This window comes from Silene latifolia, chromosome 10, assembly GCF_048544455.1.
Source record: "Silene latifolia isolate original U9 population chromosome 10, ASM4854445v1, whole genome shotgun sequence".
NCBI lineage: Eukaryota > Viridiplantae > Streptophyta > Magnoliopsida > Caryophyllales > Caryophyllaceae > Silene > Silene latifolia.
In genome coordinates, this window is record NC_133535.1 from 49813822 (window position 1) to 49885910 (window position 72089).

The 72089-nt window shown below is 39.3% G+C and overlaps 1 protein-coding gene, 1 long non-coding RNA gene and 1 other non-coding gene across 4 annotated transcripts; 1 reads left to right on the top strand and 2 right to left on the bottom strand.

Moving 5' to 3' along the window:
• Window positions 1-3880: 3880 nt before the first annotated feature.
• LOC141605617 (uncharacterized) lies at window positions 3881-8119 on the bottom strand. Of its 2 annotated transcripts, XR_012526398.1 has the most exons (6): window positions 7809-8119; window positions 6595-6714; window positions 6390-6459; window positions 5374-5485; window positions 4982-5035; window positions 3881-4220 (listed from the first exon to the last, which is right to left on the bottom strand). It is a non-coding gene; the product is annotated as an uncharacterized LOC141605617 (long non-coding RNA). The 2 variants fall into 2 exon arrangements; XR_012526397.1 differs by having other exon boundaries at window positions 6390-6714.
• A 19354-nt stretch (window positions 8120-27473) lies between these two features.
• On the top strand, window positions 27474-37829 carry LOC141607562 (uncharacterized). Its single transcript, XM_074426914.1, has 3 exons — window positions 27474-27924; window positions 28011-28955; window positions 37567-37829. Exons 1-3 carry the CDS (start codon window positions 27474-27476, stop codon window positions 37827-37829), a joined length of 1659 nt encoding a protein of 552 aa, XP_074283015.1.
• Window positions 37830-40836: 3007 nt separating this feature from the next.
• Window positions 40837-40944, bottom strand: LOC141610044 (small nucleolar RNA R71). Its single transcript, XR_012527938.1, has one exon. It is a non-coding gene; the product is annotated as a small nucleolar RNA R71 (small nucleolar RNA).
• Between the last annotated feature and the right edge of the window lie 31145 nt (window positions 40945-72089).

The following is a 72089-nucleotide window of genomic DNA, read 5'->3' on the forward strand; positions in this document are numbered from 1 at the left end:
TCGACATAGTCGGGGTGATATTGTGCAGGCTCCGGAGCGTGTTGATGGCCTCTACAGTTTTCACATTTATGGTATTCCGAGACCTTTGGCTCCCTCTACTTCGGTTTCTTCTGATGATGGTGTTGAGCTTGTTCAGTGGTCTATATCTTCCCTTGATCGTTTATTGTCTTAGGGCCTCCGCACCGTCAAATCTATTCCTCCTAAGTGTCGTCTTGGGTTTGCTCGGGCTTTGAAAGGAGCTCTGGATGATGTGGCCGATTCCCCTAGTGATCTCTCCCGCTGGATTCGGTTGCTTGTTTTACCGCTGTGTCTGCTTAAGACATTCTCTCCTCGGAGTAATGTTGAGTGTAGGACGGCAATACGGCGCCAGCGTAAGGAGGAGAGTATTGCTAGGGCTATCCTTGCTTGGGGGGTTCCTGGGGGAGGTTTGCAGCTGTTGCAGGAGTGTTTTGATGAGGGTCCTTCTTCGTTTAGTGTGGAGGAGGATCTGGATTTGGGTGACCATAACCTCCGTCAGTGTCGGCGGAAGATTTCTGATGGTCACTATCTTTTGCTTTGTTCGGGTGCTTTCGTCCTATAGGGGTCGCCCCTACTCCGATGCCACTCTTGTGGCCCTGCGTGAGAAGCATCCTGTTGCCCCACCTCCTTCTTTGCCTCCTTTGTCTGGGGATCATCACCATCTGGTTGCCTCTGAGTCAGTGGTTTTGGATATGATCCCGAGTTTCCCTCGTGGTACTTCTTGTGGGAGGGATGGTTTCCGTGCCCAGCACCTTATGGATTGTTTGAGTGGCGCTGCTGTGGCTATTTCTGATGAATTGGTCAATTCTATTACTAGGGTGGTTAATCTCTTTCTTGAGGGTCAGTGCCCTCTTGCTTTGGGAGAGTACATTGCCAGCGCCCCTCTTACGCCGCTTGTGAAGCCGGGTGGTGGGGTACGTCCTATTCTTTGTTGGTACGATCTGGAGACGGCTTGTCTCTAAGGTTGGTGCTTTTATGGTGGGTCCTTCTTTGTCCTCTTATTTTCTTTGGTTTACGATTTGGGGTGGGTGTGTCCGGTGGAGGAGAGGCTATCTTGCATGCCTTGAACCGCTCATTGAGGCTCGGGAGTCTTTGAGGTGGGGCTTTCCATGTTATTGGTTGATTTCCAGAATGCTTTCAACCTTGTTGATCGTACGACCATGCTTGAGAAAGTCCGCCGACGTTGTTGCCTGTTCTCTCCCGTTGGGTGGAGTTTTGTTATTCCACCCTGCTGTCTTTTTATGGGGAGCATTGCTTGTGGTCTTGTCGGGGAGTCCAGCGGGGGTGATCCTTTGGGACCGTTGCTTTTCGCGTTGGTTTTGCATCCCTTAGTATGCAAAATCCGGGACACTTTTGACCTCTCTATGCAGGCATGGTACTTGGATGATGGCACCATTGTGGGGGATACTTTGGAGGTGGGGAAGGTCTTGGATTTGATTATGGCGGATGGCCCCCGTTTTGGACTACACCTTAATGTCTCCAAGACGGAGGTCTTTTGGCATGTTGAGGATCCTCAGAGTCGGCTCCCCGGGTTCCCCCCCCCCCCTCCATTGCTCGGCCCGCGAGGGGTGTTACTGTTTTGGGTGGACCTGTCAGTACTTGCCCTAGTTTTAGCAGTGAGGTTGTGGCGAGGAGAGCAACTAAGACCATTGAGCTAATGGACTTGGTTGCGAGGATTGAGGACCCGCAATGTGAGTTGCTTCTACTTCGAGCTTGTACTGGTATTTCTAAGCTCTATTTCTCCCTTCGTACTTGCTCCCCTAGTGTTTTTAAGTCCGTCCATCTTCCTTTTGATGCTGCTCTTCGTTCCAGCTTGGAACGCATCGTCACCGCGTCTGGCCCGGGTTTTGGGGATTGGCAGTGGCGCCTTGCTACTTTCCCTTTTCATCTTGGTGGTCTTGGTGTCTATGCAGCGGGGGATGTTTTACATTATGCTTTTATTGCGTCCCGTTTGCGATCTGCGATTTGCGAGCTAAGCTCCTCGGACCCTCTCGGTATTGTAGTTGCTTGGCCCCGCTTTTGATGATGCCGCGAGAGGTTTTACTGCGACTACGAGGCTCGTATCTTAGGTAACCCTAGTGTAATTGCTGCCCCCAAACTCATGAAGAAATTGGCGGACATTTATTTCGCGACGTTCTTTCTTTGCCTCGGTCTGTTTTCTCTTTGACACCTCGCCAGCTTGCTTTGTGGCAGTCTCGGCAGGGTTCCCACTCCTCTGATTGGTTGCGTGCGGTTCCTATCTCGGGGTTGGGTCAGACTATGAACGGGAGGACGTACCTGTAACACTACGGATTTTCCTTGGTGACTACTCGACCGAGTAGAGCCTACTCGGCCGAGTAGTGCTCTGGTTATGTGTTATTTTGGTTCTGCCGAGGAATACTCGGCCGAGTATAGTGAATACTCGACCGAGTATTGGACACTCGGCCGAGTATGCACTTACTCGATCGAGTGTCCGGTTTGACGGAGTGTTATTTCGACGGTTTGATTAGGGAATGTTTAGGGTATTTTATACAACCGCGTCAGTTTCTAATATCATTTCAAAAGCTTTATCATTTCTACGTTACCCTAATCACACCCAAACCATTCCCTAATCCTTCTCTTAAGCATTTCGTAGCGTCTTTGTGTGGATAATCGTCGTGATTCTTGCGTATAAGTTCTCGTTGCACTGTTGGTAAGTTCTATCTTCGTGATTATTTGTACTTTTCTGAGTTACTGTACATTTATATGAGAAGAAGATTTTGGGAATTGTACAAAGTGTAATCGTGTTGCATGATCGTTGTATAGGAGAAGACTTCGTAGAGGAGCCTTTTTGATTGTTCGTGTTGCATACTGCTGTTGATTGCTAAGGTAGGGTTTCCCTACTCAGTTTACTGTGCTTTACATGACATGTTGTTGTAATTATCGTTGTCTGTTGATCATCGTAGTATGGAGATTGTTGTGACAGTGTTGGTGTGAGGGGATTGAGATGACTATGATGTCATGTGATTGTGATTGTGGTGGAGTCACTTGCGGGAGTGGCTTCACACCCTAGTTCGCCCTCCGTGGAACCCGCCACGGGAGGGGATGTGCACATTAAGGGACAGGGATCGTTGTCGCTCGTTGAGGAGCTGGACTAGGTGGGATCGGCTGCGGTCACCCACTGGCGGCGAGGATTACCTGTTGCGATGGGTAATCTGGCAGGGCTACACACTTTGGTGTGTAGTCGGTTACTATGTGAGCTTGGATGATTGGGAATTGGTGATGATCAGACGATTATTGCATTTGTTTGTCTTATTAGTTGAATAATACTGACCCCGTTGTTGTTTGTGGAATCTGCGGTGATCCATTCGGGGATGGTGAGCAGGCTTGACAGGTTTTGCTAGTGAGAGCTTGGGGATTATCTTGGGAGATTTGCCACCACGAGTCATAGCATCACCGTCTGAGTCTTAGCGAGTTTTCCTTTAATGTTAAGACTTTGAAGTTGTATTTCGTTAGACAGTATTTGGTTTTGGATCTTGTAAACTTTGCATTTCACATTACTTTAATAATAATGCTCAATTCAGACGCTTTGGTATATACTAACACTACTACAAATCCCTTATTTTTTCGACGCTTTTTAAGGCTATTTTCGACGCTTAAAAGCGTCGAGATTTTATTTCTCGACGCTTTATAAAGCGTGGTTTTTTGGGGCGTTAGAAATTTTAGACGCTTTTTGGCGTCAGCCTTGTCGACGCTTATTTGCGTCACTGACTCCCTCAAGTAGCGACGGTTTTCAGTGTCGGCTTTTTTTTACACTTATTTTCGTCGAGAAGTAGGAGGGTTCTTGACGCTTTTTCCCATCCCTCTAATTCTTTTCACTACAAATGCTTTTGTCACTATCGACTGAAATTAATGATATCCATACTAGATGACGTCATAAAGAGCATATAGAATACAATAATTTGCTTGCAATAAGCCAATGCTCAATTCATACTTCCGTTCTACACTTCTATTATTGAAAAAACCCAATTGTATTGCATCTTACATAAATTCTTATTGCTATAAAATAACCTTTTAACATGATTTACACACCAATAAAAATCCAATATGCATTACAAGAAATAGGTGTTTCTGCATAATGTTTACAAGAAATTCTATCTTCATTGTAACTATCTTTGTTATCTAAAAGTGAAAGTCCGCTCAATTGATTTGATTGCATCAACACCATTATGGTAGTTAAAAACCTGCGAGTACCAAAAACAATTCTTTTATTAGAAAAGTTATAATTCTAAAAGAATACCAAAGACTACAGTAAGTTTGACAAAACTCCATTGTATAACTTTTGCAATGAGGCTGCCAGCAAAGTTAAGGTCGATTAGCTCTTTCTCGTAACATCTATTTGACAATTATAAAAGACCATAATCTATGAACTTCTGTATTCATAACTTTTGTGATTGTGAACTCGAGGAGTATCAAGTTAAAACCATAATCTATTGAAAGCACTCCATTGGTAACTTGAATAATCATAAAAGACCAAATAACTCGCACAATTAAGTCAAATTCCCTAAATATTACTACCATATGACAATATCAATAATCAAGTCTAACATCCTCACAGCTATAATTTCTTAAAATACCATAACTGATGACACTAAAACAGACAATCCAACTTTCCTGATATACCACGAAAGAGCAACACCACCAATTAAATGACGAAATAATAAAAGAAACGACAACAAAATGAGATCTTTACCAAAGTAAAGGCAAGCTATTAAAAAAAAGTACGTTGAATGAGTACATTTATCTACAGGCAAATAACTTTATCTATATACAAACATTCATGAGATACAGAATTTCAGAAGCTATTGATATTCATCATATGAACAAATCTTAATCCCCTAACAATTAGGCATCATAAAATAAAGAAAGTTCAAGTACAGTTACACTCAAGCCATTTTACATGTAACGAATAAACAATAAACAAGAGTTTAACTAGAACACTAACCTTTAGTACTGAGACAGCATAAGATAAAAAATGTCAATAACCATCTTCAAGCCCCTAATAGCGCAAACAAGTTAGCTTATTAGTGTAGTAGTATGTCAGGCTCTCAGCACTTTAATTTCCCTTACACAGACGTGCTACGTTTTGTAAAAGCGTCTCACACATCATCAATTAAACACTGGTATTGTAGTAGTATACTAAAATAAACTCCATCAATATCAGGGATTCAACAATCTCAACAGTCCAATGATAACAATTACACCCAGCTCTAATAGCATTCTCTTCTTTTATTCAACAACACGAGCAAAGAGGACATTTTACATCTTTGTGATTACCTCCAACAATAAATTAAACAACTTAAAGATATATAACAAGGAAAAAAAGATGTTAAATACCTATTTATGGAAGACATCCTGCACCCAAATCTAATTCCCTTAATTAGAATTTCAGACTCTATGTTGTTCAGCTCCAACAGCTGCACTTCCATCATTGCTTAAGCAGGGTTACCTGAGAAATAATAATTTGTACTCAATAAGAATTGGCTCAATCTTTCATGACCAATGCTTTACGTAATATTATTCTAAATGAACGACTAACAAATACTTGAAAATTGACATGTATTTGTGTATACGTTCAATGAGTTATCCTGCATGTCGCTAAAGGTATCACTTATACAAGAAAATGTACAAGTACACCACTCATCTTTGTTAACCACCATTAAGTCCACATGTTTCAAACAGTTCTAAAGTTTTGTAAAATAGGAGCATGATTAATTTTTTAATTTTTTTAATCCGTAACCTATTCCCGCCTTAACCACTAGGTCAAGACATTTCAATAGAAAACAATTTCCAAATAATTAAGACAAATTGATGCACTTTTTTTAGCTAACAAATTAAATAAGAAATCAAATATATAAATTACTCGTCATATGGAAGACGAATGAATATAACTATAAAAATGACATAACGGAAGCAATGGAAGTGATAAGAAAAAAAAGAAGAACGAAAATAAAAACCTGGGATTTGTTTAAATGATGGAAGTCTAACAAAGAAGCACACTAAGAACAAAAGTACCAAATGCCTTATTAATGAGATGCACACTACGAAGCACATTAAGAACCAAAGAACCAAATACAACGATGTTGTTGTATAAGCCGCATCAAAGTTACGATGAATCGATAGCTAATACCATTCCATGATCACTTATTTATTATCCAATTTGTTCGCAACATGCAACACAAGCTAAGCGCAACAAATCTGACATCAAATTTCAGAATATGTAATGTTGATACAAATTCATCAAATTCACTTAGAAAGGGATATGGTGCCAATTGTAGAAAATAACCCTCCTTTAAAGAAGAATGTCACATTTTATGAGTGTAATCCAAGTGCTAAGATATAAGCAAACTTACTCAAAAAGATTGCATCATCCCTGAATATTATTGCCTCCTTTCTTCAAAATTTCTGTAACACTCCAATTTTCTGCAATAAGCAAAATGAAGCAAACGCTTTTATTGTCCAAAAGAGAAACTTATTAACAATTCTACAACACTGCTAAGTTGGCCTGCATATTTTTAGAGCAAGAAAAGGTTCTGAATCGATATAAGACAAACTTACCAGTACTATCAAGAACATTGCAAACTTACACTTTCTCATTAATCCAACTTCTTCATAACTCAAATAAAAGTCTAACCAACAAATGTCGCGATTCATGTAGAGTAAAATCGCGAGCTTCATCTGTTCATGGAAAATATATACTTGTTGGAATCCATGACCATTAATATACTAAGTTGAGTTCTAAATAACACAAAGTGGAATAGGGCTAATTTTATCGCTTACGTAAATTTGAGTTTTAGCATATATATACACTACTTTTATAGGAATAAAACGTCTCAATAGGTTATTATAAAACCCGGTTAATACTATGTTAAAACCTCAATTATTAGAATTATGGGCATTAAATCGATCACCCTTATACTCTTGGCACCTTTAAGCAGATTCAATACTCATACCACTACTGAAGAAGTTGGTATTGATAACTTTGATGACATTTACAAAGTACATGAATGCATAGTAAGACAAATAATACAAGTCCACGAAAAAAAACTACACCTGGAAGCCTGAGATCCAAATTCACACCAGGTTGGCTTAAACAAATGAAAGAACCATAGAAAGAATCATTTAGATTGCTCACTAATTTTAATATTCATTATGCAATCACGATAAAGTTGAAATTACTAAAGTAGGTGCAATTACAACAAAATTTGAACTTGACATTAGACTGAGTTTATAAAACTTCATTTAGATAAGGAAAACGATAATGTTTTATCAACTATCAAGTCTTATTCAGATTACCATGGAGAGTTATCTACAATAAAATTGACAAATAAGGTATTAATAATAATAAAAGGCTAAAAAGACTAAATAAAAATACCTGTAAATATGACAAATTGGTTCACAATTAAAGGTGTGTATCCTTACTTTCAATCATTTGTTGTGAAAAACATTCATTATATAAATTGAAGAGGAAATGACTTAGTTCTTTATGGATCTACAATTATTAAAGTATAATAATGCTAATATGAGAGAAGATTGAAAATTTAAAGTAAAAGAAAGACAATGAACTGGATGAGATTCGAATTCTTAACTGAAATTTAATAAGATCCTCAATTCCTCGAACCCCATTTTTTCTTTACAGAAAACACAATTTAATCCAAAAGAAGGAAACACGTCGCAATAATTAAAAATTTAAATAGACAAGAAAATACAAATTAGTGAAACACAATCGAATTGATAAACAAAAATTGCAAGAAAAGCAAGAAGAGTCTTACCATGAATCCAAAGTTGAGACATTTGTAAGAATGCTCGACATCAGAAGCCGCCATTAATCGGATTCGATGGGAATATGGGATCGAGAAGATGAATAGTTAAACGAATTAATTAGGGTTTGTTTGATAAATAAGGAAATGCCAGATGAATTGTGTTTTGGGATAGGCGCAATGAGGAAGTCAGAGCGGTTTATTTTAATTAAAAGTTGAAAAAATAATTTTTAACTCACAAAAATGAATTTGGGCTCAAAAAGAGGTCGACGCTTAAAAAAGTGTCGAGCCTGAAGTGTCAAGATTATAAGGGGTTTGTTGTAGTGTAACCTCGGGAAACCGAGATGGTAACGCACTTTCATGGTAGGGTGGTCCTGGTAAGGCACCTTGGTATGAGAGGGTGTTACAAAGTGGTATCAGAGCCGAAGATTCCGACACCTAAACAAATAAATTTAATGAACCTAGGGAGTCTAAATAAAATGAACCCGGGGAGAGTAGTTTGGAGCTACCGCAAAGACTCGGGAGACGTCCCGGAGTCGCACATTGGCCCTTACTAACTCGAGCCGGTAACATGGGGGAGTGTGATGAGAACTAGGCTTTGTATGTGCACGTATGTGAAGATACATGTTGGTAAAAGTCGATAGTTGCATATATGTGTGATGAAGTTCTTAATTGTTGTGATGGGAGGAGTAGTAGATGAAACGGGTTGTGATTTCAACGTTGGATTTAGCATATGTGCAAATTGGATGCTGATATGGTTACAATATGGTATTAAAGTTTTAATATATGCATTGCTTGCTGACGTGATTATAACATGGTTTTAAGTCCTTAAGTATTTGCTTTGGGAATAGTGAGCATGATAGGGGAATCGTAATCAGAAAACCCGTTTATAGCGTAACTCGGCCGAAGCGGGCGGTACTCGACCGAGTATGGAGTACTCGGCCGAGTAGCCAAGAACTCGACCGAGTGTTGTTTGATGGAAAGTAGCAGTCGCTACTGTTTGTGATAACTCGACCGAGTATGAATGTATACTCGACCGAGTAGTGTTCACTTGGCCGAGTGTTGTTACACTCGACCGAGTGTTGTTTTTGTGTTTTGGCGTTTGCCTCTGGAGTCGATACTCGACCGAGTATCTGGGAGGATACTCGACCGAGTATCTGGGAGGATACTCGACCGAGTTATCTTTACTCGACCGAGTATGATGTATACTCGGCCGAGTGTTCTTATGGCGGAAGAGTGTTAAATTTTGAGCATGTGTTTACGTTTCTTTCATTCTTATCAGCTCAAAATGCCGCCCAAAAGAACTCCCGCGCAGATCCAAGCTTCAGAGATGACTCTTGATGAGGTTGCTCGCATGATTGAGCAACAAGAGGCTCTCCTTGAAGCTCTCAAAAATGTGGGAAAAGGGAACGAGAAGACGATGGATGCAACCCAGCTTAGCATCAACATTGCTCGTTTCCACCCTCCCACATATGACGGGGTAGGTGAACCAAAGCTGCTCGAGAAGTGGCACCGTGAGATTGAAGCTCTCATGGAAATGGTTAAGTGCCCCGAGGACATGATTGTTGAGCGGGTAGTGTACTACCTAAGAAGAGAAGCTGCAGCTTGGTGGCGAACGTCAAGGATGATGCTAGAGCTTACTACCAGGAGGAAGGGGCTATTCCGTGGTCCGGGTTGAAGAGTGCTATGAGAGAGCAATTTGTGCCGGAGCATATCCGACACAAGATGAGATCCGACTTTGATTCTTTCACCATGACGAGGAGATGACGATCCACGATTACTATCATCGATTTTTGGAGCTATCTCGTTATGTGGAGGATATGCAGCTCGGGCAAAGAGGTTTGGCTCTCCGTTTTGAGAGGGGTTTATCTGCTAAGATCGTGAGTCGTATCTTGGCCGGGGTTGCTACGACCTCAAGGAAGTGTATCGAGAGCGGGTCAAGGTGAGAGAATGGTGGATCTCTCAAGGGAGATCGAGGAGAGGACTCACTACGAGAAAAGGAGGGCGATAGCGGGAACAACAATCAGCCAACCAACAAAAAAGGGAATTTCAACCATGCTAAGGCTTTTTCTAGTGGAGCCGATTTCTCCGGAGGTTCTCGTGGTCGGGAAAGAATGGAGGTCGGGTCATGTAAGTGACAACACCAACCTTACGTGTTTCAACTGTGGTGGGATAGGCCACAAAAGGCGGGAATGCACGAGCTACAAGCCCGGCAATGGTTCAGGGGCTCGATCAGGAAATTTCTCTCAGGGGCCGACTCAGAGTTTTGCTAGCAACCGACCGGGAGGTTCATGGGGCAACAGAGGTGGACAGGGTAACCAGGGCGGTTACAACCGCGGTGGTGGTGGATCTTATCAGCGCCAGAATAACAGTGTCACCCAGGATTCGGCAGCTAAGCCAAGTACCTCCAATGCTTCAGTTCAGGGTGGAGGACAGAAAAATAGTGAAAAGCTCTTCATGATGGACAAGCAGGAAGCACAAGATGATGCTCATGTAGTTATCGGTACCTTTCTTGTTAATAATGTACCATCCTTTGTTTTGTTTGATTCCGGGGCTACACATTCTTTTGTGTCTAAAAGTCATGTTGTGTCTATGGGTTTGGGAAATTTTGAGGTTGTAAAAGATGATGTGTTCATACCTTCGGGGGAGTCTGTGTCGTGTCTCAGGTTATATAAGGGTATATCTATGGTGATTGGAGGGGTAGATTTACCAGTAGACCTGTTAGAGTTTCCTAAGGATGGGTTTGAGGTGATTGTCGGGATGGATTGGCTAGTTAGGTATGATGCCAGGATAGATTGTAGACAAAAGAGAGTGTCTTTAAAGGGTCCCAAGGGTGTTAGGGTGTCCTATAGAGGGTTTGTGGTAAAGCCTAAGTGTAGGTTTATAGCAGTTATGACCTTAAAGTCATGTTTAAGGAAGAAGTGTCCCTTAATTCTTTGTCATGTGAGAGATCACCGAGTAGAGCCGCCGGCAGCTTCTGAGATTTCCGTGGTGAAAGAATTCGAAGATGTCTTTCCTGAGGAAATACCGAGTTTGCCTCCCAAGAGGGATGTTGATTTCAGCGTGGAGCTTAAGCCGGGAACGGGTCCTATATCTAAAGCACCTTATCGTATGGCACCTAAAGAGTTGGCTGAGTTGAAGAAGCAGATACATGAGTTGTTAGGCAAGGGTTATATCAGGCCTAGTGTGTCACCGTGGGGAGCTCCAGTTCTTTTTGTAAAGAAGAAAGATGGGAGTATGAGACTGTGCATTGATTACGAGAGAGCTCAATCGGGTCACGGTGAAGAATAAGTATCCGTTCTTGAGGATTGATGATTTGTTCGATCGGCTAAGTGGAGCTGGTGTGTTCTCTAAGATTGATCCGAGGTCGGGGTATCACCACCGAGGATAGCAGATGAGGATATTCCTAAAACAACATTCCGATCTCGTTATGGTCACTACGAGTACGTGGTGATGCCTTTTGGGTTGACCAATGCGCCAAAGCGGCTTTTTATGGATTTGATGAACCGGATCTTCACACCGTTTTTGGATAGGTTTGTGGTTGTTTTCATCGACGATATCCTAGTTTATTCTAAGACTAAGGAAGAGCATGAAGAGCACCGAGGATAGTTCTGGACCTTGAGAGAAAATCGACTTTATGCTAAGTTGTCCAAGTGTGAGTTCTGGTTAGAGGAAGTGGCTTTTCTGGGTCATGTAATATCTAAGCAGGGGGTATCTGTGGATCCTAGTAAGATTGAGGCCGTTACCAAGTGGGAATCGCCGAAGAATGTTGCTGAGATTCGGAGTTTCTTAGGCCTTGCCGGCTACTACAGGAGATTTGTGAAAGATTTCTCTACCATAGCGCGGCCTATGACATCCTTGATGAGGAAGGAAGTTAGATTCGTTTGGGATGAGAGTTGTGAAACGACGTTTCAGACCTTAAAGGAACGCTTGACCACAGCTCCTATCCTAGCCTTGCCAGAGGGTTGTGAGAACTTTGAGGTCTATACCGACGCTTCAAAGAACGGTCTTGGTTGTGTCTTGATGCAGGGAGGGAGAGTGATAGCTTATGCTTCGAGGCGGTGAAGCAATATGAGGAGAACTACCCTACTCATGATCCGGAGTCAGGGTGCGATTGTGTTCGCTCTTAAGATTTGGAGGCACTACCTTTATGGCGCAACTTTTAAGGTGTTCTCTCACGATCATAAAAGTCTAAAGTATATCTACACTCGAAGGAGCTTAACATGCGACGGCAGGCGGTGGATGGAGCTGATTGGAGATTATGATATGGAGATCATCTATCACGAGGGTAAAGCTAATGTTGTCGCAGACGCATTGAGTAGGAAGAGCGTTCATTCGCTATGTACAGCTATGTCCTTGCTGAAGTTGAGAGATGAGATGTCTAGTTTGGGGATCTTTATGATTCGAGAGGGGGATACCATCGGGGATTTGACGGTCGAGCCAGAGTTGTATAAAAACATCAAAAGTAAGCAAGAGCTTGATCCTAAGATCCAGGAGTGGAAGTCAAAGGTAGAGAGTGGAGCGACTTCCGGTTCTCTATACATCCGGATGGGAGTGTTCGTTTTGATGGGAGATGGTGTGTTCCTGACGATGCAGAGTTAAGGAGAATGATCTTGTCAGAGGCTCATTGCACTCCTTATTCAGTCCACCCGGGTGGTGACAAGCTTTACAGAGACCTTAAGAAGACTTTTTAATGGCCGAACATAAAGAGGGATGTAGCTGAGTTTGTGGCTAGATGTTTGACCTGCCAAAGGGTCAAAGGTGAACAAAGGAGACCCCAAGGTAAGATTCAGTCTTTGACAGTGCCCGAGTGGAAGTGGGAGTCGATCTCCATGGACTTTATTGTGGGGTTACCTAGGTCACAACAAGGTAACAACATGATTTGGGTGATTGTGGATCGGTTGACCAAGTCGACCCATTTCGTTCCCATGAAGGATACTTGGTCTAAGATGCACTGGCATTGGGTTCGAAAGCATGTGGTGCGGTTACATGGTATCCCGAAGATATCGTTTCGATCGCGATGCGAGGTTCATATCAAAGTTTTGGCAAGAACTGCAAGAGTTGATGGGTACAACGTTGAAAATGAGTACGACTTTTCATCCGAACCGATGGTCGGACGAACGGACCATCAAGACCTTAGAAGACATGCTAAGGGCATATGTTATGGACTTTGGGGGCAGTTGGGAAGACAGACTTGATTTGATCGAGTTTTCATACAATAATAGTTATCATACAAGCATTGGGATGACACCTTTTGAAGCTTTGTATGGCCGAAAATGCCGAAGTCCAGTTTGTTGGGATGATAGTTCCGAGGCAGTGGTTTTAGGGCCACAATTGGTTCAAGATATGGTTGAGCAAATCCAGTTGATTCGCCAAAAGATGAGAGCAGCTCAAGATCGCCAGAAGAGCTACGCCGACTTACACCGCAGGGACATTGAGTTTGCGGTAGGTGACAAGGTGCTTTTGAAAGTGTCACCTATGCGAGGTGTTATGAGGTTTGGGAAAAAGGGTAAGCTAAGCCAAAAGTTTATAGGTCCTTATGAAATTTTGGACCGTGTTGGCGAGGTAGCCTACAGGTTAGCTTTACCACCAGCTTTGGATAGAGTGCACAATGTTTTTCATGTGTCTCAACTCCGGAAATATGTGAGTGATCCGTCGCACATCCTCGAGATGGAGAACATCGAACTTGATGAATCCTTGTCCTATGCCGAGATTCCTAAGGAGATTCTTGATCGCAAGGTTCGTAAGACCCGGAATGGTGAGACGGTCTTACTCAAGGTCCTTTGGTCTAATCATAATGTGGAGGAAGCCACATGGGAACCTGAGGAAGCTATGCGAGAACGTTTTCCTAACCTTTTTGATCAGGTATGTTTGGTTACGGGGACGTAACCGTTGTCTTTTTAGGGGGGTAGGAGATGGTCGCGATGGTGTTTTGGTTTTGTTTTTCTTTGTTTGGTTCGAGTCGGGAAATGATTTTGTGGTAACTTGTTTTGGTGCTTGTATAGTTCCTTGGAGTTGTCTTATGTAATTGGTATAATCTTGTGACGTAGTGTTGTGCTTGCTTGTATAGTAGAGTGTGAACTTCGGGACGAAGTTCTTTTTAGGGGGAAAGATTGTAACACTACGGATTTTCCTTGGTGACTACTCGACCGAGTAGAGCCTACTCGGCCGAGTAGTGCTCTGGTTATGTGTTATTTTGGTTCTGCCGAGGAATACTCGGCCGAGTATAGTGAATACTCGACCGAGTATTGGACACTCGGCCGAGTATGCACTTACTCGACCGAGTGTCCGGTTTGGCGGAGTGTTATTTCGACGGTTTGATTAGGGAATGTTTAGGGTATTTTATACAACCGCGTCAGTTTCTAATATCATTTCAAAAGCTTTATCATTTCTACGTTACCCTAATCACACCCAAACCATTCCCTAATCCTTCTCTTAAGCATTTCGTAGCGTCTTTGTGTGGATAATCGTCGTGGTTCTTGCGTATAAGTTCTCGTTGCACTGTTGGTAAGTTCTATCTTCGTGATTATTTGTACTTTTGTGAGTTCTTTGTACATTTATATGAGAAGAAGATTTTGGGAATTGTACAAAGTGTAATCGTGTTGCATGATCGTTGTATAGGAGAAGACTTCGTAGAGGAGCCTTTTTGATTGTTCGTGTTGCATCTCTTCTGTTGATTGCTAAGGTAGGGTTTCCCTACTCGGTTCTTCGTGCTTTACATGACATGTTGTTGTAATTATCGTTGTCTGTTGATCATCGTAGTATGGAGATTGTTGTGACAGTGTTGGTGTGAGGGGATTGAGATGACTATGATGTCATGTGATTGTGATTGTGGTGGAGTCACTTGCGGGAGTGGCTTCACACCCTAGTTCGCCCTCCGTGGAACCCGCCACGGGAGGTGATGTGCACATTAAGGGACAGGATCGTTGTCGCTCGTTGAGGAGCTGGACTAGGTGGGATCGGCTGCGGTCACCCACTGGCGGCGAGGATTACCTGTTGCGATGGGTAATCTGGCAGGGCTACACACTTTGGTGTGTAGTCGGTTACTATGTGAGCTTGGATGATTGGGAATTGGTGATGATCAGACGATTATTGCATTTGTTTGTCTTATTAGTTGAGTAATACTGACCCGTTGTTGTTTGTGGAATCTGCGGTGATCCATTCGGGGATGGTGAGCAGGCTTGACAGGTTTTGCTAGTGAGAGCTTGGGGATTATCTTGGAAGATTTGCCACCACGAGTCATAGCATCACCGTCTGAGTCTTAGCGAGTTTTCCTTTAATGTTAAGACTTTGAAGTTGTATTTCGTTAGACAGTATTTGGTTTTGGATCTTGTAAACTTTGCATTTCACATTACTTTAATAATAATGCTCAATTCAGACGCTTTGGTATATACTAACCTCGGGAAACCGAGATGGTAACGCACTTTCATGGTAGGGTGGTCCTGGTAAGGCACCTTGGTATGAGGGGGTGTTACAGTACCGTAGTGTGCTTGGGTATCGTCTGGGTGTTCCGTTATTCACGATCTCTAGGCCCTGTCCAGCTTGCTCTCGGGATTTTGCTGATGATGTTTTTGGGGACCACGCTGTTTCTTGTACTGGTACTGTGGGCGTTAAACATCGGCATAACCTCGTCCGTGACACTCTTTTCGACATCTGCTATAGATCTGGTATTTCTGCGGGAAAGGAGGTTGATGTTGGTTTGGTTGACGGGCATGGGGGTTCTCTTCGTCCTGCGGATTTGCTGCTTTATTCTTGGGACAGGGGGCGTGATGTGTGCGTTGACTTGACCGAGTCCTCTCCTTTGACTCAGACTGGGATGACGAATTTTGTGCCTGGCCGGGTTGTTGCTTGATCTTTGCTCGGCAGGAAGTGTGCTAAGTATGGGGATTTGTGCGCGACAATGGTTATGGTTTCCTTCAATTCTCTTTCTCATCACTTAGGGAGTTGGGTTCGGATGTTGTTGCCTTGCTCAAGCGGATCCGAAATTCTCGGTATCTCGGGATGCGGGGTTCGGGTGGCCGCTTACATTTTTACTAGACTTAGCTTTGCTGTTGCTAAGGGTGTGGGAGCCCAGCTTGTTTCTCGGCTCCCCACCAATTTCATGTAAACTTTTGTTTTTCATTTAATGAAAGCTGCGCGCATCCTTATAATAATAAAAATAATAATAATAATAATAATAATAATAATAATAATAATAATAATAATAATAATAATAATAATAATAATAATAATAATAATAATAATAATAATAATAATAATAATAATAATAATAATAATAATAATAATAATAATAATAAACCGGTCCTCTCTCTTCTTTCTCTTTCTAAAATCCTCTCTAATTTAGCGATTTTTTGCGTAGCAATCTGCTTCGTCGGGGTTCCTCGCTATTGCCAGGGGCCGGCCGCCGCGAGCAATAGGGCCTCAAAATCCTATTGGCTCTTTAGTGACATCATCTCCAACGGTTACTACGGTTACATCATATATGGCTCCTGCTGCTGCGCAACCCATGGCTGTGGGGGGAACAAATTGGGGCTTCGTCTGAGGCGACACAAACTGGGGGTTCCTCGCAGGATCAAGGGGATCCTGTGGAGGTTCCACCAGTGGTTCCTAAGCGGACTTTTTCCCAAGTTCTGAAGAATTCATCGATAGGTGTGAATCTTTCCTATGTTCAAACTGATGTGAATTCTCCTATTACTATTGATGAGGGTGACATAGCTAAGGAACTTGAGTACTGGCAAACTACGCTGGTAGGGACTGTGCTTGGGCGCCAGTCATCTCTTGTGCAGATTGAAACCCTAGTTTCTAAATATTGGTCACATATTACTACTCCTGAAATCATGTATTTTGCAAAGGGGTGGTATTATTTTAGGTTTGCCTCCGCTGAAGATAAGCAGAAAATTAGGTCTGAAATATGGAATCTTAATGGGTTCCCTTTGGTTTTTAAGCCTTGGAGCCCAACTATGGTTGATGAATTGAATGTCACTCATGTACCCGTGTGGGTTTTATTCCCTAATTTAGACCCCTGTTTCTGGTCTAAATATGCTTTAAGTAAAGTTGCGAGTGCTGTGGGCAATCCTATATGTGCAGATGAGCACACTACAAACAAGAGCAAACTGGCCTTTGCTCGAATCCTGGTGGATGTTGACCTTTCTAAGGAATTGCCAAAAGTTGTTCAGCTTAACACCCCATATCGTGGCACAGTCCTTCAAAAGATTGAATATGAATGGCTTCCTTATTTTTGCACTGCTTGCAAGAAGGTGGGACACTTAAAGGAGAGATGTAATGTAATACTCCGTATTTATAAGTCTTGGGGTACTCTATCGAGTAGCCCTTACTCTGTCGAGTAAGGGTAAGTTGCGAAATAAAATAGTTTTTGACCTGTTGGGTACTCGATCGAGTAGCTGGGGTACTCGATCGAGTAAGGGGGTACTCGATCGAGTACCTGGGTACTCGATCGAGTGTCCGGTTTTACGGGGAGTTTTCTCGGGTTTTGTTAATTATGCGATTAAGGTATTTAAACATAATCGTCATTGTTTTAAATCACTTTTACAAAACCTAAAACCCTGTTTAAGAGAGAAAGCAGCCAGTTCATCTTCCTAATCGCATTCTTAGCAATCCCTGAGTTCGACGGTCGATTCTTGTCGTAATTCGTATCGTTGAGTTCCTTGCGTCGAGGGTAAGCTTTTAATATAATTTTTATAATGTTTTGTTAAGATTGGTTAAACCCTAATTTAGGGATTGGGGGTTTTTGTGTGTAGTATGTGATGTGTAGTCTTTATGTGTTATGTGTTAGGAGGAGGATTCGTAGAAGAGGCGTTTTGATACAGCTGTAGATACCGTCTGCTTGGTGTGCTTTCCAGGTAGGATTTCCTACTCAGTATTAGTCCCATAATGGGATATTGGTGATGTGCTGTAGTTAGTTGTTTGATATGATGATTGTACTGTGTTTGTGGTTGTGATTGTTGTTGATGGTTCTCGAGATGCGTTCTCGGCTGAGTGGGGTCACTTGCGGGAGTGACTTCACGCCCTAGTTTTGCCCTTCGTGGAACCCACCACGGAAGGGGATGTGCACATTAATGGGACAGGGTTATCGCTCGTGTGATGAGCGGGGCTTAGGTGGGAACGGCAGCTGCGGTCCCCCATCGCGCGAGCGGGTCCAGGTGGACGATCGGTATTGAGATGATGGGAGTTGGTGGTGTGTGTGTGTGTGTGTGACGGTTCAAATTGTCTGTTTATCTTATTATTGTTATCTATATTGATTGTGTGATTAGTACGACCCGGTGTTGTTTTGTAAACCTGCGGTGATCCATTCGGGGATGGTGAGCAGATATTGAGCAGGTATTGAGGTGAGTACTGGGATAGCTGGGATGCCACGACATGATGATAGGAGTCTTCCGCTGTAGCCTTAGTTTGTTTACATTTCAGTTAGACAGTCGTTTGAGAATAATGTATTGCACTTTTAGTTGGTTTCATGGATTGTAACTATTCGTTAAACTATTTATAATAAACGTTGTTTCGTTATTGTTGTTTGATTATCATTGCCTCGGGTAACCGAGATGGTAATGTCTTCATACCTGAGTGGTCCTGGTAAGGCACTTGGAGTATGGGGGTGTTACAAATGGTATCAGAGCGACGATCCTGAAACCTGTAACCAATGAACTTAATGAACATAGGGAGTCAATTAAAATGAACCCGGGGTAAAAGTTGTAGGAGCTAGTGCAAAGGCTTGGGAGACGTCCTAAAGTCGCGGGGGTCGCCCTACAACTTTGAACCGGTCACATGGGGGAAGTGATTGTCGAGTCGTATGTGTGTTTGGTTAACTTGTTTACAAATGTGATGGAATGTGTTGATTGTTGGATGTTCGAATTGGAAGTTGAGGAGGTGAAAGAAAAGTGATGATGTATATAGAAACTGTTGATGAAATGATAGCATGTTTTGAATGTTTTACAACGTGGCAATTAATAGCATGATTGTTATGATATAATGTGATTTATAAAGTTAGCATGTTAGCATATGACGTAATATGCGGGTAGCTCTTACGTATTAGTGTTACTCGATCGAGTGGGACTGACTCGATCGGGTGGGTTTTTGGCGATTTTGAGTCCAGAATCGAGTTTTGGGGCACTCGATCGAGTAACTAGGGGTACTCGATCGAGTAGGGGGTCACTCGATCGAGTAGCCTAGATACTCGATCGAGTAGGAAAGAGATCAGAAGGTCTGTTTGGTTCTGGAGTTTGGGTACTCGATCGAGTACGTGGGGCACTCGATCGAGTAGCCCGTTACTCGATCGAGTGTGTTTGGGAACTCGATCGAGTGGGTTCTGGGCATCGTGTTTTCGTGTTTTGAGGTTTAGTACGTGTGTTTATGTTTACCCCTTTCTTATATAGCTTCAAGATGCCGCCCAAGAGAATCGCTTTGCGCGAGAGCCGAGCTTATGACCGTGGATGACATCGTTAAGATGTTAGATCACCAGGACGCTCTTACTGAGACCCTGAAGAGAGTGAATGAGGACAAGGATAAGAGTAAGGAGAAGGAGGTTGATCACTCTAAAATCAGCCTCTATATTGTGAGGTTTAACCCGAAAGAATACAAGGGAGTTGGGGAGCCTAATCTGCTTGATAGTTGGCTGAGAGAGATGGAGAACATCTTAGACTTGGTTCATTGTCCTGATGAGATGAGAGTGGAACAGTCGCTGCGTTCTATCCGAGGGAGGCGAAAGAAAGGCAAGTGATGGGATTCAAAGAAGGTGAGTGCTAAGGAGATATACACCAACCAAGGCTTACCCGCTATACCTTGGGAGGAGTTTCGTAGGGGGTGTGAGGAAGGAGTTTGTACCGGAGCATGTGAGGAGTAAGTTGAGGAAGAGTTCGATAAGTTTAAGATGACCACGAGATGTCGGAGCCGAGTACTACTACAGACAGTTCAATGAGAAGTCCAGGTATGCCGAGGATATGGGTTTGAGCGAGGAGAACCTGGCATTGAGGTTTGAGAGAGGGTTGACTACCACGATTATGGATAAGTTACCCGTGGGGATCCTTTCTGATGTTAAGGAAGCCTATGAGAGGGCTGGGAGAGCGGAGAGGCTGGTGGAGATGGCTCAGGAGAGGTCTGGTGGTGAGAAGAGGAAGTCTGAGATCGAGGGTGGTGGCCAATCTAATTACAAGAAAGGCAACCACAATCAGTCTAAGGGGTTTTATTCTGGGTCAGGGTTCAGTGCTGGGGCTTCCTTTGGGCGTGGCCGTGGGAGTGTGAGCAATAGTTGGGGAGTGACCTGCTTTGGTTGTGGTGGCGTAGGCCACAAGAGACATGAGTGCACGAGTGCACCGGATCTTTCGGAGACTGCGCGAGCTTCGCGAGCAACGACCGGGCGGATCATGGCCAAACCGGGAAGTCGAGTTACAGTGGAGGAAACCGCAACGGCGGTAATTCTTATCAGAAGACACCGACGAACAACAACAATAATCAAGGGTCGGGTGCTAAGCCGACCGCATCGGCCAGTACTGTCCAGGGAGGTGGACAGAAGACCAGCGGCAAGTTATTCATGATGGAGAAGAAAGCAGCTGAGGAAGATGCGCACGTTATCACCGGTACATTCCTTGTTAATGGTATTCCTACGTTTGTTTTGTTTGATTCGGGGGCTTCTCAGTCGTTTGTGTCTTCGAGTCATGTAAAACAGTTGGGTTTGAGAGTATATGAGTCTGTTAGTGAGCAAGTTTTCATACCTTCGGGTGAGTCTGTATCGTGTGGGAGGTTGTTTAGAGATGTATCTTTGATAGTTGGGCAAGTCGATTTCCCTGTAGACTTGCTAGAGTTTCCTTTTAATGGTTTTGAGATGATAGTTGGGATGGATTGGTTAGGAAAGTATAAAGCTAAGATAGACTGTCATCAAAAGAAAGTGTCCTTAAGAGGTCCAAAGGGTGTTAGTGTGTCTTACCGTGGGTTTCTAGTCAAACCCAAAGTTAAGTTGATTGCAGCTGTCACCTTGAAGTCTTATCTGAGGAAGGGATGTCCGTCGATCTTGTGTCATGTGAGAGATGACCGGATAGAGAGTCCGACAGCTTGATGAGATACCGATGGGTGGGAGAGTTTGCGGATGTTTTTCGAAGAGATTCCGGGTTGCCACCGAGGAGGGAGATAGATTTCACCGTAGAGTTGAAGCCGGGGACGGGGCCAATCTCTAAGGCACCGTACCGTATGGGTCCTAAGGAGATGGAGGAACTTAGGAAGCGGTTGGATGATTTGATAGAGAAGGGATACATTAGACCAAGTGTATCGCCTTGGGAGCACCAGTTTACCTGTTCGTGAAGAAGAAAGATGGGAGCTTGAGGTCGTGCATAGATTACGGGGAGCCGAAGTGTGACGATAAAGAACAAGTATCCTTTGCCAAGGATAGATGACCTGTTTGATCAGTTGAGCGGTGCAACAGTCTTTTCTAAGATTGATTTGAGGTCGGGGTACCATCAGGTGAAGATTAGAGAGGTGGACATACCAAAGACAGCTTTCACGTCAAGGTATGGCCATTATGAGTATGTGGTGATGCCGTTTGGGTTGTCTAATGCGCCGGCGGTGTTTATGGATTTGATGAATAGAATCTTGAGATTCTTGGACCAGTTTGTAGTAGTGTTTATCGATGATATCTTAGTCTACTCTAAGACTAAGGAGGAGCATGAGGAGCATCTGAGGATCGTGTTGCGGACTTTGAGGGATCATGAGTTGTATGCTAAGTCGTCCAAGTGTGAGTTCTGGTTAGAGAAAGTTACTTTTAAGGCATGTAATCTCTAAAGATGGGGTAGGCGTGGATCCGGCGAAGATTGAGGCGGTGACAAAGTGGGAAGCACCAAGAATGTTCTTTGAGGTTAGAAGTTTCTTGGGTTTAGCTGGATACTACAGACGGTTCATGAAAGATTTCTCCAAGATAGCTAGACCGATGACAGCATTGATGAGGAAAGAGAACAAGTTTCGTTGGGATGAGAGTTGTGAGACGGCGTTCCAAACATTAAAGGAGCGTTTGACCACAGCTCCCGTCCTCGCATTACTGAAGGGAGCGAGAATTTCGAGGTTTATACAGATGCCTCGAAGAATGGGTTGGGATGTGTGTTGATGCATAATGGTAAAGTGATTGCCTATGCTTCTAGGCAATTGAAGCCTTATGAGGAGAACTACCCTACTCATGATCTGGAGTTGGGTGCGGTGGTGTTTGCTCTCAAGATTTGGAGACATTACCTTTATGGAGCAATCTTTAAGGTATTTTCTGATCACAAGAGTCTTAAGTACATCTTCACGCAGAAGGAGTTGAACATGAGACAGAGGAGGTGGATGGAGCTGATTGGTGATTACGACATGGAGATTATCTACCATGAAGGGAAGGCCAATGTTGTTCTTTGATGCTTTGAGTAGAAAGAGTGTACATTCCTTGTGTACACTCTATCTTTGATGAGGCCGAGGATGAGGTAGCGAGCTTTGGGATACATATGATGCGAAAAGGAGATGCCATGGGTGATATGACAAAGACATCCGGAGTTTTATGATGACATTCGGGATAAGCGGGCTTTGGATCCTAAGATAGTTGAGTGGAGAGTGGAGTAGAGAAAGGGACAGTGTCCCGGTTTTCTATTCATACAGATGGTAGTTTGAGGTTTGATGGTAGGTGGTGTGTTCCTAATGATGAGGAGTTGAAAAAGACGATCATGACAGAAGCGCATTGCACACCATATTCAATTCATCCAGGTGGAGACAAGCTATACAAGGATTTGAAGAAAACGTTTTGGTGGCCTGGGATGAAGAAAGAGACTGAGTTTGTGTCCCGTTGTTTGACATGCCAAAGAGTTAAAGGGGAACAGAGAAGACCACAAGGTAAGATTCGGTCTTTAGAGGTGCCTGAGTGGAAGTGGGAATCCATTTCCATGGATTTCATTGTGGGTTTGCCTAAGAGTCAACAAGGTAACAACATGATTTGGGTGATAGTGGATCGTCTGACCAAGTCAGCTCACTTTGTTCCAATGAAAGATACATGGACTAAGGCACAATTGGCTATGGCCTATCGAAAGAACGTGCTTAAGTTACATGGAGTCCCTAAGGACATAGTGTCTGACAGAGATGCGAGGTTTATATCAAGGTTTTGGAAGGAGTTGCAGGAATCGTTGGGAACACTTTGAAGATGAGTACGACATTTCATCCTGCGACGACGGAGACGAGAGAACAATCAAGACTCTTGAGGATATGTTGCGAGCTTGTGTGAGGGATTTTGGTGGTAGGCCGGGAGCGGAGGTTGGACTTGATAGAGTTTTCTTACAACAACACTATCACACCGCATTGGTATGGCACCGTTTGAGGCTTTGTATGGGAGAAGATGTAGGAGTCCAATCTGTTGGGACGATAGTCTTTGAGGCAAAGGGTTTTAGGACCAGAGATGGTGCATGAGATTGTGGAACAGATTAAGATGATCAGGGAACGGATGAGAGCAGCCCAGGATCGACAAAAGAGTTATGCAGATCTACATCGTCGGGACATAGAGTTTCAAGTTGGGGACAAGGTTTTTCTGAAAGGGTCTCCGATGCGTGGAGTTATGAGATTTGGGAAGAAAGGCAAGCTAAGTCAGAAGTTTATAGGGCCTTATGAGATCTTAGAGCGAGTTGGGGAAGTTGCTTATCGTCTGGCTTTACCAGCTGCGTTAGAGAGAGTGCATAATGTGTTTCATGTATCGCAGCTGCGGAAGTATGTGAGTGACCCGTCACATGTGTTGGAGGCAGAGAGCTTAGAGCTAGATGAGTCTTTATCATACCTTGAGGTGCCTAAGCAGATTCTAGACCGAAAGGTTAGAAAGACCAGGAGTGGTGAGACAGTTTTGCTTAAGATCCTTTGGTCTAACCACGAGACCGAGGAAGCTACATGGGAGCCAGAGGAAGCTATGAAAGAGCGTTACCCTTTCCTCTTTGATCAGGTATGTATGGTTACGGGGACGTAACCTTGTTTCTTTTAGGGGGGTAGGAGATGATCGCGAGAGTTTTTAAGAGTTTTATAACCCTTTTATATGTTGTGTCGGTATGTTTGTCGGGATGAGTTGGGTTAGTATCATGTTTTACGTTGAATTTTTGTTTGACCTTCGAGTCGGGAAGCTTATGGGAGTACCTTTGTTTAGTAGTGGTTTGAACTTCGGGGACGAAGTTCCTTTTAAGGAGGGAAGACTGTAATACTCCGTATTTATAAGTCTTGGGGTACTCTATCGAGTAGCCCTTACTCTGTCGAGTAAGGGTAAGTTGCGAAATAAAATAGTTTCTGACCTGTTGGGTACTCGATCGAGTAGCTGGGGTACTCGATCGAGTAAGGGGGTACTCGATCGAGTACCTTGGGTACTCGATCGAGTGTCCGGTTTTACGGGGAGTTTTCTCGGGTTTTGTTAATTATGCGATTAAGGTATTTAAACATAATCGTCATTGTTTTAAATCACTTTTACAAAACCTAAAACCCTGTTTAAGAGAGAAAGCAGCCAGTTCATCTTCCTAATCGCATTCTTAGCAATCCCCGGAGTTCAGACGGTCAGTTCTTGTCGTAATTCGTATCGTTGAGTTCCTTGCGTCGAGGGTAAGCTTTTAATATAATTTTTATAATGTTTTGTTAAGATTGGTTAAACCCTAATTTAGGGATTGGGGGTTTTTGTGTGTAGTATGTGATGTGTAGTCTTTATGTGTTATGTGTTAGGAGGAGGATTCGTAGAAGAGGCGTTTTGATACAGCTGTAGATACCGTCTGCTTGTTGTGCTTTCCAGGTAGGATTTCCTACTCAGTATTAGTCCCATAATGGGATATTGGTGATGTGCTGTAGTTAGTTGTTTGATATGATGATTGTACTGTGTTTGTGGTTGTGATTGCTGTTGATGGTTCTCGAGATGCGTTCTCGGCTGAGTGGGGTCACTTGCGGGAGTGACTTCACGCCCTAGTTTCGCCCTTCGTGGAACCCGCCACGGAAGGGGATGTGCACATTAATGGGACAGGGTTATCGCTCGTGTGATGAGCGGGGCTTAGGTGGGAACGGCTGCGGTCCCCCATCGCGGCGGTGGGGTCCAAAGGGACGATCGATTTGAGATGATGGGAGTTGGTGGTGTGTGTGTGTGTGTGACAGTTCAAATTGTCTGTTTATCTTATTATTGTTATCTATATTGATTGTGTGATTAGTACGACCCGTGTTGTTTTGTAAACTGCGGTGATCCATTCGGGGATGGTGAGCGAGATATTGAGCGGTATTGAGGTGAGTACTGGGATAGCGGGATGCCACGACATGATGATAGGAGTCTTCCGCTGTAGCCTTAGTTTGTTTACATTTCAGTTAGACAGTCGTTTGAGAATAATGTATTGCACTTTTAGTTGGTTTCATGGATTGTAACTATTCGTTAAACTATTTATAATAAACGTTGTTTCGTTATTGTTGTTTGATTATCATTGCCTCGGGTAACCGAGATGGTAATGTCTTCATACCTGAGTGGTCCTGGTAAGGCACTTGGAGTATGGGGGTGTTACATGTAATGCTGGTAAGCCAAGGCCTAAAATGGCTTATAAACCTAAAGCCCAGCCTGCGGTCCGGGAGCCACCCAAGGTTCAGGCAGTCCCATCTTTTACCACCCCTCCTTCTGGTCGTCTAGCTACAACAAGTACTTCTAAACAGACTCCTCAAAAGAAATTTGTAGCTGCAAATTTATCTAACAGATTTACTCTACTGCAGTAAGACAATGGTATTGGAATGGATGAGACTGACTCTACTCATGGTGGCATTGAGGTTGATTCTCCTGTGCAACATGAAAAGGAGATTGAACTGGAACCAGGAGGGCCCCCCCAGTCCTCATAATTCTCACAACTTGGAACATTAGGGGTCTAAATGACCCCACAAAGCAACAAGAGGCTTTGAGCTTTCTGTTGGATAATAAGGTTGACTGTGGTGCTTTTCTAGAAACACATGTCAAGACCAAGGCTGTTCTGGATATTTGTAGGAATACTTTCTCCGGGTTTCATATGGTTAATAATAATGATCTCCACTATAATGGCCGGATTTGGATTCTCTGGAAACCCTCTACTATTTCTCTCCATGTGCTATCAAAATCTGCTCAGCATATACACTGTTCTCTCTTACATCATGCTACTCAACTTATGTATGAGGTGACCTTTTGTCTATGCTTTTAACACAAGAATGGAGAGATCTACTCTCTGGAATGATCTGTTGGAAATTTCATCTAGTGTATCTCATCCCTGGGTTTGTACTGCGGACTTTAATGTTGTTCTTACTATGGAGGAGAGGTTGGGAAGTGAACATATTCACATTGCTGACATGTCTGATTTTGGTACTTGTTTGGATGGGTGTGGGCTTGCTGATCATCCCGCCATAGGGTGTCATTTCACTTGGAATAATAAGCAGGGGGATGGGTCAAGATGGGCCAAACTGGATAGGGTGCTCACTAACAAGACTTGGGTGGAAACTGTCACCTCTACTGCTGCTTTTTTAGTGGCAGGACTCTCTAATCATTCTCCTAGCCTTATCAACATCTAAGATTCTTCACCACCCCACAGGAAAACTTTCAAATACATGAATTGTTGGGGGCTCTCTCCCCAATTCCAGTCTTGTATTCAGGAGCATTGGCATATTGGATACTTTGGGGGAAAGATTTCTAGTCTTTTTCAGAAGCTTAAGAAACTTAAGGGACCCTTGAAGACTTTGCATCTCTCTTCCTTCAGTAGACTGTCTACTCGAGTAAGAGCTGCCAAGCAGGAGCTTCTTACCTGCCAATTGCAACTGCATGAGGCTCCCCAGGATAAAAACTTGTTGCTTACTGAAAATCACCTCTTTCACACTTACCTTGGTCTTAAGAAAGCTGAGCTCCATGATGTTCAACAGAGGGCTAAAGTTCATGATCTTAAATTGAACGACTCTGGTACTAAATTCTTTTATTCCAAGATAGCTGTGAGGAAGGTCAAAAATACTATAGGAAGCATACTGGATGATACTGGGAGTATGAGAACTGGATTACAGGAGGTTGCTGCAGGCTTTGCCTCAAACTATCAAAGTTTGCTTGGCTCTTCCTCACCAGTTAAGCCTCTGCCCCCTGAGCTCTTTGTTCAAGGATTACTTCCTGTAGAGTATTGTGAGGGTCTTATTCAGCCCGTGCAAGCAAATGAAATTCTGGATGCTCTAAAAAGTATTGATAGGAACAAGTGTCCTGGCACAAATGGCTACTCTTCAGGATTCTTCTTGGATGCTTGGAACACGGTGGGGCATGATTTCAAAGAAGCCGTGATTGAATTCTTTCAGACTGGTACTTCGCCAAAAGCTGCCACTTCTACTCTGCTTGTCATTATCCCTAAAATGGTCACACCCTCTACTGTCAAAGACTTTCAGCCTATTGCTTGCTGTACCACCTTCTATAAGGTTGTGAGCAAAATCCTGGTCAATAGACTTAAGACTGTTCTGGACTGTATCATAGGCCCTGAGCAAGCTGCATTTGTAGCTAATAGGGATCTCTTTGACAAGACTATGATGGCGTATGAGTTGGCTTCAAGATATAGTAGAGCTTACCTCACCCCTCGCTGCTTGTTGAAGGTGGACATCAGAAAAGCCTTTGATTCAGTAAGCTGGGATTTTCTTAAGAACACTTTGCTCAAGCTAGGGTTCCCCTGGAAGTTTGTTAACTAGATCATGGCTTGCATATCTACTCCCTACTTCTCTTTGCAAATCAATGGAGGGACTGAGGGGTTATTTCCTAGGAAAAGAGGCCTTAGACAGGGGGATCCTCTTTCCCCCTATCTCTTTGTCATCTGCATGGAGATGCTGTCTAGACTGCTTAGGAGTTTGCCTAGGCATGAGGGCGTCTCTTACCATCCAAAATGTGTCCAATTAAATTTAACTCATCTGATTTTTGCAGATGATTTGCTTGTTTTTACTAGAGGGGACTTACCTTCAGTTAAAGCAGTAGCAGACTGTCTTGCACTCTTTGATGACTTGTCTGGACTTCAAGCAAACCCTGCTAAGACTAGCCTTTACTTTGGTGGGGTAAATCAAAATGTTAAGAAGCTGATCCTGGAAAGCACTGGTTTACTGAGGGGGAGCTCTTATTCAGATACCTGGGGATCCCTCTTTTTAATGCAAGGTTGGCTAATGCTATGTACCAGCCACTTTTAGATAAGGTCAGGGCCAAAATTAATCATTGGGCACGTCACTCACTCAGTTATGCAGGTAAATCAAATCTTATCAATTCTGTGATTTTTGGCCTAAACAATTTTTGGGGGGCTAGTGTTCTCCTGCCAAAGGGTATTATAAAGAAGCTTGATAAACTTTGCAAAGACTTCTTGTGGGGCATTGAGGATGGTCATAGAAGGCATGTTTTTATGAGCTGGAAAGCTATTTGCCAGCCAAGGAGAGAAGGGGGCATAGGCATTAAGGAGATTCTGGGATGGAACTGTGCTCAAATGATGAAGTGGATTTTGAAACTTATGTATACACCTGAATGCCTTTGGTCCAAGTGGGTCCACAAATATATTTTGAAAGGGGAGGACTTCTGGCATGCTCAAACCAGTATTAGCCACTTTTGGTACTGGAATAATGTTGACAAAATAAAAAATTTCCTAGTTTCTCGTGCTGGTTCCCCTGAACAAGGAGTTGCTTGGATTCATTGCTGCTCTGCAAATGGTGCTTTTTCCACAAATAGAATGTACCATTTTCTTAGGGATGATGCTACAAATGTTCCCTGGTATAATACTGTCTATGACAGAGCCTGTGTCCCAAGGCATTCCTTTATGGCTGTCCTTTCAATCCTTCATAAGCTGCCAACTACAGAGCAGCTGGTGGCCAGAGGGATATGCATTCCAAATCGTTGTGTGCTTTGTGAAAGACAGAGTGAGGACGTGGGTCATCTCTTCTTCACCTGCTATTTTTCCTCTATTGTTTGGCAACATGTTGCTGACTGGCTGGCATTGGATTATTTCTCTTTGGATTTAGCTCAGGTTATGAATTACTACTGCACTCATGTTCGAGGGGGACACCCCCTCCATGGATGGCTTCGGGGTGGCTTGCTAGCTACCATATACTACATCCGGTGGGAGCGAAACAATAGAATTTTTAGGGGGATTGCTGTATCTTCTGAATCTATATGTGCTAAGATTAGATTTGTTGTTCGAGCACGTGTGCTCTAGGTTTTCTTATGGTTTTCTTCTTTGATGTATACTTAGGGGGTTATTCTGACCTCCTTTGTGGCATGGTGGAACGGGTCTTGTATTCTCATTCTTTGATTTATTGAATATAGATCCATGCTTTTCTGCAAATAAAAAAAAATTAAAATTAAAATTATATTTATTAATATTAATACTATTACATTAATATTATTACTATTATTATATTATATTACAATTATTACTACTACTACTACAACAACAACTACTACAACAACAACAACTACTACTACTACTACTACTACTACTACTACTACTACTACTACTACTACTACTACTACTATTATTATTATTATTAGGGTAAATTGATAGCTTATACCTTATATAACACCATTTTTCAAAACTTATACCTAAGATAAATTTTTTTCAAAACTTATACCAAAAATCTTATTTTCTTGCAAACTTAATACCGAATCTCAACAAATGACATGAGTTGACAGTTTTGCCCTTATTAATTAAATGCAACCACCTTTTTCTCCACTCATTAGACCCCCTTAACACACACATCCTTCATAACCATCGCCCAAAACGATCACCACCAATGTTAGCACCACCGCCCCACAACTAGCCTACCGACGGCGGCCCATCCAACCTGTCCCACAATAAAGCAGTAATTAGAAGTGTTTACAGCATTAGACCCCTTATTCCAGTTGTAATTTTTGATGAATGTGTGTGATTTTCGTGCTAAAATCGACATAATAGCTGTTATATTTATGAATCGTATTTGAATGAGCTGACTAATTGCGAAATGATAGTAAAGACTGAGCTTATTCACATATGATGTTGTGATTTTCTATTGCAGTTGTAATTTTTTTCATAATTGTGCATCGGTGCTGCGGAGGTGATTTTTCGCTCATTTATCACCTTTTGAATTAGCTCTATATGTATCGGAAACAAGAAATTTGCTTCAAAGCGAAAAATTGCGCATGGTTCTGTCAACTTTTCGATGAATAGAAGTCAGTGGTGCTTAATTGTGGCTCATGAGGTTATGCTTGTGATATTATAGACAATCTGATGGTGAATCGACCTGATTTTGCAGGATCTGACAAAGTTTAGCGTTCTCTGATTGACCTAATTTTATGTGATTTTCAAATTTCAGTAAGATGACTATTTGTTCCATGTGTAGTCTTAGTTGACGGAGTGGCTAACTATCATTGATAAGTGATATGGAGTACTTGTTTTTGAGGTAGTCAATTTGGTCTTCTAATTACTGCTGTATACATTTCTTATCCTCTCAAGATAAATCAATCCACCAACTTCGCAACCATTCTTCATTGCCGCTGCCACTAAGACCACGCTATGACAAAAAAATACCTAGTGGGCCGCATCCGTCTTGCATCTCTTTAGGCGTCATGGTCGGAGAATGTACTTATTGTGCTTGAGGATACGAGATCTGTGGGGTGTCGGAGCATATATAAGGATTTCAGGTCGTGGGTGTTCATGAACTAAGTAGGAGTGGTACGGAAGAGGTCGCAAACATGATTTTATGTGAGGCGGTGGTTGCGCCGACATCGGCGGTGATGATAGTGGGGGAAGAGGTGGCAGTGAGATATATGTGGTGGATTTGGAGTTTAATGAGTTAATGTGGGGGAGAAAGGTTGGATTATTTAATTAATAAGGGTAAATTTGTCAATTTGTGTTCTTATTTGGGATTTGGTATTAAGTTTGAAAGAAAAATGGATTTTTGGTATAAGTTTTTAAAAAAAGTTATCTTAGGTATAAGTTTTGAAAAATGGTGTTATATAAGGTATAAGTTATTAATTTACCCTTATTATTATTATTATTATTATTATTATTATTATTATTTTTTTTTTTTTTTTTTTTATTATTATTATTATTATTATTATTATTATTATTATTATTATTATTATTATTATTATTATTATTATTATTATTATTATTATTATTATAGAAGAAGATTACTAATAATAATATATATACTAATTCCCTATTTACTAAATGAATAGGTGATTCTACGTTTTTTTCCGCCTAAAATATTAACTTTTATTTGGGCTTTTATCTTTTGCATTCTACTATGGGCCAAGTCTAACGTAAAAAATGATTGCCAAAAAATATGTATGTCCTTCTATTCTACTATGGGCTAAATCTAGATCATATCAATGATCTTGCCTAAATATAACGTAAAAATTGATTGCCAAAAAATAAGTATAAAATTCTCAATCATTGTCAAAAAATAAGTATACCGTCAATCATTGCTATAATTATCTAATTAATTCAAGATATATTAACAAGGCCAAATCTGCAAGCTAATAACGCAATCATTGCTATAATTAAATTTTCGCATTAATTCATCCCCTATCTACTAAAAGAATAGGTGAATTCACAAATTTTCCCTCCAAAAGGTATCTTTTTAAATCAGAAAACTATTGATAATTAATAATTATAATGTATTTCACTAAATAACTAAATTAATAAGTATAATATATTTCATTATATAATTCTTTTCATTAAAATTAATCTTTTCACCAAATTATGAATTTTTACTAAACAGTAAACTATAATATTTTAATTAAAGTATAAATAATACATAAAACTACTATAAATCATTAACTTTGTGGTATAAAAAATAATTTTTAAAAAAATACATTTCAGCACATTACTCAATTCTCTTTGATTAATTTTCAGTTTTAATTTTTTTTGGCTTGAAACAAAATACATAACGAGAAAAATGAAAATTAATGAGATACCACTATTATTTTACAATGGAATTTTACCCAGTTTTCTTGAATAATTTTACAGTTCAATTTTTTTTCCTTATATCAAAAATATAATGACTGGAAAGATGAAAATTAATGAGGTGTTAATTTAGAATGATTAAGTAATACAAAAATAAAAACACTATAAATACCGCGCATTCATTGCGCGGGATCTAAACTAGTAATTATACTAACTTGAGTGTTTAGGTACCCACCACAAACCACCTTCTGTCCTAATTGGATGGAATAATGGAGCACCAATTTGCCAAATTGTTGTTCAAAGCCTAGCTCGTGTAAGTATCATACTAATTTGAGTGATTCTGTAGCCACCAAGAACCACCGTCAATCTGAATTTAGTTAATTAAATAAATAAATAAAAGTTAACAAATCTTAATTTTATCTTTCACAAAAAAATAAATTTTGAATGATTAATTAAAAATCAACAAATAATATTAATAATTGATACAAAAAGTAAAATACTTTATTAATTGTTAAATTGGAATCAATCTTTTGAGTCATTTGAGCAATTAGAATAAGTTTTAGGAAAAATGATGATTTAAGAGTTCATTTGGTTGGATTTTAGGTAAAAAGGGTATTAAATGGAATGTGAAAAAATGTATGTGAAAAAATAAAGTTTGTATTTGAAAAAAAAAAACGTATTTATAATAAAAGTAATAATAGTAATATTTTTAATAATAATATTAGTTTATTAAAATTAACAGTAGCAATGTTATTAATAATATTATAATTAGTTAATATTCATATTAATAAGAGTATTAGTAATTGTATTATTTATATTAATATCGATATTATTTTTGATTGTAGTAATCACAATATTCATTATAATAATAATAATAATTGTGATGATTAGTTAATTAATAACAATAATAAAAATATTAATAATATTGATATAACAATTTTAATATAATAATAATAAATAAATAAATATTACTTGTAAAATATTAATAAAATCTATAAGTTTAAGATAAGTAGAAATGAAATGTGCTGAACTTAGTGTGGCTGAACTGAACTGAATGAATCTGAGCTGAACTGAACTGAACTGAATGAAGCTGAACTGAACTGAACTGAGCTAAACTGAATTGAACTGAACTGAACTGAACTGAATAGAGTTGAGCTGAACTGAAGTGAGCTGAAAATAAGCTAGAAAGAACAGGGCCTTACTCTAGGGGTGATATTAGTGGCATTGACTAATATTATTGGAGGTATAAAGGTTGTTATCTTATATTATTGTGGGTTTCGAATTTGTTTGATTCGAGACTGTTACGTTGTATTGGCACTATTTTTATAGTGAATTCTAGTCGATTTGGCTAGTGGATTTTATTTCCGGTTTGGGAGATTTTGCCCTGAGTTTGACCCTAAATACTGTTTAATCTTATTCTTCCTTACATTTATTTACTTTTACGATTACTTGTCAATTAATTACTTCTATTGCGCGTGGGAGATTGAAGCTAATTTTTTCCCGACATATATAAAATAAATTATCTTCCAAGCACTTTTATCAGACGAATGGAAGGCTTTTAGATATTCAGATATAAAATAAGTTATCTTCCTAGAATCAAATGATGGGTAACTATGAACTTTAATTTGTTCATTGCAATTCGCAATGTGATCTTATCTAATACTCTTATCGGTGATTCAAAGTGATCTGAATATATACATACAGCAGTTTTTTCCCAACCAAAGTCACGAGTACCACCATCTTCTAGTTATACGGAGTAGGTGATAAGTCTTTGTCGACTTCACCAACAGTTGGCGGCTTGTCTGTATCCTACTGTATTATGAGACAGATTTTAATCAAATAATGCTCAATAGCTTAGCTTATGTAATTGTTTTATTTATTAAACTAATTAATGGTTTGTTGATATATTGGTCAAATGTAAGACTTTATATTAACTTTTTTTTTGCGAATAATAAATATTGGTCAAACGTAAAAATTCATATTAATCTTTTTTTTTTCTCTCATCTTAAAAGAATACTTGCAAGCCATTGAAAATCGGTTTAAGACTCTAGACAAATCCCTTGCTTTGAAACTTATGGCCGATCTTGTAATCATGAAGTTTGATGTTTCTTGCACAATGATTCTTAATGTCAATAAAATGATAAATCTTAAGCCAAAGTTAAGATTTTGTGATTGACTACGGGTGATGCTTTTCTAGTCCAATTTATCTTAACTAGCTTACCTTTTCATTATGAACCTTTCAAAATTCATTACAACACTATTACCGAAAAGTGGAGTCTAAATAAATTAAATAATAAATAATTTAGTTCAAGAGGAGTCTAGGCACGACTCACAAGGTAATTAAAGTTGCTCATTTCGTTCAAGAAGTTGGGAAAAAGAATAATTCATCTCGTAAGAGACTAGCACCTAAATCTGATGATGTTAATCAACCATTAAAAAAGAAAAAGAAAGATGATGTTTGTGCGTCATTTCCAGGCGTATTGTGCTAAGTGCAAAGCATGATTTAAAAAGAAAGGTAACCCAATAGGTTTCATAAGTTATTTCGAATCAAATCTTACTAATCTATCTTCTTTTACTTGGTGGATTGACAACCGATGCTAATGTTCATGTTTCGAATTCTATGCAAAGATTCATTATGATCCAAAGCACAAATTTAAGTGAGAATTTAATTTTTATGAGAAATAAAGACAAAACATCCACACTGAGATTTTTCATGCAATAAATAAAGATAGCATTAATGTGAATAATCATTATGGTTGTACATCATAATGACTATATTTATGTTGCATTCAGCTGTTTTATATCATATTTTTGTGTCTGATCTTGTATCTTACTAACTCTTTTTATTTTTTGATGACAAGTGCCACATCGGAAGTCAAAAGTCAAAATGTTGACCCGTCAAATGAAATGTAAAACTAATATTTTTAATTTGGACGAAATTTAATTAAATTAGTCCATTTTGATTATTGAAGTCCGAGTCCGATTCATTAAAGTGATAAAACCCGGCAAAATGGGTCAAATCCACCTAAATGTGTTCCGGACACAAAAATGGGCCGAGTTGACTTCCAAGTCCAAGCCCATTAAAAAAACCTAGAGTAGTTCTAGTGTGCATTTCTCTATAAATAGGGAATGGAAAAGGTAGGGAATGGAAAAGGTAGAGGAGAAAAGGTCAAGATTAGAAAATTCACTCTCTCTACCAAATCAAATCCTTCTTCCAACTTCCATAAAAAAAAAAAGATCAAACCATCGTCTCTAAGGATCGACATCGAAGCACTTCAAATCCCGTGTCACCATAAAAATTTACGAACATGCAATAAACATTAAAGAGGCAAGAAAATAATATGGAAAACAAGAATTTTATTATTGAAAGATTGATGGTTACAATTTCCGTAATTCTCTTGTGATATAAAATAACCACGAGTTTTAACGATTTTAGAGTATTATTTTGCAGCGGAATTCAAAAGTAATATTTTTTGTGTTTTTGTATGTAAAATAGAACAAAAATCAAGGATATGAAGTGAATTGCTCTTCTTCCTCGCAAGAAATTCGAAACAACACACAACTAACACTCAACCTCGCAAGGAAGAATGGTAACTATCTCACCCTCGCAAGAATGAAATAACAATCTTATAACTCGCAAGCTATAAAACACACAACTATAAAACTTGAATTAAACTCTCTCCTTCTTCAAAAAATAATCGACCCGATTCTTGGACCAACGACCTCCCGGATCAAATATGAACCTCAAAAATCTTAATGCAATACCGGAACTTGGATCATGTTTCAGCTCATCATCTTCTATACAAACTTTAAGCACGTCTATCTTGTTTGATTTCAGACTCTTCTCGTGCTTTCCATGCTCATACCAATTCAACTCGTACCTTCCCAGCTTGTGCCTATTCAACTGCTACCTTCTCAGCTTGTGCCTTCCTCTTTTGTAGCTTTTAAACCATCTTTGCTTGTGTCTTCCACCCCACCGCCCTCCATGCACAAGTGTCTTAAAATCGAAATAATACTTGCTAGAAATTGCAATTCCAAGAACCGAACACAAAAGAAAACAGCACGACAATCCCCACCATATAGTATCTCATCAATTGATTTATCTAGTGGCGATCGATAAATTTTTTTGTTTCGAAAATTCCTAAAATACTTAGACGAATAGTCAAACAAACTGTCAGATACACACGTTTTACATCCTGAATAATCCATCGGTCTATTCAATCTAATTCGTCCGAGTTATTTTACATCAAAGTGGTCATCAGAGCTGTGTTCTAATTTGTTTCTTACCAAATTAATCTTGGGAAGAACATCATCATGTCTCGAAGGAAGATCAAACGTGCCTTGAAAAATTAAAGGAATTTCAGCTTTCCTTATTATTCACGGAGTTAGCACAAAGGCTTGATAGTGCTTCCAAAATTTTAGACAATATTGAACGTGGACTTACACAATCGTATGAAATAAAGAACGCAGAAGTAATGCTACGGTTTTATGTGTTGTTGGGTACTTTATCGAGTAAGGCTTACTCTATCGAGTAAGTGTGTGTTGGCGTTCTGGACAGTGTTCTGTCTGTCAGGTACTCGATCGAGTAAGGGCAACTCGATCGAGTAGGGGCAACTCGATCGATTAACTCACTTACTCTATCGAGTGCGTGGGTTTTTACGGGTTTTTGGCCGGGTTTTGATAGCAACGTGGGAATGGTATAAAAACACTTTCCGTCAGTTTCTTTTCACTTTTTACTCTATTCTAAATATTTCACACATGAGAACAAGTTACGTAGCTTTCCTCTCTCACTTTGATATCAAATCCAAGGGCTTGTGTCGTCGGAATCTAGAGTTCTTTACACCGTTGAGACCGTCGCGTTGTGGGTAAGATCTTAGTACAGTTTTTATATTGTTTCGTTGATTTTGGTTTAAACCCTAATTGGGTAATTTAGGGGTTTTGGAGTATTTTGATATTGGATGGTGATTGTATGATTGTATGATTGATAGGAGGTGATTACGTAGAGGAACGTTTCTGATTCGCTGTTGTGACGATCGCGGTAATTGCATTTCCAGGTAGGGTTTCCTACTCAGTTATTCTTTACATGATACGAGATGGTTGATTGGTTGTTGATTGTTGATTTTATGGTATTGTCTATATCGTATTTGAATTGGTAATTGTTGATGTTGTAGTTGGTTGTTGTGTTGTCTGTGGTTCGCGAGGTGCGCTCTCGGCTGAGTGGAGTCACTTGCGGGAGTGGCTTCACGCCCTTGATTCGCCCTTCGTGGAACCCGCCACAAGAGGGGATGTGCACATTAAGGAACATGGGTTTGCGCACGGTATAGATGAACGGGGCTTAGGTGGGAATGGTTGCGGTCCCCCACTGGCGGTGTGGATTACTGGTTGCGGCCGTAATCTGGCATGACTAGACCTTCAGGCTAGTCAGATAATTGTTGATATGACGGTGTTGGAGGATTGTGTATATTGTTGTTGTTGTATTATCTTATATCGCGTATGCAGTAACTGACACCGTTTAACTATTTAAAAAACTGTGGTGATCCATTCGGGGATGGTAGGCAGTTATTGAGCAGGTATGATATGGATGCGCGAGGGGTAGCTGGGCTTGAGTCATCTAGAGTCGTTTAGAAGTCTTCCACTGTGTTGTCAAATATTTTATATTACTTTAGTTTGTTTTTGGATTTGGAATTGTTGTATCACATTTTACAGTTTTGGGATTTTGTTATGTAATCACTTTAAACTTATCTATTTAAAGTACGTTCTATTATGGTCTATTTGATATTCATTCCCTCGGGTAACCGAGATGGTAGCCCTCTCATGCATTAGATGGTCCTGGTAAGGCACCTTGGTGTATGGGGGTGTTACAACAGAGGTAAAGATTGAACCAGATCGGAAGTCATTCGAAGTTGTCAATGAAGAAGAGGAAGAAAAGCAGGCTGATCAGATTAGTGAAGAAAAGATGGAATCTTTTAATGAGATTCAAGAGGAAGAGGAGATTCATCTTGTTGAACCGATAATTGACGATAAACAACAAGAAGAATTGATGGAGTGCAAATTAAATCTTCGAACTGATCCAATTCGTGATGAACAGGCTGATATTTTTGATGGTATTCATGAGGGACGAGCTTGTTAAAACCGATATTGAAGAAGAGCTCGTTGATATTCTGATGGTGAGTACAAACGAGGAATTGCCAAATATGTCCAAGGGTGAATCCGACGATCCAAATTTAATTTTGGGTAAGGAATTGTTACGTGTTAATAATTGCTTAGATTTTCGAAATGAAAAATATTACTTTTAAATTCCGATGCAAAATAATACTCTAAAATCGTTAGAACTCGTGGTTATTTTATATCATCTTGATTCCATCTCTAAGGGAATTAGGGTTTTGATAGTGCTACGAGGGTCTTATCGACTTAATCTCGTAGGGAGATGATGTGGTCGTTTTGTGACTTATTCCATCCAACCTACAATTTGGTAGTAGGAAGATGGGGTCGTATGACTTAATCCATCTATGCTCTCCTTAACCCTAATGATGAGATCTATATTTATAGTAAAGTAGCTTGGGGGGCAAGGTATCATCTTCTAGAATATTCTAAGATATTATCACAATATTTTTGATAATTATCTCTTATGCGCTAAAAATACTAAATTTCAGTGTCTACAGATGCCCCCTCGAGACTAGTTGTAGAGATTTGATGTCGGATGCAACTTGGTCTCGAACCTCTTCTACTGATCCTTGAGAATGGAGATGAAGAGCGGAAATTATCCCACCAGGCGTGCCAATTTGTAAACCATAAAAATTTACGAACCTGCAATAAACATTAAGGAGGCTAGAAAATAATATGGAAAACAACAATTTTATTATTAAAAGTGTTCAATTTTATATATACTTTTACCCCTAATTTTAGCTCAGTTTTGATTGCATTTCATACTTTAATTAGTATATTTGTGAGCTAATCTTGTGTTCTAGGTGTATTGTTTGTATTTGTTATATTTTGTAGGAATCTAAGCATTTAGAGGCTTTTTCCTATCACATTAGCAAGCACGAAGTTCACTAAGCTAAGTGGAAGTAAGATGGACCATGGTCGAAAATTATTAAATGACAAGGACTAAAACAACCATGGAAGAACGTGTTTCCAATTACCCAAGAAAGAGTGTACGAGATAATGCAAAATGATCTTACAAAAGAGCCCAAAAGAAGTCCAAATTTATGAAGAGAATTCCAAGCTTAGGATACTCTTTTGGATACTCTTAGGAAGAATATTATGAAGCATTAACCGGAGGCATTAAGGGACATTTATCGCATACTTAGGATTCCTTGGAGCATTTAAGCAAGGATTGAAGGAAAATGCCCGGATACCCATGGCCCCGAACGGGGCTGGCAACCCCGATCGGAGTTGACCCCCTCTTAGGATTTTACGTTATACCCCAATTTTATTATAAATAGGGGCCTTAATCCGTCATTAGGGATATCTTTCATACGTCTTTCATACACTATTTCACTCTCTATTAGCCTTAAGCAAAATTCTCTCTTAGTTTTCATTGTAGTTTTAATATTGTTAAGCATTTGGTTATTATTCAAGCTTTTGGTTCTCATTTTGTTCTACCTTGGAAGTTCTAGTTCAAGTTCCATTTCGGTAATTCTAATTCTAGTTTATTAGTTTACTTTTCTATTTTAATTATCATATAGTTTTATCATTAGTACTTTTACTATATCATATAGTTTGTTATTACATTTTATGATTCATCACTTAGCTTATATCATTTCTATAATCATGTCTAGCATTTCTTACGACACAATTTGTAATTTACATTTCAACATGAGTAGCTAATTTTCCTTAGTCTAGGGACTAGGGAAGCCATGCAATAACTAATATATGTAAAATGATAAATTAGGTTGATATAATATTGTCTAATTGTTTCTATCACATGTTTGTATCGTCACGTTTAATCTTTGTTTAAAGGCCTTATTCATTGATTAAGTTTGTTAATTCGTTCTATAAGTCGAGAGGCACGGAATCGGATTAGACTAAGCATATGTAGTAGGACGACCTAGTCATAAACGAGAGTTTCTCTAGGACCCGGTCTATGGTTGACACTAATATCGTGAGGTGGGTGTCTTTAAGCCTAAACAATTGACAATATTGTTACCGAGTTTAGCATGAATATATATTTACAATTCATGTGTGACCCGACTCCCATAGACTCTTTTTATCATATAGTTTACATCGTTATATTTGCTAATCATCAAACCAACCAACAAACCAAACCATTCGTAATCGACCTTGATAGAAATCTATTCATAGCATTTCATAGCGCAATTCCCGTCTCCTTGTGTTCGACCCCTATTACTACATTAATTTGTGTCTCGGGAAATTATCTTTGTTAGGTGTGTGACATAGCCTATCAAATGTTGGCGCCGTTGCCGGGGAGCACGGTTTTATTGCGTTTAGATTTGTTGATTTTTATCTTGTTTTCTTTTGTCTTAAGGAACACTTGTTCCTTGAGACCGTTACTTATCATTTTCTAGAGATTGTTGTCTTATGCCCAGGTCTTCTCGTAGTGGAGATTTGCTTTCACCGGATTCCGAGCCCGAGAAAACCTTTCGGAGAAGACGACGTTTTTGGAGAGAAGTGAAAGAAGCCGCTTCTCCCGTACAAGTTGAAAGTGCTAGAAAGTCTTACTTAGACGATCTTAAAGCTCTTGAAAAGGAGGAGGTTTCTAGTTCATCATCTCCACCACAACCACCATCTCCAACTAAAAAGATGGTGAAACTTTCCGATCACTCCAAGCCCACCGCGGCTATGCTTCCGGCCGGTATTACAACTATTCAAATTACCGCGCCGGAATTCGAGATCAAACCGGCTTTCATTAGCCTTGTAGAGAGGAAGCAATTTGGGGGAAGTCCTTTGGAGGATCCCAATTTGGATGTGCAAAACTTTTGCGATTATTGCTCTATGCATGATTCGGCAAACGGGCGTCACTCAAGCCCAAATTAGGGAAATATTTTCCCTTTTTCTTTGAAGGACAAGGCAAATCTATGGATTAATAGCCTTGATCGCACCTATATGGGAATCACAAATTGGGAGACATTGGCTCTTGCTTTCTATCAAAAGTTTTTTCCACCGGAGAAAACTCAAACCTTGAGGAGCCAAATCACCGGATTCCGTCAACAAGCTCTTGAGAGCTTATATGAAGCTTAGGAGAGGTACAAAGAATTGCAAAGGCAATGCCCACATCATGGGTTGGATGCTTGGTACCTAGCTATAATATTCTACAATGGATGTTGTGCCGAGTCCCGAAGGATTCTAGATTCCGCCAACAATGGGCAGTTTGATCAAATTGACACCGATATTGCTCATGCCACAATCGAATCTATGGCAATCCATGACGCGCAATATGTCAATTCCCGAAGTGTGCCACTCAAAGGTAAAGAAGAATCCTCCGAAAATCCCGTCTTATTAGCTCAAATTGCCTTACTCCAACAACAATTGGCGGAACGAGATGCTAGGGATTCTCTTCGACAACTCAATGTCGTGTCCTCTACTACTCAAATAATTGTTTTTGAAGGTTACGGGGGTGCGGGTCATTATGCCGCTCATTGCCAAGCTACTATGGAAGAGGTATGCGCTTATCAAACTTTTAGAAAAAATTCATATCCACCGGGTACATTTTCAAAAACTTATAACCCGAATTCAAAATTTCACCCGAATATGTCTTATAGAAGTAATAATGTGCTTAACCCTCAACCTCAACCCCAACCACAGCAACAAAATGCTTACATTCCACAACAACAAAAGTATAATCCCCCACCGGGCTATCAAAGTCAAAATCAACAACAAAGGCCACCTCAACAAAATTACCAACAAAATCAAGGTCCAGCACCTCAAAATGTCCAACAAAACAACCAAAGAGGAGGTAAACTTGAGGCTTTGATGGTACAAATGCAAAAGGAATAGTTGGCTCAAATCCAAAAGAATGACCAAGCTCAAAATGCCGCAATCAAGATGTTAGAGCAACAAATGGCTCAACTAGCCGCTTCTAGCTCACAAAGAAAAACGGGTCAATTAACACCTCAAGGTGAGCAACCACATGCTACCCTTAATGCTATCTCCTTAAGAAGTGGTACGAAATATGATGGACCACCCATGCCCAAGGAATATGAGGAGGTACTTGTTGAGTTGGAGATTTCTCCTAATGGTAAGGAAGGTGAGGATATGCCAAAGAAGGTGGATGATCCACTTGTGGTTGAAGAAATCAAAGATGTGGAGGATGCTCCTCCAAAGAAGGATGTTGAAACAAAAGTGCCGGAAAAAGTCAAAGTGCCTTTCCTTCATAGATTGGCAAAGCATCAAAAGAATTCTCAATTTGGTGAGTTCATGGAAGTTGTGAAGAATCTCCAGGTAACCGTTCCTTTTACCGAATTAATCACCCAAATTCCGCCTTATACTAAGTTCATGAAAGACATTTTAACTAAGAAGAGGACTTTTGATGAAGTTGAAACAATAGCCTTCACCGCCGAGGTGACTGCTCTTTTGCAAAACAAGTCCCCTCCTAAGTTAAAAGATCCCGGAAGTTTTTTAATTCCATGCACAATTGGCACCTATCAAATTGATAAAGCTTTATGTGATTTAGGTGCTAGTGTGAGTGTAATTCCTTACTTTTATTTGTGCAAAGCTTAATATGGGAGTCTTAAAATGTACTAGTGTCACATTGCAAATGGCGGATCGTTCTATAAAACGCCCTTTGGGATATTTGGAGGATGTTCCCGTGAAGGTTGGTAAGTTTTTCATTCCGGTTGATTTTCTTGTTCTTGACATGGCCGAAGATGCCCAAATCCCAATCATTTTGGGAAGACCCTTTTTACATATCGCGGGCGCGTTAATTGATGTCAAGAATGGTAAAATCACATTGGAAGTGGGTGACGATAAGGTCACATACAATTTGAATAGTGCCATGAAGAGTCCTATGATAGAAGAGTCTTGTTATTCTATTGATGTTTTGGATGTTGTTGACATTGTCATAGAAGACTCTACACCTCGATCTTTGTCTAAAGATCCCTTGGAGGCATTCTTACTATTGGAATCATTTGCAGGTGATGATGAGATTGGAAATAAGGAGATAGATGCTTTTGAGCATGAATTTGATGGAGAAGAGCTATCATTGGAGGAAAGATCACACTTTATAGGTTTGGTTTCTACACCTTAAGACCTTGAGGTACAAAAACCCGAACTTAAACCCCTCCCCTCCAATTTGAGGTCTGCTTTTCTAGATGATAAGGAGATGTGTCCGGTAATTGTTAGTGCTAAATTGAGTGAGAGTCAATTGTCTAAATTGGTTCATGTTTTAAAGTCTCACAAGAAAGCCATTGGATACAAACTTGATGATTTAAAGGGCATAACCCCCGAATTTTGCATGCATAGAATCTATCTTGAGGAAGATCATAACCCATGTGTCCAAGGTCAAAGACGACTAAATCCCAACATGCAAGAAGTGGTAAAAAAGGAAGTGCTCAAATTGTTGGATGCGGGAATTATTTATGCAATTTCCGATTCTAAATGGGGGACTCCGGTCCAAGTGGTTCCTAAGAAAGGAGGAACCACCGTACTCAAAATGATAAAAATGAACTAATTCCAACTAGAATTGTGACGGGTTGGAGAATGTGTATTGACTATAGGAGGCTAAATTTAGCCACCAAGAAAGACCACTACCCATTGCCTTTTATTGACTAAATGTTGGAGCGGTTGGCATGTCAGAAGTATTTTTGCTATCTAGATGGTTATTCCGGATTCTTTCAAATACCCATTCACCCGGTTGACCAAGCGAAGACCACATTTACATGTCCCTATGGTACCTTTGCTTACCGTAGAATGCATTTTGGTCTTTGTAATACCCCCGCCACTTTCCAACGTTGCATGATAAACATCTTTTCAGACTTTATCGAGTCTATCATGGAGGTGTTTATGGATGATTTTAGTATCTCTGGTTCTTCTTTTGATGCATGTTTGGCGAACTTGTCTAAAGTGTGGAAGCGTTGTGAAGAGGTTGACTTGGTGTTAAATAGGGAAAAGTGTCACTTCATGGTGAGTAAAGGAGTGGTACTTGGTCATATTGTCTCGGAAAAAGGAATTGAAGTGGACCGTGCTAAGGTCCAAGTTATTTAGCACCTACCCCCACTGGTAAATGTGAAGAGTGTAAGGAGTTTCTTAGGTCATGCGGGATTCTACCGCCGTTTTATTAAAGACTTTTCTAAGATTGCAAAACCCCTTACGAAGCTTCTTTTAAAAGATGCTCCCTTTGTGTTTACTAACGATTGTCTTGAGTCTTTTCATAGGATTAAGAAGGCTTTGATTTCCGCACCTATCATCCAATCACCGGATTGGAACTTGCCATTCGAGCTCATGTGTGATGCAAGTGACTTTGCGGTAGGTGCCGGGCTAGGAAAAAGAAAGGACAAGGTTCTCAATGCTATCTACTATGCTAGCAAAACCTTGGATGCGGCTCAAATCAACTATGCCACCACGGAGAAAGAGCTACTTGCCATTGTCTATGCCTTAGACAAATTCCGCTCTTACTTGATCGGTTCAAAAGTAATTGTTCATACCGATCATGCCGCACTAAAGCACCTCCTAGACAAACAAGAAGCTAAGCCAAGATTGATACGATGGATCTTGCTCTTGCAAGAATTTGATCTTGAGATTAGAGACAAGAAGGGGGCCGAAAATGTTGTTACCGATCACCTATCCCGTTTGAAGTTTAATGATGGAGGTATTGAATTACCTATTGATGATTCCTTCGCCGATGATGTCTTGATGATGTTGGAAGCCAATACTCCTTCGTATGCCGACATAGCCAACTATCTAGTTGGAAGGGAGTTTTCACCTCACATTTCATATCAACAAAGGAAGAAGTTCTTACATGATACCAAGTTCTTCCTATGGGACGATCCATATCTATTCAAACATTGCTCCGACGTGCTATTTCGGAGATGTACCCCATATTGGGATGTGAAAGGGGTGCTAGAAGGATGTCATTCTTCTCCTTATGGTGGTCATCATGGACCATCCAAAACCGTTGCAAAGGTGTTGCAATCCGGCTTCTATTGGTCAACTATGTTCCAAGATGCTAAATATTTCGTGATGGCTTGCGATGCTTGCCAAAGGACGGGTTCTATATCAAGGAGGCACGAGATGCCTTTAAATGGTATCTTGGAAGTGGAGGTATTCGATGTTTGGGGAATTGATTATCAAGGACCGTTTCCTTTATCAAAAGGGAATCGGTATATTTTGGTTGCCGTTGATTATGTCTCTAAATGGGTAAAGACAATTGCTACTCCAACAAACGATGCGCGTGCCGTGATCAACTTATTTAAGAAGATCATATTTCCGAGGTTTGGTGTTCCAAGAGCGGTCATTAGTGATCGTGGTACTCATTTTGGTGAGAAACAACTTGATGCCTTATTGGAGAAATATGGGGTCTATCATAGAAGAGGCTTGGCTTACCATCCACAAACTAGTGGCCAAGTGGAGGTTTCTAACCGTGAGCTCAAGTTCGTACTTGATAAAGTTGTTGCTAAATCACGCAAGGATTATGAAGCTTGATGATACCTTGTGGGCCTACTGTACCGCATATAAGACATCTATTGGTACCTCACCATATAGGTTGGTTTATGGAAAGGTGTGCCATATCTCCGTTGAGTTGGAACAAAAAGCTTTTTGGGTGGTTAAGGAGCTTAACATGGATCCAAATTTGAGTGGAAAAAAGCGGCTATTGCAATTAAATGAGCTTGATGAATTCCGATTACAATCTTATGAGAGCTCCCGTCTTTACAAGGAGAAAATGAAGAGATGGCATGACAAGAATATCTTGAACAAGGAATTTAAAATCGGTGATAAGGTGTTGCTATTCAATTCCCGCTACAAGCTATTTCCGGGAAAATTACGATCCCTGTGGTCGGGTCCATATACCGTCACGAATGTCAACAAGTTAGGTCTCGTTGAAATGATGACCACCAAGGGCGAAAAATTCAAAGTAAATGGCCATCGTTTGAAGGTCTACCATGAGAATGTGATCGTTGGAGTAATAGAGGAAGTGACCGTTCGTCCTCTACTTAAGAAAGCTTAAACCGACTCAAGCTTCTTACGTCGTGCGAGACGTTAAACCAGCGCTTCTTGGGAGGCAACCCAAGCTTTTTATTTGTTTTTATTTATTTTTGTTTTTAATTTTCCGCAATTTACTGTTTTTCGTAGAATTAGAAATAAATTACTAGACTTGACGATGTCTGTTTTGTGATTTATAGGTGAAAAATGAAGAAAAGGGAGCCTAAAGGAGAAAAATCACGCTTCCCCATGCAAAAAACCCCGTTCGGGGACATAAGTTTCAAAACAGGACGGAATTAGTAAAATACGGAAGCAAAGGCGAAAAACGCGTATGACTGGTCAACCCCGATCGGGGACGTGATTTCTTATTTTTTTGGCAGCTTCTTGTTTATATGGGTAAAGGCGATTTTGTTCAATCACTTCCCTTCAAACCCGACGGTACTCTCCTACTTCTCCTATCTTATTTCTTCACTTTTCTTCATCTTAAATCACAACAAAACATCAATTTCTTCATCATTTTGCAAGAATCATTCATCATTTATCAACATCAAGCAAGTATTCCTCTCTTTCCTCTTTGATTTCATCCATTTTAATCAATTCAATCAAGTTTATCAAACCTTAACTCAAATTAGGGGAAATTGATTTTGTGCTTATTTGTACTAGAAATTGATTGTATTATGTTCTATTAATGTTTATAGGATGAATTAGTTCACTAATTTGTTCTATTATGTCTATTTGGATGGATTTTGGTTTGCCTTAAGATGACTTTTTGTCTTAAAATTTCAAAAAAATGGCACCAAGAAGAGCTCCTACCCAAGGTGCTTCAAAGAGGAGAAGAGGTGATGCGGAATCCTCCCGGGCTGCGGAGGATGTGCAAATGGAAGAGGTACCGGAATGGCATGATCCGCAATTTCCCGGAGTAATCTTTAATTGTAAAAAACAGTCGGATAATAGGGTCATCTTACGCAACAAAGGTATGAAACCGACTAAGTTCATTAATCAAGCTTCTTTAAACAATATTGGTATAGAAAAGAATGTTAAGGCATTGTTTAAGAACCTTGGTATGAAGCATTGTTACACCATGGACTATAAGACCTTTCCCGAACTCACACTTGAGTTCTTGAGCTCTTTTGAATTTCATAGGTCGAAAAGAGAAGGTTTTATACTTTTTGTAACTTTTCGGTTGTTTAATAATGATCATAGATTGGACCTAGCGAATTTTGATAACATTTTCCAATTGCCTCATCAAAACTTGCCCATTGAATCACCCAAGTATTACAACCCGGTTATTACATGGAATTCCATTTCTCACCTCCCTTTTAAAGATTGGGACCATGTATCTCACCCATACATTCACTACCTCGACATTCGTGTTTGGCAAAGGTTTATGGGGTGGACATTCTTTGGGAGAAATGAGCCTCATTCGGTGAGGAAGATAGAGATTGAGATTTTGGGTGCCTTTCTTAATGTCAATGGTGATGATAAATGGGGGATTAACATCCCTTACCACTTTGCGGTACATTTGACAAAGCAATGTAACCCGAAAAATAGTTCAATTGTCTTAGGAGGATCGGTTACAAAAATTGCTCACCACTTATGCCGTTTCAACCAGGAGACCACCGACTTGAGACCATTACATATCACCAAGGAAAAAGGGGTTGGACTTGACTATGAATACTTCTTATCTTGCAATTGGCTTCGAGAGTCTCATACAAACATGGTTTGGAAAATTGGTAGACAAGATTCACTTAGTTTACCGGGAGAGAAAAAAGAAATCAAGGCCCTAGTCCATACCAAGCCCTATCATGGGAGTGCCCCTTTTACTAGACCTATTTATCACTTGCCTCTACGAGGTAAGGCACCTACTAACTTTGAGCGGCGTGAGAGAGGTCAACCCTCTCAAGCTCGCCATTCCACCTCTAGTCTAGAAATGATGGATATGATGTGAGACTTAAGCTTAAACATTAATACCATTCGTGATGACCAAAGACTTGTATTGCATCCCATATATGATCATTTTGCTAGGCAAGGAGTAATTCAACCCGATGGGCCACACCCTTCATTTTATATTTATCCCCCGGGTGGATTTCCTCCTCCTTCTCCCCCTCCTAACCATGATGCAGGTACTTATACTACATATGCTCCCGGTCCGGATTTTTGTGGTTCGGATTATGGAGTTGAGGCATTTAATTGAGGATATGGAGGGTATGGTGGCTATGGTGGGTATGGTGGTTATAGTAGCTATGGTGATGGACTTGGTAGTGGCCAAAACATTGGTGAATAGGTCACTCCTTTCCAAGGGGATGATCCTAGTGGAAATGGTCATCAAGGTGAAGCATCCGGAAGTGGTAGTGGTAAGAAGAAAGGAAGGAAGGGGTTCAACTTTTGACCCTTTTCTTAGATGAATGATGAAAGGAAGAGTCCCCCGTATACATACTAGCTTGGGGGGAGGCTAGATAGTCTAGTAAGTTTTCTTTGCTTTGCACTTTAATTTATTTCTCGCAACCCATTAAATATGACCCATTGTCCTTCTTGTTTATGTGCTTTGAGCCATTTCTTATGGTTTCGTTGGGAGATTTAATTGTTGGCACATTGAGAACAATGTTGTATTTAGCTTGGGGGGAGGGGATTGCATTTGCATTGTAGTGTAGTTTGCATGTAGAAAATTTAAAAATTTTGAGAGAAATTGTGTGTTTTTGCTTGTTTTTGGCCTACTTTCCCTCTTGTTTATCCTAATGATAGCTTATAGCTAATTATTTGTTCTTTTATGATGGGATAATTGCTACATGGGGATGTCTTGACATAGTAGGTGGGAGATGGAAAATAAACCGAATAGGCTTGATCTTGACTATTGGCAAGCTACAAAATTGGTAAGGTAGAACCTCCTTAGACCGATGCATCCATATCCGGTCTCTCTTAGGTGAGTGTTGGTCTCCTTATGGTGTGTGTTTCATCATAACGCACAAGTATGGTCTTCATTTCATCTCTTTATAAGCATGCATTCATATATGTTGTTAGCATTTTGGAGCCATTCACATGATTAAATTTGCCTTTTTGAACCCTTTCACAAAATTGATCCCTAGCTACATATAAAAAATTGTCTACCTTGTTGAGCTAGTAGCTTTGATTAGTTCTGTTTGGGTGCTCATTTGGGGATTTTTTTTTATTTTGAAATATCATTGTGAGCTTGGTCTTAATGCTCTTGAAGAAGAAATGAGAAAAGAAGAGAAAAAAAATGAAAAAGAAAGAATTGAAAAAAATGAAAAATGACGATAAGAAAGAAAAGAAAAGATGAAGGAAAAAGGAAAAAAAAAGCATGAATGAAAAAAAAGAAGTATGATTTGAATTGAAACAAGAAGAAGAGGTTGGTATAAGAAAAGTCTCATGTCTTATTCATATATTTTGGAGAGAATTCTTATGATTTGTATCGGAATTATTGGGTTAGTTTCGGGATTGAGCATCCTTTCATTTTGGATAGTTGCTAGCTTAACTTAAGCTCCACATTTCCATAATTCATTTGTTCCCCTTTTTACCCATGTCTTTTATCCTTCTTCTTACCCATTTGGCTTCTTTTTCATGCTTACATATGATTGTTTTTGGCTTGTAGTTTTGAAATGATTACCATATTAGATTGTGGGCATATTCTCATGAGTCGAGGATAAGTGAGTGTTTTCACACAAAATGTTCTTTCACATACAAATGAGTTTGAGTGCATCGTGAGAGTCCATTAGTCAAAAGATCATGCAAGAGCTTAAAGGTTCATTCAAAGTCTTTTATGCTACGCCGTCGTGTAAATCCCATCCATGTTTTTGCATTATTCCTTATGCCCATGTTGTTTCGGGTTTTGAATCATTATGCTTAGCTTGTTTTAGGATATTGCAATTGATGGGACACGGTTTCTTGCTTGGGGACAAGCAAGAGTTTAGCTTGGAGGAGTTTAATGTGTTCAATTTTATATATACTTTTACCCCTCATTTTAGCTCGGTTTTGATTGCATTTCATACTTTAATTAGTATATTTGTAAGCTAATCTTGTGTTCTAGGTGTATTGTTTGTATTTGTTACATTTTGTAGGAATCTAAGCATTTAGAGGCTTTTTCCTATCACATTAGCAAGCACCAAGTTCACTAAACTAAGTGGAAGTAAGATGGACCATGGTAGGAAATTATCAAATGACAAGGACTAAAACAACCATGGAAGAATGTGTTTCCAAGCCCAAGCAAGAGTGTATGAGATAATGCAAAATGATCTTACAAAAGAGCCCAAAAGAAGCCCAAATTTATGAAGAGAATTCCAAGCTTAGGATACTCCTTTGGATGCTCTTAGCAAGAATTATGAAGCATTAACCGGAGGCATTAAGGGACATTTATCGCATACTTAGGATTCCTTGGAGCATTTAAGCAAGGATTGAAGGAAAATGCCCGGATACCCACGGCCCCGATCGGGGCTGGCAACCCCGATCGGGGTTGACCCCCTCTTAGGATTTTACGTTATGCCCCTATTTTATTATAAATAGGGGCTTTAATCCGTCATTAGGGCTATCTTTCATACGTCTTTCATACACTATTTCACTCTCTATTAGCCTTAAGCAAAATTCTCTCTTAGTTTTCATGCATTGTAGTTTTAATATTGTTAAGCATTTGGTTATTAAACATTTGGTTATTATTCAAGCTTTTGGTTCTCATTTTGTTCTATCTTGCAAGTTCTAGTTCAAGTTCCATTTCGGTAATCCTAATTCTAGTTTATTAGTTTACATTTCTATTTTAATAATCATATAGTTTTATCATTAGTATTTTTACTATATCACATAGTTTGTTATTATTACATTTTATGCTTCATCACTTAGCTTATATCATTTCTATAATCATGTCTAGCATTTCTTACAACACAATTTGTAATTTACATTTCAACATGAGTAGCTAATTTTCCTTAGTCTAGGGACTAGGGAAGCCATGCAATAACTAATATATGTAAAATGATAAATTAGGTTGATATAATATTGTCTAATTGTTTCTATCACATGTTTGTATCGTCACGTTTAATCTTTGTTTAAAGGCCTTATTCATTGATTAAGTTTGTTAATTCATTCTATAAGTCAAGAGGCACGGAATCGGATTAGACTAAGCATGTGTAGTAGGACGACCTAGTCATAAACGAGAGTTTCTCTAGGACCCAGTCTATGGTTGACACTAATATCGTGAGGTGAGTGTCTTTAAGCCTAAACCATTGACAATGTTATTATTACCGAGTTTAGCATGAATATATATTTACAATTGCATGTGTGACCCGACTCCCCTAGACTCCTTTTATCATATAGCTTACATCGTTATATTTGTTAATCATCAAACCAACCAACAAACCAAACCATTCGTAATCGACCTTGATAGAAATCTATTCATTGCATTTCATAGCGCAATTCCCGTCTCCTTGTGTTCGACCCCTATTACTACATTAATATGTGTCTAGGGAAATTATCTTTGTTAGGTGTGCGACATAGCCTATCAGAAAGATTGGAGGTTACAATTTCCGTAACTCTCTTGATTCCATCTCTAAGGGATTTAGGGTTTTGATAGTGCTACGAGGGTCTTATCGACTTAATCTCGTAGGGAGATGATGGGGTCGTTTTGTGACTTATTCCATCCAACCTACAATTTGGTAGTAGGAAGACGGGTTCGTATGACTTAATCCATCTATGCTCTCCTTAACCCTAAAGATGAGATCCATATTTATAATAAAGTAGCTTGGAGGGCAAGGTAGCATCTTCTAGAATATTATAAGATATTATCACAATATTTTGATAATTATCTCTTATGTGCTAAAAATACTAAATTATTAATATATACCGAAATATAAAATTTCTGTGTCTACAGAGGGGTTTTGGTGCGCATTGGGTAAACCCTCAAGTATACGTAATAGCCTACAACCCACGAAAATCAGGTAAGTCGTTACCCTAGAATGACATACTCGAAGTCTAGAAGGCATAACACAGGCCATAAATACTCCAAAAGATTGTTATTATGAGGTTTGAACCTGAAACTCTTGAGAATTTCACCTAAGTTTTAACCACTACACTTCACTAATTCTTTTTATCATTAGGAGAATTGTGTATTTGTGTTCGTTCCACTATGAAAAATATGAAAATTATATTAAGAAAATGATGTATTGAAAAACAAAAATAATTAGACACAAAACAAGACACCGATCAAGACAAAAAAAAGAAAATCGAACTTTCGGCAAGAATTGGTGTTCATAAATAGGATTGGACTAATCATTGTAAAAAAAAAAGGGATAGGACTAGGTTTGATGTCCGGCTTTATCCGGACTTACCTCTATTTATCATTTAAACTTTACTTTTTATGAAATACATTTGTGCTAGACCTAGTAACACATACATATATTTACAATCTATATATATATTGTTTTTTGATACTAATAAACAATCCCTTAATTTTCGAATTATATACTCCGTATTACCCCTCTGTTGGACCTTTAGTCCTAATTAATTGTTTTGATAATGACAGTAATGATTTGTATGTGGACTTAATGTATAAACATATGCGTGTAATTGTGTGCTTAAGTTTTAATTTAGAAAGGAACAATTACAAGACGCAAGCTTGAAGTTTGGACCAAGGAGGTACAACTTCAAATATACTTGATCGATGTTTTCAAGCGAGATCAAGATTGGAAATCAACCACGAGACTCAAGATGAAGAGACTTGTGAAGAGACGATTCGTGTACTGAAGATCTACTGAAGATTAGTTAGTATAGGTCGTCATCCGGTAATGGTTTTACTTTGTTTGATTTAAAGGTTAATGAAGTTATGACCTAATAGACATAACTTCATTGCTAGACAAAAATGATGCGTTAATTTTTGGAAAATATATTTTTAATGGTTTATAAAAATAAGAGAGTATTTATTTTGGTTGGAATTAATTAATTAGAATTTAAGTTAAATAAACTATTGGTTTGTAATACGATATTTTATATCGTCATGCAACCTAGGGCTTTAACTAAATTCTATCTCGATTTGTTGCGGGCTAGAGAAGCAAGAAAGGACCGAAGGGAGGCCTTGGGCCGGCCGAACCCTAGGGAGGCCGAAACCCTAGGGTGGCCGAAACCCTAGGAGGCCAAACCTTCTCCTTCCTTTCTCTTCTTACTTGTTCATCAAGATATTCGTTTCCAGAACATTCCTATGCCCTAGTTCCAGAATATTCCAAACCCTAATTTACTCTACTATAAATACTCTCATTCATTCAACATTAATTGTTGACACACACATCTACAAATTTCAAAGAGAGAAAAATATTTTAAGCAAAAATCATTTGAGCTTTAATTCATATTTTTATATTTGCTTATACAAAAATCACGCATCAAATTTGTCAATCACTCGAAGAAAAATCGTTATAGGATATTAAATACACAAGGATATTATACTCACTCGCATAACGTGAGATTAGTATTTGTCGTTGTATTTTTCTTATTAACGTAAGAGCAACCTAGAGTATTTAGCGATACTCAATCTGAGTTATAATCATATAGTTGATTATACGAGTGGATTGGTAATTTTTGTAATCCGGAGAAAGGTACTAAAAATTATTAACCGAGAATAGTGGACGTAGGTTTCGACTTGTGAAACTGAACCACTTCAAAATCCTGTGTGTCTCTCTTTCTCTCTCTCTTTATTATTGTTATTTCGATTTTGCACTTATTGTTAATAATTTAATTAGTTGATTTTAATCAATAAAATCAAGTAATTAATTTATATCATATATTTCGAAAAAGCGGTCATCGTTTTTAATACTCAATTCACCCCCCCCTCTTTCGTATTCGATCAATAGACTCCACAATTGGTATCAGAGCCTCGTGCTCTTGATAGCCTAACAGCTAGAGTTGATCGTTTTTTTTTGTAGTCTATTTATCGTCTTTTCCGCTGCATTTATTTTTTATCAAATGGATTCCAAACACCTAAAGTGTCCTATATTCAATGGGAAGAACTATGGTTTATGGAAAAATATGATGACCCACTTCATTAAGGGAAACGACTGGGAGTGTTGGTTGATTATCAAGAATGGTCCTAATAAGATCTTACTTGCAACCAGTAATGGCACTACCGTCGAAAAGAAAGAAGAAGACTATATTGAGGCGGATTATAAAAAGGCTGAGAAGAATTCAAAAGCAATAAGCTTATTGCAAAACGGTATGATTGCCACTGAATTCGATCGTTTCTCAACCAGTTCATCCGCCAAGGAAATATGGGATGGTCTAGAATTAGCCTATGAGGGAACCGTTGTTGTCAAAAAGCAATGTATGGCATTACTAATGCGAAAATACGAGCTGTTTGCCATGGAGCAAAACGAGTCGTTGATAGCATGTCCTCTCGCTTTTCTAGCATCATCAATGAGCTAAAGAATTTAGGAAAAACTTTTGACTCAAGAAAAATTGCTAGAAAAATACTCGAAGTATGTCTCGCAGATGGAGACATAAAGTATCTGTCATAGAAGAATCTAAGGACCTAACTTCATTATCCTATCAGGAGCTACTCGGAACCTTAATGGCTCACGAGATTACTCTTAATCAGGATGAGGAGGAAGTTGGCACAAGCAAAAAGATGGCCTTACAAGCTGAGTCCAGCAAAGTTGATGATTCTTCAGATATTGAAGATGAAACTAGTTTGTTTGTTAAACGTCTTAGGAAAAAGCCCTTCTTTCAAAATCAAAATAAGACCAATAACAAATCAAAGCAAACTCCCAAGAAAACTTTTGAGTCAAAAGGGTATTTCTCTAATCGTGGATGCTTCAAGTGTGGTGATGATAATCACATGATCAAAGATTGCCCTACATGGAAGAAAATTAAAGACAAAAATCTACGTGACAAAACAAAGAAGGAATTCAGGCAAGTTATGATGGCATATTGTTGGGGAGACTTGGACTTTGAAGATGGCGAATCCGAAGATGAAGAAGAAACTGCCAACGTTTGTCTAAGTAACGTCAGTCTTGACCTATTCTCCGAAAGCGACAACGAAAGCAATGCTTCAAATTCTGAGAGATGTCTTGTTGGAAATTCAGATTGATTCGAGAGGATGATGAGGTAAATTATCTTGACCTTAAAAAGCGTGTTAGGAAACTTTCTAAAGATAATTTACTTAAGTGTTGTGAACATTCCCTTGATCATTGTCATGAACAAAGTCTAGAGTTAAAAGACCTTAAGGAACAGATTTTAGATATTGCTGAGGAAAACCAACTTCTGAAAGCCAACGCCAAAAAGCTCAAATCTAAAGTTATGGCTACTCCAAATACAACTTCGGACATGACAAATCTTTGAGAAGAACGCTCTTGAATCAAAAGTTAAGGCTAGTGATGCTATAACTTCAGAGCTCAAACTTAACATTAAGAATCTTCAAGCTAAAGTTACGGCTAGTGATGCCATAACTTCAGAGCTTAAACTCAACATTAAGCATCTTCAAGCTAAAGTTACAGCTAGTGATGCTATAACTTCTGAGTTGAAGAAAGTCAATGAGATCTTAAAAGATGAGCTTAATGGCAAAGATAGTGTGGTTTCCGAACACAAGAGAGAAATTGTATTTCTCTCTAAGCAATTAGAAGAAGCTAGTAATAGCATGTCCAAACTTAAGGAACAACATGAAATTGAGAAACGTGTCTTAAATGAACGGTTTGATAAATTTCGTGATAACTTTGAGAAAGGTAGCTCTTCCAAGGATTCAAATGAAGATCATTCAAAATGCGAAAAAGAAATTGAGTCCTTGAAAGAATTACTTTTACATGCTCGAAAGGTTCATGATAAATGGGAAGGAAGCACAAAGGTTTTAAACTTCCTTACTGAACAATCCGACAATAACATGAAGATGGGACTTGGTCATGAATGCTATAGTCGTAGAGACCATGATAAATGCAAATCTAATCCTTCTGAAAATGATTTCGAAAAAAGAAAATACGTTAATCTTCCGTAATACCCGATTTGCAATTACTTTGTGGCTCTCTTGGACATATACAAGTCAATTGTGTCAAACTTGCTTGGGATAAGAAAAAGAATGTCGAAACTGCTAAGACTTGTGATTTCATAGTAGAAGATGATGTCTCTACCATAGATGAACCCAACGACAATGAAGAACGCAATAATGAGTTTAGATGGACTTACGATATGGCTTTTGATTACTCATCTATTCCTTCAAAATCAACCAAAATGAATGAGAATCGAAAGCATACATTCAAGCCCAAAGTTCAAAACTCTAAACCTAGAGCGTCTCATGAAGGTACTAGACCTAGAGCTACTTTTGTTAGAGCAAAACCTAAAGTACCTTATGTTCCGATTGTTAGACAACCCAATGTCAAAGCCAAAAGAATAATAAGACAAGTATGGGTTAGAAAGGATCAAATATATAGAATTACTAACCATAAAGGACCCAACTTAGCTTGGGTACCTAAAAGTTGTATTTGATTCATTTGCAGGAAGAAGTGAAAGAAAATAATTTATGGTATCTCGACAGTGGATGCTCGAGACACATGACAGGAGACAGAAGTCTTTTTCTTTCACTAGAACCCTTCTTTGGTGGCAAGGTTACCATTGGAGATAACAAGAAGGGTATGATTATTGGAGTAGGAAAAATTGGAATTTCAACCTCTCACTCAATCGATAAAGTGTATCTGGTAAGTGGTCTTAAACATAATTTACTTAGTATTTCTCAATTATGTGACAAAGGAAATAGAGTTGTTTTTCATGCCGATGTTTGTCGTATCATAATTGAAGGTACTAGTAATGTTTTACTTGAGGGTCACCGTATGAGGAATGTGTATATGATTGACTTAAATGCTGTCAATACAAATTCCTTTACCTGTATGAAAGTAACTTCTGATGAGTCTTGCTTGTGGCACAAGAGGTTTGCACACGTTAGTCCAACTATTTTAAAGAAACTTAAGTCTATGGATTTAGTTGAAGGCTTGCCCTCAATTAATTTCGAGCAAGAGACAATGTGTGACTCATGTGCCCGCTGCAAACATGTTAAATCCTCTTTTAAACCTAAGAGAATAGTTAGCACTAAACGACCACTTGAGATGGTACACATGGACTTATGTGGACCTATGAGAGTTAGAAGCCGTGGTGGATCAAAGTATGTATTTGTCCTAGTCGATGATTACTCAAGGTACGTCTGGCCAAACTTTCTTTCTTCTAAAGATGAAACTTTCGATGAATTTGTGGTATTAATGAAGCTTGCCCAAAATAGATATGATAATAAGCTTATTTCGATTCGGACGGATCACGGCACGGAATTTGACAATCAATTATTTATAGAATATTGTAGGGAAAATGGTGTGGGGCATAACTTCTCCGCACCACGTACCCCACAACAAAATGGTGTCGTGGAACGTATGAATCGAACCCTAGAGGATATGGCTCGTACTATGCTTTTGTGTAGTGGCCTTCCTAGAAGCTTTTAGGCAGAAGCTGTTAGTACTGCATGCTATGTGCATAATAGAGCTATGATCCGACCTGTTTTGAAAAAGACTCCCTATGAACTTTTAAGAGGGAGAAAACCCAATATATCACATCTCCGTTGCTTCGGGAGCAAATGTTTTGTTCATAATAATGGAAAAGAAAATTTAGGAAAATTTGACCCCGAAGTGATGAAGTCGTTTTTTTAGGATATTCGGATCATAGTAAAGCTTACAAAGTGTTCAATAAAAGAACCTTGCGCATAGAAGAAAGTGTTCATGTTCGCTTTGACGAAGATAATGTGCTTGATAAAGCTGAACAGGAAGAAGAGGATCCAGATGAGCCCGATTTCTTTCTAGCAAGAAATGAGCCCTTAAACGAAGAAGAAGATATTCAAGGTATCAATGATGAACTAGAAAATTCTGCAAACAATCCTAAGAGAAGTGATGAGTCCATAGTTAATGATACTATCGACCCTTCCTTGGATAAAGAAAGAGATCTTGAAGTTATACCTAATGATGTTGTAACTTCCGATCCAAATCATGATATTTCTAATGAAGTTAGTGATGCTTCTGAAGAAAATCCCGAGTCCAACTCAGGGGGAACAAATCATGATTCTTCGTCTGCAGATGATGCTAGTCCATCAAACGATAATGAGCCTATAGTTCTCAAAAAGTGGAAACATCAAAGCTCCCACCCTTTGGACAAAATCCTAGGGGATCTAGAGCAAGGCATTAAAACTAGAAGGTCCTTGAATAATTTCTGCTCGTTCTTTTCGTTTCTATCGACCATTGAACCTACCAATATTAAAGAAGCTCTTGCTGAACCTGATTGGATAACCGCTATGCAAGATGAGCTTCAACAATTCGAACGCAATAAGGTATGGCACTTAGTGCCACGACCTAGTGATCGAACTGTTATTGGTACTAGATGGGTGTTTAGAAACAAATTGGACGATACAGGACTTATTACAAGAAACAAGGCACGACTAGTTGTCCAAGGCTACAATCAACAGGAAGGGATCGATTATGACGAGACCTTTGCACCTGTAGCGAGACTTGAGGCTATACGTCTCATTATTGCCTTTCTTTGCTCATAAAGGAATGAAACTGTTCCAAATGGACGTTAAGACAAAGATTTCTTAATGGTTATTTGGAGGAAGAAGTCTATGTAGAACAACCTCCTGGATTTTTAGATAGCAAGTTTCAAAACCACGTTTATAAACTAGACAAAGCTTTATATGGTTTGAAACAAGCTCCAAGGGCATGGTATGACAGATTATCCAAGTTTTTGTTACAAAATAATTTTACAAGAGGATCTGTCGATAAAACCTTGTTCCTAAAATCAGAGGGTTCAAATTTACTTGTTGTGCAAATTTATGTAGACGATATTATATTCGGTTCTACTAATGAAAAATTGTGCAAGTATTTTTCTGATCTAATGACTTCTGAGTTTGAAATGAGCATGATGGGAGAACTGAAATACTTTTTAGGCTTACAAATTCAACAAACAAAGGATGGTATAAAGATACACCAACAGAAATATATCAAGGAACTAATCCGAAAGTTCGGTATGGAAAATGCAAAATCATACGATACACCTATGGTACCTGAAAAGAAGATGACTATGGATGAACATGGTAAGTGTGTCGATGAGACTACATATCGAGGTATGATTGGTTCACTTTTATATTTAACTCAAGTCGTCGTCCCGATATAATGTTTAGCGTATGTGTCTGTGCGCGATTTCAATCGTGCCCTAAAGAATCACATATGATTGCAGTTAAACGTATCTTGAGATATTTAATTGGTACATCTAATTTATATTTATGGTATCCACTTGAGTGTAATTTCGATCTAGTAGGATATTCGGATGCGATTATCTTTGGATGTTCTTTAGATAGGAAAAGCACTTCTGGGTATGCAACGTTTGTTGGACCTTGTATTATCACATGGGGATCAAAGAAGCAAAATTCATTTGCAATGTCTCTATGAGGAGTATGTATCTCATGGATGGTATGTTCTCAATTACTTTGGTTAAAGCAACAACTATGTGATTATGGTATAAATGTAGGTCGTATGCCTATTATGTGTGACAATACGAGTGCTATAGTAATTTCTAAGAACCCTGCCCAGCACTCGAGGACCAAACATATTGATATTCGACACCATTTTCTACGAGATCATGTAGAGAAAGGCAACATTTCACTTGAATTTTGTAGTACTGAAAGGCAATGGGCTGATATCTTGACTAAGGCATTAGCTAGAAAACGCTTTGAGTTATTGAGACTTGAGATTGGTTTAATTAGTGATAATTAAATCCGTCATAATTATGTCCGGGAACCCGAATGATCAGCTAGGAAGATAAGATTGTACGATTGTGTCCGTATATTTTTGTTGCAAGTTTAATTATGTTAAATAATGTTTATTTTACGTGTTATATCTTGCTTATGTGTATGGTAGTATTTTATATTCTGCATAATCACATTTCCTTACAAAAATCGACAAAATCTACAATAAACTGCCTAATATAATAAAGATATTTCTATCTTATTATATTCCTACACAAATCCTGCCTAAACTCCATCACAAAAGATTCTTTCCTAATCTTACATTCAATAGGAGATAATACCAAAAAAAAAAAAAAAAAAAAAGGAAGTGCGAAAAAAAAAAAGGAAAAACGCACGAAACAAAAAAAAAAAAAAAAAAAAAAAAAAAAAAAAAAAAAGTGCCGAAAAAAAAAAAAAAAGGGCACGGAAAAAAAAAGGGGGGGGAAGATGCCGAAAAAAAAAAGGGCATTAAAGAAATAAGGAAATTCGTATTATTCTCTATCTTTTAAGGAAACCTATTCTTACCTTAACTCAAATTCCTTATACTATATATACCCCTTTAATCTCACCATAATTCTCATCAATTATAATTCTCTAAACCCTAATTACCCTTTACTACTTTCTTTAATTCTCATAATGACTAATCAACCTACAACTCGTTTTCAATCAAAGAAACATGTCGTTATTAGAAAGAAGGTAAGCCAATCACCACCTCGCACCCGCTCCACCTCACCGGCCGAACCACCCCGTTCCCCACGGTCCAATGCCGACCAACCCTCCAACCTAATCAAGCGACGAAAATTGTTTAAGGGTAAGGGAAAGACGGTTTCGGAAATTGAGGTAAGTTCTAAGACTGAGAACTATAAACTTCAAGATGGTTCTTCACGTATTCTTTACGCACAGCATATGGATGATTACACCAACAATGGACTTAATAATCTTAGACTAACTCAAGGTGAAAGAAGAGATGTCAATCAAGTTGCTCAATATCGCATTCACGCAGGACGAGTATATTCGATTGATTGGTTAAAGAAATACAAAGCACTTGGGTTTTTCATAAATTTTCTCAAGGATCAAGGATGGGAAAATATTGTTGCTGTAAGTGGTCCTGTCTTTCCTATTGAGGTATATCAATTTTATGCTTCTGTTCATCTTAAGGAAGGAAATTTAATTGCTGTGGTCAATGAGACTTCCATAAAAGTCTCACCTGGTGATTTCTGCGACTTGGCTCGAGTTCCTGAAGGAGGAACTGAGATCAATCCAAGCGTAGAATGGGGAGGTATGTTACCTGAAAAAAGGTTGATAGTGAAACGGTATTTCAAACCAGATGCTACTTCGTCGGAGACTATCTTAGCTGCGAAGTTGTCACCAAAATTAAGGTTCTTTTTGAACTTTCTTTGGAGTACTATTATCCCTAGAAAAGAAGGTAGAGATAAATTTGGGGCACATGAGATGATTATAATGAAGGCTTGGCTTGAAGGAGAAAAGGTTAGTCTACCCTTGCTTGTGTTTCATAAAATTATACAAGCTAGTGTAACGGCTAAGATGGATGATTTTGCTTCTACTTTGAGTTTGCCTTATGGGAATTGGATATCTCGACTTTTGGAGAAGAAAGGAGTAATTGGGAAGCAGAGTTATGGAGTTATCACTAATGACGAGATGAGCGATCTTTATTTATCTTATATGAAGCTCGTTATTAATGGCAACGAATTAGGTTTTGAGACAAAAGGAGAAAAAGGAGAAAAAGAAGGAAAAAGCAATGTGAATTTTGATATGTTGGATTCAAAGATGGATTCAAACTTTACTTCTATTCTTGGACGGATTAATGAACAAGACAAGAAATTGGAAGAATTGTTTGACCTAATTACAAAGCAAAGGAGAATTGATACTAGTGGACCGAGTGAAATTAGCAATGCTCACATCAAGACCGTGCTGTCACGGTTTGAAACGCGCCTCGACAGTGTTTGTAAGGCCGCGGTAAGAACTCACTCTGAGTCTGTTCAAATAAAGGAAGGTATGGCTAGTTTGGTTAAGTTTGGTGATGATCTTTTGCAATCTGGGAAGGAGATGAGGTCTGAGATGCAAACTATATATGAAGCTGTTAAAGCAATGACTTTGAGGATTGGTAACTTCGATACTCGATTAACCGCTCAAGCTGCACTTCTCGACCATTGTCATGCGCGACTCGAGGACTTGGAGTACCGTACCCGTCCTAGGTCGAACCCACCGAGCCCTCGCTACCCTTGATCGATTTGCCCTAATCCATTCACCTTAGCCTTATCTTTTAAATCCTTGCTCACAATAAAAATCCATTCTTATGGATATTAGCTTTTTCAATTCCGCATTATTCCTTGTGTGATTTCAGTTTATAATATTATTATGCTACTTAAGAACTAGATTGCGTTTAATATAATGTGATTTTCATGATTATTTCTTGTTTCATAATATATTATTCTGGTCGTTTTATGTTTGTTCTTATCTTTTCAATGATGCCAAGAGGGGGAATTGTTTTTATGATTTGCGACCGTCTCAAAGTTAATTCTCTCATGGCGTTCTATAGTTATAACTTTGAAGAGATTGTTAGTTTCTACGCTCAACTGTTCTATAATTTGGGAAGTATTATGTTGAGGGGGAACTAGATTTAGACACAAATCATAGGAGACTTGTCATCATCAAAAAGGGGGAATTTGTTGGACCTTTAGTCCTAATTAATTGTTTTGATAATGACAGTAATGATTTGTATGTGGACTTAATGTATAAACATATGCGTGTAATTGTGTGCTTAAGTTTTAATTTAGAAAGGAACAATTACAAGACGTAAGCTTGAAGTTTGGACCAAGGAGGTACAACTTCAAATATACTTGATCGATGTTTTCAAGCGAGATCAAGATTGGAAATCAACCACGAGACTCAAGATGAAGAGACTTGTGAAGAGACGATTCGTGTACTGAAGATCTACTGAAGATTAGTTAGTATAGGTCGTCATCCCAGAATGGTTTTACTTTGTTTGATTTAAAGGTTAATGAAGTTATGACCTAATAGACATAACTTCATTGCTAGACAAAAATGATGCGTTAATTTTTGGAAAATATATTTTTAATGGTTTATAAAAATAAGAGAGTATTTATTTTGGTTGGAATTAATTAATTAGAATTTAAGTTAAATAAACTATTGGTTTGTAATACGATATTTTATATCGTCATGCAACCTAGGGCTTTAACTAAATTCTATCTCGATTTGTTGCGGGCTAGAGAAGCAAGAAAGGACCGAAGGGAGGCCTTGGGCCGGCCGAACCCTAGGGAGGCCGAAACCCTAGGGTGGCCGAAACCCTAGGAGGCCAAACCTTCTCCTTCCTTTCTCTTCTTACTTGTTCATCAAGATATTCGTTTCCAGAACATTCCTATGCCCTAGTTCCAGAATATTCCAAACCCTAATTTACTCTACTATAAATACTCTCATTCATTCAACATTAATTGTTGACACACACATCTACAAATTTCAAAGAGAGAAAAATATTTTAAGCAAAAATCATTTGAGCTTTAATTCATATTTTTATATTTGCTTATACAAAAATCACGCATCAAATTTGTCAATCACTCGAAGAAAAATCGTTATAGGATATTAAATACACAAGGATATTATACTCACTCGCATAACGTGAGATTAGTATTTGTCGTTGTATTTTTCTTATTAACGTAAGAGCAACCTAGAGTATTTAGCGATACTCAATCTGAGTTATAATCATATAGTTGATTATACGAGTGGATTGGTAATTTTTGTAATCCGGAGAAAGGTACTAAAAATTATTAATCGAGAATAGTGGACGTAGGTTTCGACTTGTGAAACTGAACCACTTCAAAATCCTGTGTGTCTCTCTTTCTCTCTCTCTTTATTATTGTTATTTCGATTTTGCACTTATTGTTAATAATTTAATTAGTTGATTTTAATCAATAAAATCAAGTAATTAATTTATATCATATATTTCGAAAAAGCGGTCATCGTTTTAAATACTCAATTCACCCCCCCCCTCTTTCGTATTCGATCAATAGACTCCACACCCTCGATTCCTTCCCCTATCTCATGTTCATCGAACAAATATGGCCGAAATAATGTCGGCAAACAATCCAAAGAAAAGTCCCACGTTGTCTACTTGGGAAAACATTGCTACTGTTGGTGAGTTGTGATTCCATACCTTGAATGTGGTCAAAGCCATTTTATGCATGCCTCATGTTTAACGACGTAAATTGTAACAGTGACACACATATAACACATGCTACTTAATGGGTTGAGATCACCTGTCCCATTTTTGTGTCCCATCTCCTGTCTCATTACCTTAATCTTGCAACACATCATCATTTATATGATAAGATTGATAGCAAATTCTCTTAAACTAATGATGTGTCACAAGGTGAATATAGTGGGACACAAGATGGAACACAAAATGAGACAGAGAATCCGCTCCCCTATTTAATTGCATTATTTTACTTGGTAGTAAACATAGGTCTAAAAACTTAAAAAAAAAAAAAGGATATTCTACGTGCTACCCCTCAACTTTTTGACTTTTTACGTGGTACCCCTACACTTTTTAAAACATACATGGTACCCCTAATTGTTGGCATTATCATTAAGTGCACCCCTAAACTTTATTTTCCGTCAATTAAACTCAGTTTTAGGCGTTAGGTGATAACTTTGGCGCGTAACGAAGTTTGTCATTTATTATCCCATGACATATGGACTCTATTAGGCTCAATATCCATCTCGATCCTAATATTTATTGATATATATGGGCTAAAAAAATTTTGACAGAAAATTTATTGATCCCATGCCAAATTATCACGTCCAAAGATGGATATTAAGCCTAATATAGTCCTTATGTCATGGGATAATAAATGACAAGCTTGGTTACGGGTCTAAGTCAACTAGTTTTGTTACCCGCGAAATTCGCGGACCTATTCATATTGTGTTATTTATGTCTACTTTTTCTATGACTTCTTTACTTGACTGCATATTATAAAGTATAAAGTACAAAGTATGAGCTAAAACTTTTGGCTCTAATTACCCATAGAGTCGCCTTATAAAAAAAAAGGAAAAAAAAATACAAATGCAAAATCGTTTGTACCTCCGTCCACCGTTACAAATATCCTAGCCATATGTACGATTATACCTACATGATTACATCTCCCATATTAAATAATATGTTAAAGAAGTTTGGTATGTAACTATATGGAGTTCCAAGTCGTTATTAATAATATTGTTCCTAACACATACGATCATATATATCAAATATAAAACTTAGTCGAAAAGTAACATTATCAGAAAACAAATGAAATAAAATAAAGTTTTTGTTACAAATTCCAATTTATACCTCTTCGTCCAGTCATCTGTTTGACAAAGAGGGTAATTAGCAAATAACATTCTAACTATATAACCTCAACCTTTCCATATAAGCGAATACACTTTCTACGTTTGAATGTTTGATCATTGTTGTGCGCTAAATCATTAGCAATAGCATTTATGTTTTTTTTTTTTTTTTTTGGTGCAAATGAGGGGCAAGCCCCGAAAAACATAAATAACTAATTAGCTATTACACGGGGGGTAGCCACCCCTATAATGTCTTCACGTAGAATCTGACGAAGAGCCGACGGTGGAGCATCAATAAAAGTTTTAGTAATACTTGACCCTACTCCTTGATTAGCTAGCCAGTCGGCCGCCCTATTAGCTTCCCTGAAATTATGTTGCAGCTCCACTTTCCATCCATTGTCGAATACAAGATCCTTACATCTTTTGACCAAAGAACGTAAGTTATTGCGAACCAGCTGCTCTTCTTTTATAAGTTTGATACAAGGATTATTATCCATCTGAACAAGAACCTTTTCGAGATGCAATTCACGAGCTCTTTCCAACCCTGCTTCTAAGGCTAGTAACTCGGCCTTCATCGAAGTACAGTACCCGCCCGAGAAAAAATATGCATCGATAAAGTTTCCCGTCTCATCCCGAAGTATACCACCACAACCTGCCGGTCCCGGGTTACCTTTGGAAGCCCCATCAGTATTCAAAAGGAACCAGCCATGGGGTGGGGGGTGCCACCTAATAAAGACTTCTTTTCGCCCCTGACCAGGTATAGGAATGAATAACGAATATCGATCGAAAGCGTTTTTAGAGGACGCAAACTGCTGGAATAAAAAAACTCTAGGATCTATGGGATTATCCTCGTCATGGCCGAAAACGACGTTATTACGCCATCTCCAAATCCACCAGCAGGTAATAGCAAATTGCATCGACCAATCTTCCGATGAATTAGGAATGCTATTACTCGCATTGTAGGTCAGCCAGTCAGAGTAGGATGAGTTATAAAAGTAGTTGTGGAAAACCAATTCACTTACTTGGCTCCAAATATTGCGAGAGACAGGGCACGAGCGGAGGAGATGATCGGAGCTTTCCTCTTCACTGTGACACCTAGGGCAGATTGAATCATCTCCCATGCCGCGACGAACGCGATTCACGTTATGCATCAGTCTACCATGAAAAGCGAGCCATAAAAACATCCGAATCCTTTGTTGAACTGGTAGGCGCCATATGACCTTCCACAATGGAGAGTCGGGTTCTATTTCGCCTGCCCAGGATTTGATGATAGATAAGGCGGTTTTTAAAGAGAAACGCCCTGATGTCGTACCTTTCCAGAAGACCGTATCTTCAAGACCAATGCTGGGTCGTAAAGAGAAGGCAGCTATCTTCTGTAAATCAATTTGAGGAAGGTAATTAGCAAATAAATCCCATTTCCAACCCGCATCATCATCCCACATCTCACTGACTGTTGCACCAAGAATATCAGTGGGAATAGGCGTGGTGGCTCTGTCGGATAGACACTCATCAGCTACCCAACAATGATCCCAAAACAGTATGGCGCCCGTCTCCAATTGCCATGGCCGAACCCTTTGAAATTGTTGGAGCTTGAGCCGTGATCCCAGCCCAAACATGAGACATATTGGTCTTTGGCTTGAACATGTCTATATCGCACCTGCCATTACAATATTTGAACCGTAAAACTCTCGACCACAGGCGAGTATGTTCAGTTAGCATTCGGTGACCTAGCTTCGTTAAAAACGCAGCATTTGCCTGCCTAGCCGAAGTAATTCCAAGACCACCAGCCGACTTCGGTCGTTGAATTGTTTCCCAAGAAATTAAATGCACTGGCTTTTTATCATCATCACCTCCCCATAAAAAACGCCTCGACTTTCTGTCAATCGAATCGCATACCGTCCGAGGGATTTTAGCAGATTGCATAGAATAACTGGCAATAGTTGAAAGAGTGGACTTGAGCAAGGTAGCCCGGCCAGCAAGAGATAGGCGCTTTGTAGCCCAACCTGCAAGTCGTCGATTAATTTTTCCTTCTAAGTGAGCATAGGTGCTTCTTGTTATACGTCCATTTATAGTGGGGACTCCCAAGTAAATACCCAGGTCAAGAGTTTCTTCGAGCCCGAGAGCATTGCTAACAGAATTTCTAGTAATTAGAGGGGTGTTACTAGAAAAGAAAACTCTAGATTTGGACAGGCTAACCTTTTCCCCGGAGGCGCGACAGAAATTATCGAGGACTTTTTTAATTGTTAGTGCTTGCTTAATTGTCGCTTCTCCGAATAAAACCATATCGTCAGCGAAAAAGAGGTTATTAATGGCGGGCCCATTACGACAAACTGGTAATGGACTCCAATTACCCGCTCTAAATTCTGCATCAATAGCTTGTTGTAACTTTTCGAGGCACATAACAAATAAATATGACGACAGTGGGTCGCCTTGCCTGACCCCTCGAGATGGCGTAAATTGTTCCGTTGATTCTCCGTTCCAAAGTACTTGCATCCTTGTAGAGGTAACGCATTCCATTATAGTATCTAGAAGAAGAGTAGGGATCATCATATCAGTGAGAGTATTTCTGATGAACTCCCAGCTAAGTCGATCATAGGCTTTTTCAAGATCAATCTTAATTGCCATGAAAGAAGTCTTTCCTTTTTTTTTTCTCATTGTATGGATAACTTCTTGAAAAATAACAATATTATCGGTTATTTGTCTTCCCGGAACAAAGCCGCTTTGAGTTTCTGAGATGCGAAAAGGGAGAATCTTTTTTATACGATTGGCCAAAACTTTGCTAATGATTTTATAAGCCACATTGCAGAGACTTATGGGACGGAATTGCGAAACAAGCTCAGGACCGGTTACCTTAGGAATAAGAACGATATGAGTATCATTCAAGCCGATCGGGAAGCCCTTACCCTCTAGAGCATTAAAAACCATATTACACAGAGAAGGCTCAATAACCGGCCAATTTTTTTGATAGAAGAGAGCTTGAAATCCATCTGGTCCCGGAGCCTTTAACGAGCCCATATTGAGTATTACATGTTCAATTTCAGCCACAGTGAAAGGTTTAGTCAGCCATTCCCAATCTTTGTTAGAATAATCTTGAAATAAATCGTATGGGATATCGGCTCCATTGTCGCAAGGTGTTTCTTCTGTATAAAGATTTTTAAAGTAATCAACAACCAAATTCTTGACTTCATCCGAATCCTCAGTCCATTCCCCTGTATCTTTTCGAAGTGCTGTAATTTTGTTTTGCCAACGTCTTACCAGTGTACTAATATGAAAATAGGACGTATTCTTATCCCCGTCTGTAATGAATTCCACTCGCGATTTTTGATACCAATAAATCTCCTCCTTTTCGAGAACTTCATCAAGTTCTTTACGTAATTTCGCCTCAAGGACAATAAGGCGCTTCTCCCTTGTAATTGCGAGCTTTTTTTGGCACCCTTCGATTCTCGCCTTTAAGGATCTCTTAGTACGAAAAATATTCCCGAAAACATTCTCATTCCATTCTTGTAGGGATTTTGACAAACCCGCTAACCTGCTAGGGAAAGTACCACTTGTTGGCCAGTTTTCAGCAATGAAATTCGAAAAGAGCTCATGAGTCATCCATGCTGCCTGGAATTTGAAAGGTTTATGAATGGAGGCCAGAGGAGCAAACCCGTTCGGAGCAATTAGAAGAGGGCAATGATCAGATTGGAATGCGGGTAAATGACGAACACTCGCGTTTTCATAAATCGAACCCCATTCAGCGTTACAAAGGGCGCGATCCAATCTCGCACTTTGTCTCGTTTCTGGTGTATTACCACGAGCCCAAGTATGTGCAGGACCCGAGAATTCTAACTCGATCAATTCACAGTTTTCAATCCAGTTGTTAAATTTATCGCATCTCCTGGCCATATTTGAGTCACCACCATGCCGTTCATCAAGTGATCTCGTCTCATTAAAATCACCCGCTAGTAGCCAAGGTAAATTGTTTCTACGGGCAAAACTCTCCAGTTCGGACCATAAAGCACGACGGTTAGTTGGGTCAGGACTAGCATATATCGCTGAGAAAAGCCAAGGAACTCCTCCTGATCGTGAGACTTCAAGGGTAATGAACTGGGAATGTTCATACACCGGGACTACATGAACAATATCAGTCTTCCAGTAGACCCAAATTCCTCCACTGAAACCAACGGCATCAATCCGAGAATGACCCTCATAACCTATAATTTTTTGAATATTTTCAGCATGATCTCCACCCATATGGGTTTCAACTAATGCTAGGATAGTTGGTTTATACGTTTTTACTACTTCTTTCAGAGCTGCGATTTTATTTCTATTCCCCGTCCCTTGTACGTTCCATACCATACAAGTGATTGGTGATACGTTCGGCATAAGATTTGGTATTCTATCCGACATAAAAACTGGTAAATATGGTATAGTTGATAGATAAGCTCTACTTACGAGAGAAAGCACGTCATTAATGCTCCATGGTAACGACATCTCCACTAATAGAGACATCGGATCCTTCTGGACTGGCTTGAATGTGAGTTCCATGCTCGGAGATTCCCCGATCATCACCCCCAAGATTGGTGCTACCATCCCCCTCAATGGGGAAATTTTGAACCGTCTCGATGGTGGTATCATGACTATCTGGGGGAGCTCCTGAGAAAGGCACGACACTGGGAGATACGTGTCTTGAATTTCCATGAACTGAAACGACATGACTGTTTGACTCAGGGGCAGTATTTTCGTCTCTCTGTGAGTCAGGGGTACTTGATGGCTTGCTTATATGAGCAACCTTATTAATGCTTGCATTAGATTGTAGGGGTACTTGTTGGTTCGTAATATTATGTAAAATAGGGTTGGCTCTGTTTTGGACAATTTTGGTAAAATTAGTTGCTAGCTTTTTACCAAGGTATTTGGTAGCTCTGTGGGTATTAGCATACTTGGTGGAGTTAAATTTGGAGGGAGTCGTTTGACTGACTGGGGAAAAGGGAGGAATAATAGAGGGAATATTGTGTGGGGGAATATTAGGAATAGAAGATTGATTTTTAATTGAACGAGGGATTGAGTGGTCGGAATTTTGAATAGTTTCCTGCAAAGTTGGATTTAGGACCTCGTATCTTGAACCAGAATTATTCTTTCCAAGATTAAAAAAGCCTGTTCCACCATTAGCGGGAAACATGCTTCCTGGTTTGTCTGCTTTAGGTGGATCCCTTCTCCGAGGAGGTTTTTTAACCATCATCCAATCTCCGAATTTTTCTGTAATTTCTGGTACGGGGATAATAGGACTTGCACTGGTTGACGGAGTATCACTAACCTTACCTTCGTTTTCCGTAGAGTTACTGACATCTAAGTGACCGGAGCAGTTTTCTGCTGCATGACCTATTTTACCACATTTAAAACAGATTGATTTAAGGCCTTCATACTGGATTCGATAAATTTTACCATTTAGCCAAAACTTTGATAACAGGGGCTCATCAAGATTCACTTCAACACTCATTCTTGTAAACTGACCACGCTCCGCAAGAGCAGTATTTTTATCGATTCGAATCACTTTGCCTATTTTTGAACCAATCCTTCTGAGGAACCCTTCGTTGAAGTATTCCACTGGCAGGTTTGGAATACGGACCCATGCCGTGATATATTTGATCGTATCATCAGTAGGGACAAAGTTCGGAACCCATTTGCGAATGGTTATGTAATGGTCATCAACCATCCATGGACCTTGAGTTAACACATGTTCGTAATCTTGTACACACGAGAACCTGGCCACATAATAAGAATCACTAATATCAATAAGAGTTAGTTTACCCTTTATTGCCCATTTAGCATTGAGTTTGCGAATCAGGGACAAATAGCCAATCTTCTTATCAAATAGTTTGATAATCAGAGCATGCCTCCAAGGCTTCCGTAGTTGAATCTTCTCCTCTTTCGACAGGAGAATTTTTGGGCAAGATGAAGTATCCTCCCCCTCCTCATTACTATCCTCATCGGATTCTATGTCAATATCGTAGTCCTCATTGATAGCGTCAACCAGATCTGAATGCTGAGTTTGATACCCCTGAACTTTATCGCGAAATGACAGCGAATTTGACATGGGATCAATGCCGGGTTGATTCAGGGCTTCAGTGGTATTAGAGGTAGAGTTGCCTGCCTCCCCTGGTTTTGAAGTTTCAGAAGTCTGGAACTCGCTCAGATGAATCGTTTTCCGTTTGGCATTTTTTGGTAATGGAGGGAACTGTGGTTCAGCAGAGATCATGGTAGTATCTGTCACTACAATGTTGGGTTGATAATTGCTATTCTCCGGCCGGAGGCCGGACTCAGAGGTTTGCATCAAAGTAATATTCAGAGTTTTTAGAGAGAGTTTTTAGAGAGAGTTTGCATCAACAATAACAATCAGCAATAGCATTTATGTAGAACATACAATTATGTTGATCACTTGACCATCAATATATATTAGAGACAAAGACTTCTGCATTTCATTTTCATTAAACCAGAGAACTAAACTCAGCTTATGTTGATTCATATAGAAAATTATCGGGATTTTTGAGGAAATCTGATCTAACACTCATAATATAAAGGGGGTGGACAGATGGTAGGAGTATAAATAGGGTAAGTCTCTCTTATGACGGGAAAAACGGGCCAAGTGTCCTCTCACTTGTGCATATAAGAAAAGCTGTTGCTTTACCCTATGTCAAGTATATCTTACTTGTGCAAATAAGAAAAATCCGTTGTTTTACCATATGCTTTCTACTTTCGTTTTATTCATATTGCTTGACTTGTCTTAAGCGTAAAACGGGTATACTCGTCTTGACTCTTAAATAAGAATTTGTGATTGATAGAATTTGTGAATTTGTGATTGATAATATTCGAGAAGCAATACCCACATGTTTTTACAAGGCTAAACAAATTCATTAACAACTCTCCAACTTTGCTCTAGAATCTTTAATCTTATCTTGTAATCAAAAACACAATGGCCACAACAGAGTGGGAAGCGGGAAACGTAAGCAAAAAAAATTGGTCACATTCAGTCACTCACACATGAGTTGGCCCCCGTAAACTACCTTAGGCTTGCTCTTAACTCTGATCTCTTGGCAATAGGAACCAACTTATCAAAGCCTGCACAAGTGCACAACAAAGAAAGTGGAATTAAAAAACAAACAGAAATTTAAAAGA

Excerpts from the sequence above, each read along its gene's own strand:
- LOC141607562 (XM_074426914.1), top strand. The coding sequence starts at position 27,474 with ATGGCTTGCATATCTACTCCCTACTTCTCTTTGCAAATCAATGGAGGG. Across the intron at positions 27,925-28,010 it reads ATCCCTCTTTTTAATGCAAG|GTAAATCAAATCTTATCAAT; the intron begins GTTGGCTAATGC and ends TCAGTTATGCAG. Across the intron at positions 28,956-37,566 it reads TAGATTTGTTGTTCGAGCAC|AGGTAAAGATTGAACCAGAT; the intron begins GTGTGCTCTAGG and ends GTGTTACAACAG.